Source organism: Nannobrachium achirus, assembly GCF_963921795.1.
Source record: "Nannobrachium achirus genome assembly, contig: SCAFFOLD_160, whole genome shotgun sequence".
Lineage (NCBI taxonomy): Eukaryota > Metazoa > Chordata > Actinopteri > Myctophiformes > Myctophidae > Nannobrachium > Nannobrachium achirus.
In genome coordinates this window covers 87729-159817 of record NW_027664734.1, presented here as the reverse complement: position 1 = coordinate 159817, position 72089 = coordinate 87729, and the positions used below count along the sequence as shown (strand labels likewise).

At 42.0% G+C, this 72089-nt stretch overlaps 2 protein-coding genes and 1 long non-coding RNA gene across 3 annotated transcripts; all 3 read left to right on the top strand.

The window, feature by feature from the left end:
* Window positions 1-28559: 28559 nt before the first annotated feature.
* LOC308280831 (ubiquitin-like-conjugating enzyme ATG3) lies at window positions 28560-52233 on the top strand (the record flags this gene model as incomplete). The annotated part of the gene is made up of 10 exons (XM_080755151.1): window positions 28560-28593; window positions 29037-29144; window positions 30525-30574; window positions 33078-33168; window positions 37300-37334; window positions 39757-39869; window positions 46833-46890; window positions 49081-49208; window positions 51450-51518; window positions 52152-52233. 10 exons carry the CDS (start codon window positions 28560-28562, stop codon window positions 52231-52233), a joined length of 768 nt encoding a protein of 255 aa, XP_080611277.1.
* Window positions 52234-59404: 7171 nt separating this feature from the next.
* Window positions 59405-60788, top strand: LOC308280828. Its single transcript, XR_013961785.1, has 4 exons — window positions 59405-60094; window positions 60297-60371; window positions 60574-60615; window positions 60726-60788. It is a non-coding gene; the product is annotated as an uncharacterized lncRNA (long non-coding RNA).
* A 769-nt stretch (window positions 60789-61557) lies between these two features.
* On the top strand, window positions 61558-65312 carry LOC308280830 (piggyBac transposable element-derived protein 4-like; the record flags this gene model as incomplete). Its single annotated transcript, XM_080755150.1, has 2 exons — window positions 61558-61689; window positions 63601-65312. Exons 1-2 carry the CDS (start codon window positions 61611-61613, stop codon window positions 65310-65312), a joined length of 1791 nt encoding a protein of 596 aa, XP_080611276.1. The 5' UTR covers window positions 61558-61610.
* Between the last annotated feature and the right edge of the window lie 6777 nt (window positions 65313-72089).

Here is a 72089-nt window from a genome sequence, read left to right as displayed (position 1 = left end):
ATTCCAATACTTTTGAACTTTTACTCAAGTACAATTTGAATTCCGGTATTTCACTTAAGAGTACTTTTTCCTCCACTGTGCATGTGATGAGCACACACACACAGAGAGAGAGAGAGAGAGAGAGAGAGAGAGAGAGAGAGAGAGAGAGAGAGAGAGAGAGAGAGAGAGAGAGAGAGAGAGAGAGAGAGAGAGAGCATTTAGTATACAGTACAGTTCTACACGTGTTCAACACTCCTGACACAGGAACCATGGAGGTCTTTGTTGGCCCTGTGGTCCAAACGGACTCACCACCAGCTCCACAGTGACTCCTACAGGTCCTCACATGCACCTGCACCACAGATTGCAGCAGCCTCCAACCAGCCAGAGGTGAGTGTTCTTCACATTTTCTTGCATGTAGTTTGTAGCCTTCAAACTAAAATCAAACCCGAGCAGCTATACCCTGTGTGTGTGTGTGTGTGTGTGTGTGTGTGTGTGTGTGTGTGTGTGTGTGTGTGTGTGTGTGTGTGTGTGTGTGTGTGTGTGTGTGTGTGTGTGTGTGGTGTTACTAACCATGCAACCTCTCCCCTCCCAGGACAGAGTCCAGAGCGTTAGAGACCTCACAACGCTCTGGACCAGAGCATTAGAGACCTCACAACGCTCTGGACCAGAGCATTAGAGACCTCAAAACGCCTTTCCTGGTGTTTTGCCCCATGTTGTTTTGTCATAGTTTCTGTGAGGTTAAGGTTAGGTTTAGGCATAGTGTTAGTGAGGTTAAGGTTAGGTTTAGGCATAGTGTTAGTGAGGTTAAGGTTAGCCAACATACTGTATGCTCCTCATAAAACTGTTAGTATTTAGAGGACATCCAGTTGTTATCAGAGCTGTGAATGGGCCTCTCTCAGACACATGCATTCCTCCAGGCTTTTCACTGCACAATCATTCCCTGTTCCACAATTTAGGCCTTTTACAATACAGCCCAGTGAGCCCACACACAATAAAAGCTACTTCACAATCATTGAGATGGTCATAACATGCACATGACATGTAGCCTCCTATAGAATTATTGGTAGCACTTTACAATAATGACCTGTTATAAATCATTTATAAACAGTTTATAGATAAGTAATAAACATGAACAAACTGTTTATTGACATTTGTTAATGTTTACCTAAACATTTATAACTGTTTTAAACATAATTTACATGTTATTAGTAAGGTATTAGTAAGTAGTAAACTAATCATGAACAAATCATTTATAATACATTCATAAATGTTTACTAAATAATTTATAACCAATGCTAAAAATCACATGTAATGTGTAGGAATTCATTTAAGAATGTCTGTTAAGGTGACCTCCATGTTTGTTCATGTTTAGTATACGCTTTGTAGATGTTATCAAGAGCCCTAATGTAAAGTGAAGACTACTCATTGCGACCATCAGGTTGCAAGTTACTATGAAAACCTCCCCCGGCTGTCTGTTAGTCCCTCCGTCAGTCTGTCCGTCACGTCACATCACATCACATCACATCACGTCACATCACGTCACGTCACGTCACGTCACGTCACGTCACGTCACACTTTTGGCCCTACTCTTATCTCCGGCACCGTTTCCCCTATCCATGCCAAACTTTCCAAACTGCTAAACATGAACAAACATGGAGGCCACATTAACAGACAGTTGTAAATAATGAATAGTCTTCACTTTACATTAGGGCTCTTGATAACATCTACTAATGATTTATAGATATTTAAGGAATGTTTTACAAAGCATAACCATGAACAAACAAGGAGGCCACATTAACAGACAGATGAAAATAACCAGTAAGACTCCCTAATTGGGAGATAAGCAACCTCATGGTGGCGCTAGAAGAGGGGCATGTGAGAAATCAGGGGCGGAGGTTGTGGTTTGCCAGCCAAGGAGTGTGTGTGCAAAGTTTGGCATGGATAGGGGCAACGGTGCCAGAGATAAGAGTAGGGCCAAAAGAGTGGTGTGGCGTGGCGTGGCGTGGCGTGGCGTGGCGTGGCGTGGCGTGGCGTGGCGTGGCGTGACGTGGCGTGAAGTGACGTGACAGACGGACATCCGGTGGAGGTTTTTATAGTAACTTGCGACATCACGGTCGCAATGAATAGTCTTCACTTTACATTAGGGCTCTTGATAACATCTACAAAGCGTATATTAAACATGAACAACACATGGAGGTCACCTTAACAGACATTTGTAAATGCATTCCTACCTACACATTATGTGAATTTTAGCATTGGTTATAAATTATTTAGTAAGCATTAACAAATGTAGATAAATGGTTTATTCATGATTAGTTTACTACTTAGTAATACCTTACTATTAACATGTAAATGATGTTTAAAACAGTTATAAATGTTTAGGTAAACATTTACAAATGTCAATAAACAGTTTGTTCATGTTTATTACTTATCTATAAACTGTTTATAAATGATTTATAAATGTTTATAAATGATTTATAACAGGTCATTATTGTAAAGTGCTACCGAATTATTTAATGCTATAACTATTGAAAAATAGCAGCTCTACAAGCTCACAGTGCTTGTATGTCATTTTTTTTTTTTTTTTTTTTAGCGAACATTTGTGACTCAAATGTTTGCTTCTGGGGGGTCCCTGGAACAACATATTTTGAGATGGGGGTCCGGGGCCAAATACCTGTAATTTTGGGGGTCCTTGATGTGAAAAGGTTTGAGAACCACTGATTTTAGAAGAAGGAATTAGAAGACATTTATGGAATCGGGTCAAAAATGTTCACAATTTCCAAGCTCGCAGCTTTTGTACATCTGCTATTTTTTTAATAGTTAAAGCATACATTGGTGGTTAAAGTGGTTCAAATCTAAAGTGATTGCGTTGTTGTGACGGTGGCATGGGGGGAAAATACCCTTTCATGGGAAGAACGAGGGAAAACTGTCTGCCTTGACTGTGTCGGGGAGAAAGATCAACTTGAGAGAAAATGGGTGGAATTCACCAGAGGTTTTTATAATGTCATGTTTACAGTAACCTGCTGGAGGTATTCTCCTATGCTGCCTACAGTATGAGAAGACTGGATAACAGTTATAGACCATTTAGACCTGACACTTAAGAGCATTGACAATTTTTGTATATATTCTTCTTCTAGTATTGCTCTTTTTGACTACACAACAGTACTTTTTCTCTTTTTCATACTTCTCTGTAACTTTGTTATCCATGTGCTGCCTCTGGGCGACTGATTTCCCTGCTTGGGATAATAAAGGTATCTATCTATAGAATGAATTCATTCTGCTTGGGATAATAAAGGTATCTATCTATAGAATGAATTCATTCTGCTTGGGATAATAAAGGTATCTATCTATAGAATGAATTCATTCTGCTTGGGATAATAAAGGTATCTATCTATAGAATGAATTCATTCTGCTTGGGATAATAAAGGTATCTATCTATAGAATGAATTCATTCTGCTTGGGATAATAAAGGTATCTATCTATAGAATGAATTCATTCTGCTTGGGATAATAAAGGTATCTATCTATAGAATGAATTCATTCTGCTTGGGATAATAAAGGTATCTATCTATAGAATGAATTCATTCTGCTTGGGATAATGAAGGTATCTATCTATAGAATGAATTCATTCTGCTTGGGATAATAAAGGTATCTATCTATAGAATGAATTCATCCTGCTTGGGATAATAAAGGTATCTATCTATAGAATGAATTCATCCTGCTTGGGATAATAAAGGTATCTATCTATAGAATGAATTCATCCTGCTTGGGATAATAAAGGTATCTATCTATAGAATGAATTCATTCTGCTTGGGATGATAAAGGTATCTATCTATAGAATGAATTCATTCTGCTTGGGATGATAAAGGTATCTATCTATAGAATGAATTCATTCTGCTTGGGATAATGAAGGTATCTATCTATAGAATGAATTCATTCTGCTTGGGATAATAAAGGTATCTATCTATAGAATGAATTCATTCTGCTTGGGATAATAAAGGTATCTATCTATAGAATGAATTCATCCTGCTTGGGATAATAAAGGTATCTATCTATAGAATGAATTCATCCTGCTTGGGATAATAAAGGTATCTATCTATAGAATGAATTCATTCTGCTTGGGATAATAAAGGTATCTATCTATAGAATGAATTCATTCTGCTTGGGATAATAAAGGTATCTATCTATAGAATGAATTCATTCTGCTTGGGATAATGAAGGTATCTATCTATAGAATGAATTCATTCTGCTTGGGATAATAAAGGTATCTATCTATAGAATGAATTCATCCTGCTTGGGATAATAAAGGTATCTATCTATAGAATGAATTCATTCTGCTTGGGATAATAAAGGTATCTATCTATAGAATGAATTCATTCTGCTTGGGATAATAAAGGTATCTATCTATAGAATGAATTCATTCTGCTTGGGATAATAAAGGTATCTATCTATAGAATGAATTCATTCTGCTTGGGATAATAAAGGTATCTATCTATAGAATGAATTCATTCTGCTTGGGATAATAAAGCTATCTATCTATAGAATGAATTCATTCTGCTTGGGATAATAAAGCTATCTATCTATAGAATGAATTCATTCTGCTTGGGATGATAAAGGTATCTATCTATAGAATGAATTCATTCTGCTTGGGATAATAAAGGTATCTATCTATAGAATGAATTCATTCTGCTTGGGATAATAAAGGTATCTATCTATAGAATGAATTCATTCTGCTTGGGATAATAAAGGTATCTATCTATAGAATGAATTCATTCTGCTTGGGATAATAAAGGTATCTATCTATAGAATGAATTCATTCTGCTTGGGGTAATAAAGGTATCTATCTATAGAATGAATTCATTCTGCTTGGGATAATAAAGGTTTCTATCTATAGAATGAATTCATTCTGCTTGGGATAATAAAGGTATATATCTATAGAATGAATTCATTCTGCTTGGGATAATAAAGGTATCTATCTATAGAATGAATTCATTCTGCTTGGGATAATAAAGGTATCTATCTATAGAATGAATTCATTCTGCTTGGGATAATAAAGGTATCTATCTATAGAATGAATTCATTCTGCTTGGGATAATAAAGGTATCTATCTATAGAATGAATTCATTCTGCTTGGGGTGATAAAGGTATCTATCTATAGAATGAATTCATTCTGCTTGGGATGATAAAGGTATCTATCTATAGAATGAATTCATTCTGCTTGGGATAATAAAGGTATCTATCTATAGAATGAATTCATTCTGCTTGGGATAATAAAGGTATCTATCTATAGAATGAATTCATTCTGCTTGGGATAATAAAGGTATCTATCTATAGAATGAATTCATTCTGCTTGGGATAATAAAGGTATCTATCTATAGAATGAATTCATTCTGCTTGGGATAATAAAGGTATCTATCTATAGAATGAATTCATTCTGCTTGGGATAATAAAGGTATCTATCTATAGAATGAATTCATTCTGCTTGGGATAATGAAGGTATCTATCTATAGAATGAATTCATTCTGCTTGGGATAATGAAGGTATCTATCTATAGAATGAATTCATTCTGCTTGGGATAATAAAGGTATCTATCTATAGAATGAATTCATTCTGCTTGGGATAATAAAGGTATCTATCTATAGAATGAATTCATTCTGCTTGGGATAATAAAGGTATCTATCTATAGAATGAATTCATTCTGCTTGGGATAATAAAGGTATCTATCTATAGAATGAATTCATTCTGCTTGGGATGATAAAGGTATCTATCTATAGAATGAATTCATTCTGCTTGGGATAATAAAGGTATCTATCTATAGAATGAATTCATTCTGCTTGGGATAATAAAGGTATCTATCTATAGAATGAATTCATTCTGCTTGGGATGATAAAGGTATCTATCTATAGAATGAATTCATTCTGCTTGGGATAATAAAGGTATCTATCTATAGAATGAATTCATTCTGCTTGGGATAATAAAGGTATCTATCTATAGAATGAATTCATCCTGCTTGGGATAATAAAGGTATCTATCTATAGAATGAATTCATCCTGCTTGGGATAATAAAGGTATCTATCTATAGAATGAATTCATTCTGCTTGGGATAATAAAGGTATCTATCTATAGAATGAATTCATTCTGCTTGGGGTAATAAAGGTATCTATCTATAGAATGAATTCATTCTGCTTGGGATAATAAAGGTATCTATCTATAGAATGAATTCATTCTGCTTGGGATAATAAAGGTATCTATCTATAGAATGAATTCATTCTGCTTGGGATAATAAAGGTATCTATCTATAGAATGAATTCATTCTGCTTGGGATAATGAAGGTATCTATCTATAGAATGAATTCATTCTGCTTGGGATAATAAAGGTATCTATCTATAGAATGAATTCATTCTGCTTGGGATGATAAAGGTATCTATCTATAGAATGAATTCATTCTGCTTGGGATGATAAAGGTATCTATCTATAGAATGAATTCATTCTGCTTGGGATGATGAAGGTATCTATCTATAGAATGAATTCATTCTGCTTGGGATAATAAAGGTATCTATCTATAGAATGAATTCATTCTGCTTGGGATAATAAAGGTATCTATCTATAGAATGAATTCATTCTGCTTGGGATAATAAAGGTATCTATCTATAGAATGAATTCATTCTGCTTGGGATAATAAAGGTATCTATCTATAGAATGAATTCATTCTGCTTGGGGTAATAAAGGTATCTATCTATAGAATGCATTCATTCTGCTTGGGATAATAAAGGTATCTATCTATAGAATGAATTCATTCTGCTTGGGATAATAAAGGTATCTATCTATAGAATGAATTCATTCTGCTTGGGATAATAAAGGTATCTATCTATAGAATGAATTCATTCTGCTTGGGATAATAAAGGTATCTATCTATAGAATGAATTCATTCTGCTTGGGATAATAAAGGTATCTATCTATAGAATGAATTCATTCTGCTTGGGATAATGAAGGTATCTATCTATAGAATGAATTCATTCTGCTTGGGATGATAAAGGTATCTATCTATAGAATGAATTCATTCTGCTTGGGATGATAAAGGTATCTATCTATAGAATGAATTCATTCTGCTTGGGATGATAAAGGTATCTATCTATAGAATGAATTCATTCTGCTTGGGATGATGAAGGTATCTATCTATAGAATGAATTCATTCTGCTTGGGATAATAAAGGTATCTATCTATAGAATGAATTCATTCTGCTTGGGATAATAAAGGTATCTATCTATAGAATGAATTCATTCTGCTTGGGATAATAAAGGTATCTATCTATAGAATGAATTCATTCTGCTTGGGATAATAAAGGTATCTATCTATAGAATGAATTCATTCTGCTTGGGATAATAAAGGTATCTATCTATAGAATGAATTCATTCTGCTTGGGATAATAAAGGTATCTATCTATAGAATGAATTCATTCTGCTTGGGATAATAAAGGTATCTATCTATAGAATGAATTCATCCTGCTTGGGAAAATAAAGGTATCTATCTATAGAATGAATTCATTCTGCTTGGGATAATAAAGGTATCTATCTATAGAATGAATTCATCCTGCTTGGGAAAATAAAGGTATCTATCTATAGAATTAATTCATTCTGCTTGGGATAATAAAGGTATCTATCTATAGAATGAATTCATTCTGCTTGGGATAATAAAGGTATCTATCTATAGAATGAATTCATTCCCAGCTTCCACCTTTCTCAACAACCAGCAGCAAACAGCTGAATAGCCGACTGCCAGCTGTAAAATGAACATGTGTGTAATCTGTGTGTAAAACAATGTCATAGGAGTGTTGCATGGGAGCCCCCTTCTGTCTCCTTTGTGCAACTGCACTCACACCGGACTGTCTTTTCCTGGTGTTTTGCCCCATGTCAATGTGGGGTTATAAGGTCAGGCAACGTTTCTGTGAGGTTAAGGTTAGGTTTAGGCTTGTGAGATAATGTTAGGTTTAGGCATGATTTTAGTGAGGTTAAGCTTTGGGTTTAGGCATCGTTTCTGTGAGGTTAGGATTAAGGTTAGGTTTAGGCATAGTGTTAGTGAGGTTAAAGGGATATTCCACTTTCAACAGGGAGCAGTGGTAAGGCTTCTCTCCACATACAAACCCATTGTAACTTCAAACTCCATTTTAACCATGATAGATTCATTAAAAACACCCGTTATTTTTTTATTTAATAATTATTTGGAAACATGGAAAAAATGAAATACAAAAAAATAATTATTAAAAATAAATGAAAAATGTTATCGAATATGTGTGGGGAGAGGCCCTGGGCCTGGAGGGCCTGATAACATTTACATCAAATATCTAAATATTCAATCAAGCTAATTAAAAACTGTTCAGGGTGTTCATAAAAGCCAGATGATAAAATTACCAAAAGTTTTTTTGAAAGTGAAATACCCCTTTAAGGTTAGGTTTAGGCATAGTTTCTGTGAGGTTAAGGTTAGCCAACATACTGTATGCTTCTCATAAAACTGTTAGTATTTAGAGGACATCCAGTTGTTATCAGAGCTGTGAATGGGCCTCTCTCAGACACATGCATTCCTCCAGGCTTTTCACGGTTACATCCCGCCACTCCGACATGTCTCTTTTCCGACATGTCTCCATTCCGACACTAACCCTATCTCTAACCCCTATGGGAGTGTCGCCACTCCGACAATTAGAGGTCAATTTCGGAGTGGCGACATGTCGGAATGGAGAGAGACTCCCCCTTTTCACTGCACAGTCATTCCCTGTTCCACAACTTAGGCATTTTACAATACAACACACACACACACACACACACACACACACACACACACACACACACACACACACACACACACACACACACACACACACACACACACACACACACACATGCACGCGCAAGCGTACGCACACGCAAATGCACACTGCTATTCACAACTTTTCATTTGACACAAAACAAAACAAAAAACAGCTACTTCACAATCATTCAGATGGTCATAACATGCACTTGACATATAGCTTCCTATAAAAGAGGGAGCAGACTGAAATAACTGTACCAGTCCAGCTTAAAGAAAAACTGGTATGGGTACATCTCTATCCTAGTGGTTAACAGGGCTGCCAACCTTCAGGAACATATTTTTTTCTCCAAATCTAACCCTCAATAATGAATGTGTAAATTTGAGGCAGAAACGTAATTAATACTGTGGATGTGATCATTTTGGTGGGAGTAGATGTTATTTCCTGTATTCTGGTGCATTCTTCAGGGAGTTTGATACTTTAATCAGGCTTTACTAGCATGGGGAAATTATGGATACATGTTTACATGTTCTCCATTAAGCTGCAAACATGTCTTTTGCTTGAAGATATGTTCTTTTTGCACACGCACCCATCCTGGTGATTTGTGGAGTGAGAAATACAATGTGTGGCGTGAGAGCGTGAGAAGAGGCTCATTTGAGTGAGTCTCACGATCATTGCGTGAGGTTTGGCAGCTCTGCTGGTTTATGCAGGACAATAATAATATGGTTCCTGTGTGTGTGTGTGTGTGTGTGTGTGTGTGTGTGTGTGTGTGTGTGTGTGTGTGTGTGTGGGGTTACTAACCGTGCAACCTCTCCCCTCCCAGGACAGACAACCTCTGAGTGTAGATCAGATGTATGAGGACATCAGCCAGGACCACGTGAAGAAGACCGTCACCATAGAGAACCACCCCCACCTGCCCCCACCCGCCATGTGCTCCGTGCACCCCTGCAGGTCAGAACAGGAAATGTCAGTTATGTACCTTTGTATGTCAGAATAGGCTTGAAGTTATTTGTAATTATCAAAATCTACAAAGTAACTAACTCAAATGAGCCAGTCTTTTGAACGGCTCTTTGAAAGGAACGGATCCCAGAGATCCGGCTCACTTCAAAGAACCATAAATGCCATCTCTAGATTCCATGTGTTCACTCTCAGTGTTCCAGACATGTTGTGGTCATTCAGGACAGCTCATTATGTGTTCATGTTAATATTATAGTCTTCTATTTGTATGTCCACCACAGGCCAACATGGAGATGACCCCTGACCCCTGACCCCCGGCCAACATGGAGATGACTCCTGGCCCCTGACCCCTGGCCAACATGGAGATGACCCCTGACCAACATGGAGATGACCCCTGACCCCTGACCAACATGGAGATGACCCCTGACCCCTGACCAACATGGAGATGACCCCTGACCCCCGGCCAACATGGAGATGACCCCTGACCCCCGGCCAACATGGAGACGACCCCTGCCTATGTCCAGTGTTGGGGAAGTTACTTTGAAAGCGTAACTTGTACAGTTACAAGTAACTCACCATGGCAGTAACTTGATCAAGTTAAAGTTATACCCCTGGAGAAATACAACTTAGAAAGTTTCAAGTTACATAGAAAAAGTAACTTGAGTAACTTGAGTTACTTTTTTTCAGCGTTAAATTGAGAATGTACATTTTGGTGTACATGAAACAAAATACAATATCCTAAAAAAAAAGTCACATGCCGACAGAAATTCCTCTCAACTGAGTTTTATGTTTTATTTCAAAAAGGTTGACATTTTCTTTAGTAAACATCTGTGTTCCTAAATAAAGTTAAAAAATAAGAAAATTATGATCTGTTGAGGACATTTGATCTTCAATCTTAACAAAACTTAAATGTAAAATCATAACTTTGCTTGTAACTTCTTGTAACTTGTAACTTGAGCAAAAAATGACCCAAAAAGTATCTCAGTTACTTGAAGAGTTACAGAAATATGAATGTAACTCAGTTAACAGCAAGTTACAGCAAAATGTAACTTAGTTACATAACTCAGTTACATGTAACTTTAACTTCCCCAACACTGCCTATGTCACATACCAAGCAAGCTCCTGGAAGCATGCTCATTGGGCAGCCAAGTGTCAATCAACTCTAGTCAACTTAGCAGGGTCTGAAAGGGGGCGGGACCAAAGAAAAGCAGGAAGGAAGTCAGTCTGACAGTGAGAGAAACAGGTGTAAACAGAGATGTTTATGAATTCAATAATCTGTTAAATGAAGAGCCAGGGATTAATATCAGTGTGGATGTATCAGCATGTCTGTGTGTTTGGAGCTGGGTTTTCACTCAGTATTTCTACCATAACCAGCTGACATTAATAACTACCAGATGGACTGTGGCTGCTAGCCTGGAGGAGAAGAGAGTGTGGGAGACATTTCAACAGGTTTCTGAGTGAGTATGGACGCTGTCTGACAACTGTAATGAACATCTGTTGAAGACAGACAGACAGGTGGGGTGCAGAGGGGACAGACAGACAGACGGACGGACGGACGGACGGACGGACCGTCCGTCCGTGAACTGGGACCCCCCCACCCCACCCCACCCCGACAAGCACTGTAGGAGTTGTAGGACATTTAGTTTGACTCTGTTCCACAGATAAATGTTGTGAAAATAGAAGATCTACAAGCTCACAACGCCTTGCACTGCAAGGTGTTGTGAGCTTGTAGATCGGCTATTTTCACAATGCTGGCCTCTTTCTTATGTCTTATTTGACAATGTCATATTATGTCTTATTTGACAATTTGGTAATATAGGCTAAATGTCTTAATTTAGCCATTAAAAGAGTAGTTCACCCCCAAATGACTTTTTTCTATTGATTAGTCACGCCATGGATCAATCAGTTCAATGATATATATATATATATATTTATATATATTTATTTTTTATTTGTCCCATTCCTAAGACAAAACATGTACCATGGTAAATGTATCCCCATTGATTCTGAATGGGGACCCAAATGCATTTGAGTGAGAATCAATGGGGGTAAATTCACTTGACACTTGCCCCTAAATCTACCCCCATTGATTCTGACCCAAATGCATTTGGGTCCCCATCCAGAACCAATGGGGGTACATTTACTATAATCAATTGTTTTGTTTTAGGAATGTGACGAATACAAAAAAATATATCATTGAACTCAAGTCTCCATGGGGTGACTAACCAGTAAGACTCCCTAATCGGGAGATAAGCGACCGTAGGTGGCTTAACTCCACAAATAGGGCAAAAATGTGTTTTTCCAAAATCTTCCTGATCCATGTTGATGACATGAGTGTAGACATGCTGTGTAGTGATATTCGTGATTTTAGGGCAAAAACTGTAGGAGCAGTGTCCAAAAATGTGTTTTAAAAATCGGCCTGAAGGTGGCGCTACAATAGGGCCATGTGAGAAATGAGGGGTGGGGTCTCCGCGTTGCCTTGGCGGACGAATAGGTACCGGCCCCGGCTCTCCCGGACGCTCCTAGCCCGAGTTACGGCATTTTATGTGCGCTGCAGTGGCAGGGGGTCCTCCACTGGGGGCGCCACCACTTTTGCATCCGTTCTGGAGCACCAGGAGTCGGTGGTCCCCGGGAATTCCCCGTGAGCAGCCCCGTTGGGGTGGTCATTTGGTCATTTTTGCACATTTGGTCATTTTTTACATCTGGGGCTCCGGGGGTCCTTGGAGGTTGTAGTTTGGCAGTCAAGGAGTGTGTGTGCAAAATTTGGCATGGATGGGGGCAACGGTTGTGGAGATATGAGCAGGGCAAAAGTGTGACTGACTGACTCACTGACTGACTGACTGACTCAGCCACGGACAGCCGGTGGAGGTTTCTACAGTAAGTAGCTCCTTACGGTCGCAATCAATAGAAAAAAAGTCATTTTGGGAGTGAACTACTCCTTTAAACTATAACTTTAGACATGTGCAGATACCCTGTACATACACCTATACTGTATGTTGCTTTGTTTACTGTTGAGTGAGAAAACAATGTTGCACATTAAGTTTATCATCTGGGGACCCCCCTGGGGGTCCTGCCCCTCAGGTTGTGAACCACCGGTCTAGCACACAGTTACAGTTAGACAGGTTGGGTAGTGGCTTCTTCAACACACCACTCATCTGGTTGTGAAACTGTTTGTTGTGGAACTGTGAGCACAGACAATACTTTCACTGAGGATTTCAAATCAACTCCAACAAGCATTCAGGACAAAAATACATGTAGTTTGTGAAGTAAACTTGTAGGACTTTTCTCCCCCTCTGGACTGGATGTGTCCTTCATGTTAGAATCATTTAGAAAAGAGAGCAGAGTGATTCACTGCTGCTTTTCTCTGTTTACACTGTGACAGATCTATAGGAGAATTGTACTCCTTACTATTGGTTGATGATGATGATGTTGTTGTTTATCAGTGGTCTAAGAGTGTGTGTGTGTGTGTGTGTGTGTGTGTGTGTGTGTGTGTGTGTGTGTGTGTGTGTGTGTGTGTGTGTGTGTGTGTGTGTGTGTGTGTGTGTGTGTGTGTGTGTGTGTGTGTGTGTGTTTGCCCCAAATTGTGCACATAATTTTGTTATCTGACTATTTTAATGAAACCACTGCTGTGATGAATGAGTTCATCAGAAGGACAGCATGTTAGATGTTTTGGAGATGAAGCCAGAGAGGACAGACTGGGATGGATTGGACATGGTTTGTACAGAGGAGAGACAGTGAGATGAGTGACTCACAAAGGGATGTTCTTCACCCAACATTCCACAGGGAGCACTAAACTATATAATAACCTTCCCCAGCTCTGTCTGTGGCTGTAGGATCTGATCATTATTCTACTGTTGAAATGAATAGATTATAAATATTACTGTCTATAGCTATAGGATCATTATTCTACTGTTGAAATGAATAGATTATAAATATTACTGTCTATAGCTATAGGATCATTATTCTACTGTTGTAAAAGAGCTACAGTGAAATGAATGGATTATAAATATCACTGTGTGCATCAGTTAGTGACCTGTGACCTTTGTGTTTGACCTTCAGTGTGGATCCATTGTTGAGGAGTGGATCAGGATCCTGACCTTCACCTTCTATAGCAGACGGGCGGTGACCAGAGGGTAAGAATAACACCAACACCAACACTCTAAAACAAGTTGCTGAATGCACCTGAGACAAACACAAGAACATGAACATGCTTACATTATTGGAGACATGATAAATTACTGCACTGCAGGGTGCTCAGGGCATGGGAACAAGGTTATCTGTATTTAGACTGTTTTGGTGTATCTCATCTTTCATATTTATTGTTAAAACAATAAACACTGCATACCTGCAGCAAGCGGCAGCACAATGCAGACACAGCCATAGCATGCCTAATGCCCAAGGGTTCCTGAACTATTCAGGCCACGACCCCTCAAAATAATCCTATTTGAACTGGAGACCCCCCCATAATAATCCTATTTGAACTGGAGACCCCCCCCATAATAATCCTATTTGAACTGGGGACCCCCCCATAATAATCCTATTTGAACTGCCCCACCCTGACAAGCTCTTGGAATTGTAGACATTACATTTAGTTTGACTCTGTTCCACAGATAAATATTGTGAAAATATCAGAGCTTGTAGATCGTCTATTTTCACAATGTAATGTAATGTCCATTTCTTAGTGTGGGAACCACTGGGATAGGCTGCACAGCACTTAATTAAAGCCCTTTGCACACAGGCGCGTTTATCCGCACGGATAAAACGGACAATTTCATTTTTTTAAAGAAAACAATGATTCTCTACGACCTCATGCACACCGGATCCGAATTAGCCGTGCGAAGAGTGGTTGCGGCCGTGCGTTTTTTTCTCGATCAAACCCAGTTCGATTTGTGCGTCTTGTCGCATGCGGTAAAAAAACGCATCACTCCTTTTATGACTCCTTGCCAAAAGGCAAGCACATCCAAGGCCAGTATAGGCTGGGTGCTGGACTAAGACAGTGTATACAAATAGAAAAATAAAAGTCTGCACACCAATTTATGCTCCCAAAGAGTAAGTTTGCTTGTGGTACCACAAGTAAACTTACTCTTTTGGGAGCATAAATTGGTGTGCAAACTTTTATTTTTCTATTTGTAGGAACTTCTTCCTAGACGTGGGAAGTTGTCTTCCCTGCAGACACTATAAAATGTGACCGCATCGTACAACGCTGATGAAGGCTTGACGCTGAAACACGTACGTTGTGCTGTTTGCTCTGTGGCGTGCCATGCCAACTTGTAGATGTAAATTAAAGTGCCTTAAATGACAGTTCCGTGAGTGCTGGTATTCTCTCTTAGAGATGTTCTTGTAAAAGTTACTTTCCCGACCGTGCACCCGGTAAAAATGCTCAGAGAGGTGGAGGAGATGAATTGGAGTCGTGCTTGCTTCCTTTGTGTAAAGATGCACAGCACTTAAACCTTGCACATCCACACAGTGAATCCAATGTTTAATCATCTTCATTTTATTACTTGATAAAATGGACAATCTACCCTCCCTGTAACACCACTACATCAGGGGTCTTCAACGGTTTTCAGGCCAGGGACCCCTTAGCTGAGAGAGAACTGAAGCAGGGACCACTTAGACTGAGAAAGAGATGAAGCAGGGACCTCTTAGCTGAGAGAGAACTGAAGCAGGGACCACTGGGTTGTCTAGCCTTGTCAGGCTGTGACCTCCCCAAAATAATCATATTTGAACTGGGGACCCCCCACCCCCCACCCCCCGACAAGCACTGGGAATTGTAGGAGTTGAGGCAGTAGATTTAGTTTGACTCTGTTCCACGGATAAGTATTGTGAAAAAAGCCGATCTACAAGCTCAAACGTCTCGCACTACGAGGCGTTGTGAACTTGTAGATCGGCTATTTTCACCTGCTGGCCTCTTTCTTATGTATAATTTATGAACATGTACAGAGGAGGGACAGTGAGATGGTTTGGACATGTATAGAGGAGGGACAGTGAGATGGTTTGGACATGTACAGAGGAGGGATAGTGAGATGGTTTGAACATGTACAGAGGAGGGACAGTGAGATGGTTTGGACATGTAAAGAGAAGGGATAGTGAGATGGTTTGGACATGTACAGAGGAGGGACAGTGAGATGGTTTGGACATGTACAGAGGAGGGACAGTGAGATGGTTTGGACATGTACAGAGGAGGGACAGTGAGATGGTTTGGACATGAACAGAGGAGGGACAGTGAGATGGTTTGGACATGTACAGAGGAGGGATAGTGAGATGGTTTGGACATGTACAGAGGAGGGACAGTGAGATGGTTTGGACATGTACAGAGGAGGGATAGTGACTATATGGGTAGAAGGATGCTGAGGTTGGAACTTCCAGGCAGGAGGCCGAGAGGAAGACCAAAGAGGAGATTTATGGATGTTGTGAAAGAGGACATGAAGGTAGTCGCTGTGAGAGAAGAGGAGGCAGAGGACAGGGTGAGATGGAGGCAGATGATTGGCTGTGGCCACCGCTGAAGGGAGACAGTGCATAGTATTGGCAGCAGGACGCTGATTATGACTTAATGTGAGTTAGTTGTTGAACTTCTTTGAACTCAGGCGTACTTTAGAGTTACAATCTGAGTCACTCACAAAGGGCTGTTCTTCACCCAACATTCCACAGGGGGGCAGTAAACTACAATAACCTTCCCCAGCACCCCACAGGCCCTGGTGTTGCTCTGTCTGTGGCTGTAGGATCTGATCATTATTCTACTGTTGAAATGAATAGATTATAAATATTACTGTCTATAGCTATAGGATCATTATTCTACTGTTGAAATGAATAGATTATAAATATTACTGTCTATAGCTATAGGATCATTATTCTACTGTTGAAATGAATGGATTATAAATATCACTGTGTGCATCAGTTTGTGACCTGTGACCTTTGTGTTTGACCTTCAGTGTGGATCCATTGTTGAGGAGTGGATCAGGATCCTGACCTTCACCTTCTATAGCAGACGGACGGTGACCAGAGGGTAAGAATAACACCAACACCAACACTCTAAAAATAGTTGCTGAATGCACCTGAGACAAATGGAACAATGGAACCACTAGGATAGGCTACACTACAGCACTTAAGCCTTCACATCCACAAAGTAATCCAATGTTTAATCATCTTCATTTTGACTTGATCAAATGGCCAATCTATCCTCCCTGTAGTAAGGGACCCCCTAGCTGAGAGAGAGCTGAAACAGGGACCCCCTAGCTGATAGAGAGCTGAAGCAGGGACCCCCTAGCTGATAGAGAGCTGAAACAGGGAGTCTGGACTTCGGCCTATAGGGAGCGAGTATGAGAAATCAGAAAATGACCTGGCCAAACTGCGTTTCAGTGATGAGTGAAACGCAGTCACTCCACTACATGTAGTGAATACAAATGAGTTGCAGATTAAATGGTAAATGGTGCATTTATATAGCGCTTTTAATCCAAAGCGCTTTACATAGATTGTGCATTACATTCACCCATTCACACACACATTCATACACCGGTGGCGGAGGAAGCCATGCAAGGCACCAACCTACTCACCGGAGGCAATTAGGGGTTCAGAGTCTTGCCCAAGGACCCTTCGACATTAACTCAGGGGGAGCCCGGATTCGAACTGGGAACCCTACGGGATTTATACCCTTCGTGCTCTAATACCAGTTTCTCTACCCCTGAGCTATGCCGCCCCTGTTGTCGTAGATTTCATAGATGGCTTCACAGACTTGATCACAGTTCTATCATCAGTCTTGTGTAAAAGAGCTTGTAGATCTGCTTTTTTTAAAGTCGTGAAAATGTGTGCAAATCATTGAATATATGTCCTTTTAAGCGAACATGTGTAACTCAAATTTTGCTACTCACACAGTGCCAAACGACTTTTAGATCAACTTTCTCACTATGGGCTTCCCTGCCAGACGACTTAAATCGACTTTGACTTAGAAAAAAATAATAATAATAATAATAATTTTTAAAAACATTTTTAATAATTTTTTTTTTGGGACCCCAAAAAATCTAGTAAACATGATTTCAATCACGATTTTGCATGTTCCACCCCCATACAACCCCAGGGCAACCATCTTTGTTTACATAACATGTAAAACATAATGGCCATTATCTCAAGAATGCCTGAACGGATTTCCAATCTTTTTTTTTTGTTTGAAAGCTGTGAACAGCCTGCACAAACATGGTGCATGATCTGTGCATGGGCGTGCATGATCTGTGCACTATAAATTACATGGAAGTCTATGGAGAGGGCTGGCACTATTGCCACTCGAGGGCATTTTTAATTGGCAGGAAGTGAGTTAAGCGAACATGTGTAACTCAAATTTTGCTTCTGGGGGTCAACTTGAACTAAATACTTTGAGATGGGGGTCCGTGGAGATGGGGGTCCGTGGACAAATGCACTCGGTGCAGCGCTTTGAGCTTGAATATCTGCTATTTTTCAATAGTTAAAGCTCAAAATAATGAGTAATAATGCGTTCCCAGTCTAAATGGGTTAAACCACCTCCCCCTATCAAGAACATCTGTTCATGTTAATGTGTATTTTCAGATATTTAACCAATACTCAATAATCTGCTGCTCAATAATAAGGTCTACTCCCTTTCACTTTGAGCTCACTTTGAGCTGCAATTCTTTGTATGAAAGGTGCTATACAAATAAAGTTTATTATTATTATTATTATTATTTCCCCTCTGCACCAAAACAACTTAGCCTTAAATAGACGATCTACAAGCTCACACGCTTGTAGCTCATCTATTGTCTGTGAATGTCCCCCCCGCAATGTTAATGTTATTTTTAGTTGTATGGTTAATTGGAAATTTTATTAATTAATGTATTATTGATTTAGTTTTCCTGTAATAAGTATGTCTGCTCTCCTCCCAACAGACACCTCGGCAGCCAATGAGGTAAGTTTATATAACTGGGATAGAGTTCTCAAATTCTGCCCGAACCCGACCCTTGCACGCACGCACGCACGCACGCACGCACGCACGCACGCACACACACACACACACACACACACACACACACACACACACACTACACAAAGAAACACAGTGGAATTCCTTTTGACAGACGTTTATTAATATGCATTTGAGGCAATAAAGATGTCATGAAATCAAAACCCACCTTGTCGTGTTTTTGGATTACATAGGGTTGGTTAGGTTCATGTTTTTGACAGTATTATATTACAGTATGTTGTCATAGGATATGTTGTGTCGTATGATATGAGTTTCTTTTACTATATAATGGTTGTATTGAACATAGTAAATTATGACTTGAAGGTTTTTATGTTGTAACAAAGACAATGGAATAGAAGTGGTTGGAATCTATTTTATGTAAGCTTCAAGTCAAACAGGCAGAATGGTGTCTGGAATCAATTAAAAAAAACAGGATGCTGTCTAAAATCAGTTAAAAAACTGAATGCAGTTGATAACTATGTGGCTCAGCTTATAATTGTTCATTAATGTGATACTGCATGCCATGAGTGATATTTTTTCAGTTAAACATTTACGTTTGGGGGTAGTATGACACCGTCTGAAACTTTATAGCCATTAATTAGTGTAATTAGTGTAATGTAAAGACCAAAATGAATGTAAAACCCCAAGTTTGATTAGAAAATAACTTTTCTATTTTTGGTAACTTATCAAATTACTCATATATAAATGGTAAATGGTGCATGTATATAGCACCTCTCTCCAAGGCGCTTTATGATGGAAAAAATAGAACCACAATAATAAATATATGTTTTGGTCTGCTGTTTCTTGCTTCGACTTCAAATATGACAAAAAATACCATATAAGTGTGAAAGACCTGGTGGTGTAAAGGTAACACACAGGTCTCATAAGTGGAAGGTTGGGGGTTTGAATCCGGGTGTCAGCAGCTTCAACTTTTGTCCATAAGAGGAGTATAGCCCGCCTCCCTCAGGTGCTAGAGGCTTCAAATTAAAAAAAAAAAAAAAAGAAATGTTTTGTTTGCCCCTTCTTCCCTGCCTTCCTTTCACTCCGCCAGCCTTTCTTCTCTTTCCGTCTCCGCCAGCCTGGGCCGTCACTTTTGGAATCTCGTTAGTGTCTGACATGTTCCAGTCTGATGTTTACAGTCTTTAACCATCTTTCGGGGATTTACCGATCGCTCTTTCACCATCTTTCGGGTTTCTCCATTTCACCATCTTTCACCATCTTTTGGGTTTCTCCATTTCACCGTCTTTCGGGTCTCTTCTTTACACAGTTTGCACTTTCACCATCTTTCGGGGGTTTCTTTGCATGATTTACCCATGTTCCTCATTCTGGGTTTTTATTCTTGAACCATTTTCAGCCTGTACCTTCACCATTGGTGAGGTTCGAACTCATAGTCTTTGATCTTTGAGGCATTTTTCTTAACCACTGCACCACAGGTTCATACTGAATCTGTTGTCTTGCATGTTTTTAAGTGAAAGATCAGAGGTAAAGGTAGCCAGGTAAAACTTCGGAAAATCCCTAATCTGGGATTGAACTAGGGACCTTCTGCTTGCTGGCCCAGTAACTTCTCCACCACGCCACCATGGCTCATACAAGCTTTGTTCTCCTGCACAATTTCAAGGTTAAAGGTATAGGAACAAGGTAAAATATAAACAATATCTTTGACATCTGCCAGGTTTGAACTAGTGACCTCCTGGCCTTAAGGGTTTTCCATTAACCACTACTCTATGAATGTTTGCTCTAAATGTATTCCTTTGCACATTTTCACTATAAGATTAAATGAAGGCGCAAGAGTGAGATAAAAGCTAGAAGAATTCCTTGCTGGATCCTAGTAATGGATCTGCTTGAGGTAATGCTGGTTCAAACTTGAAGAAGACCCCCAGTGGATTTGAACCCAGGACCTTCAGATTGTAAGACCTGTACCTTAACCACTGCTCCACCATCTCAATCTGATCAGTTCATTTGTATGTTCTTGATTAAAAGAATAAAGGTAACGGGGCCAGATAAAACTGACAGAAAATTATTTACCAGGATCGAACCAACAACCTTTTGGTAGCAATGCCCATGTCATAACCACTCCTCCAACTATGGTGGTTAACATTCAGTTGTGTCTCTTACATTTTTACTAAAAGATCAGAAGATGTGCATGAGTGATTTAAAAGGTGGAGAATATCTATGCTGGGTTTTACCAAGGAGTTTGTAGTTGCAAACTATATTTTTTACCATTGCACTCAACCACCAGGGTAAAACTTTAAATAACTTCCTTGACCAAGGTTTGAACCAGTGACCTCTTGGCCAAGAGGCTTTAGCCTTAACCACTACTCTATGAAGATTGAAATAGAGGGTCTTCCTCTGCAAATTGTCACCAAAAGAATGTATAAAGGTGTAAGAGTAAGATAAAAGCATAAAGGATTCTTTGCTGGATTTGAACTAGGACCCTCCTGGTTGCCAGTCAGGGAACTTACCACTGCACCACTGGAACCTTAAAGCTGACTTCTTTTAAGTTTAAATAAAGCTAAAAAAAAACAAGATAAAATACAGAGAAAGTCCCATGCTGGTTCTGAACCCAAAACCTCTTGTTTGCAAGGGCTGCATCTTAACCACTAGACTATTGAATCTGATGTCTGCTCTGTCCAATTTTGCACTTTATAATAAAAGATGAAGATACAAGAGCCAGGAAAAACATGGGAAAAGAACATCCTGATTATCCACTAAATCAAAAAGCCAAATAAAAAGAGGAAATAAAGAAAGATAGAATAAATAAACAACAAATGGTTCTGCTTGTGGTAATGCTGGTTCAAACTTGAAAAATATACCGGAAGTGAACCCAGGAACTTGAGTTCATGAGGCCTGTACTTTAACCACTGCTCCACCATGTCATAGAAGAATCCCTGGCATGTTCTTGATTAAAATATTTGATAGGGGTAACAGAGCCAGATGAAACTGACAGAAAATCTTTACCAGGATTGAACAAACAGTCTTCTGGCAGGAAAGCCCATATCATAACCACTACTCCAACTATGGTTGGCTTTTTATTGTGTCTCTTGCACATTTTTACTAAAAGATCAGAAAAAGGTGCATGAGTAATGTAAAAGGCAGAGAATATCTTGCTAGGTTTGAACCAAGGGCTTTAAGTTGCCAACTCTATGTTTTTACCATTGCACGAACTGTAATGTGCACCTCTTTTGGTCTCTTGTGAGTTCTTCAATGTAAGATTAGATAGAATGTAAAATATCTAGGCATTTTAAAAGCGATACCAGTATGTCCTTTGTTGGCTATAGGGTGCAGTCATTGGGCTAAAATTCGGGTGATACAGAGAAGATTAGCATGGCACCACATTGAGAACCATGTAGAGTCAATCCAATTCAAGCCAATTTTAGTACCACTTGAACTCATGGTTCCAACTCACTGAAATGAGAGGCAAGGCTTAGAGTTAGTGAATGGGTTATTTGGGGGCTGGAAGAGACACTGGGAAGACCAAGAAACAAGGAAAAAAATGTTTCATGGTGGGGCCCCTTAAAAGTGAGAAAGATTTCCCTATTGGTATTGAACCCAGAACCTTCAGTGCACAAGAATTGTATCTTTACCACTGTTCCACTGTGGTCTTCAACTATTCTGTCCTATCAGGCCTTTTTCACTAAAATATTAGGTCACAAAAAACCTTCTAGAATAAGATTTCTGTAGTAATTAGAAAGCTTAAAAAATACAAGGGTACCCTGCCCATTTTTAAGCTGTCTTAATTAATCATGCATGCAAGACATAGAGTGTCTTGTCGTGCTTCCTCACAATCTGGGTTGGCTTTGTCAGAGGCATAAAAAGACGTTTAAATAAATACTTTATGAAATGTCTGTGGATGAAATGAATGGGAAAACAACTTTCAGAACTTCACCGGAATAAGCCCAGGTGGGGGTTTAACTGTGATGCCTTCCAACATATGATAACATAGGTAGACAGGCCTGCTTTTCAATGAAGATGGTCATAATTGATCATGACATGAACATGCAAGGCGAATGAGGGCGAATAGCGCTACATTACAAACTAAAGGCTCAGGAGGAGTCTAAAGAAGTGAGTTTTCAATTGTCAGTAAAACCTGAAGAGTAAAGCTGCCTTTTGTTCTTCTTCTTCTTCTTTTGGTTTAATGGCGGATTACTACCTAAATGGTGCATACCGCCACCTACAGTATAAAGTTGATATCTACTACAATAATAATATTTCAGTCTCTGTGCACGATATATATACAGTGTCCCATCCCAAAAAATCCCATGCATTATTGTCCGTTCTATTCAGACACTTTCTGAGTTGAGGCAAACCCCCCTCTCAGAGTGTCATCCAAGTCTTCTCCACTGATATCCACAATGTCCAAGAATCTTGTTGCAGCATCGAGAATCATCTTTATTCTTTCTGATTTACTTTGTATTTCTACAGCACAGTTAATAACCATTGCTATAAAAGCAAGGAATCTCTTTTTATCTAGGCAGATACTTTGGTCTGTACTGATCACTTTTTCAACTGGTTTCCTTTGCTCGGTTCCATTCTTCTCCAGTCTCTTCACCGCTTCCGCATACGACACTCTTTCTTCCTTCCTGATCCTTTCCACATTAGCTTCCATGACTCTTTTGGGGCATTCTGCTGCTCCTGCATGGTGTTTTCCTGCACAGTTACTGCATTTGACCGGCACTTGCTGTTGTTCACATTGCCTTTTCTTGCACTCTTTATCTCCACATCTGCCGCATGTGCGGTCTCCTCTGCAGACGGCAGCGACATGCCCGAAATCCTGGCAACAGAAGCACCTTAGCGGTGCTTCCTCATAGGGCCTGACTCGGTAACACACATACTCAATGAAAACCCTTTCAGGCAGCTCCTCATCAAAAGTTAGACACACAGATTTACTCAGCTCCTTCTTCCCTTCTCGGTATCTATTCATGCGTCTGGCCTCGTATACTTCACCTATATTGTCCAAAATCGTGTCCTCGTCAATATACAGTGGTACGCCACTTATGACACCTTTCCTCCTTGGTTTCCCTTGCAGTTTGAACCAAACAATCTCGCTCCCGTCCTCATACTCTTTCATCTTCACCATTTCATTCCTCTGTTGTTTCGACCTACATTCAATTATTACAGTCCCATTCCTGGTTACTCTTATGCTTCTGAGCTTCCCCACATGACTTGAAATAAACCTTCCTATCTGGTGTGCATCACTAAATATTCCGTTCCTTTTGGTCAGTGCTCTCATTCCTACCACGATTCGTTCAGTTTCTGGGCTAGTCGTGGGATCATTTATCCTCTTTCTTTTGTTGTCAAGTCCTCGTTTATCTTCCTCATTTCGAATTTCGCGCACTAGATCCTCCGACTCATACTCCGACTGTCGGTCCGACTCCATCATTCGACCGACTAGACAAGCTGCCTTTTGGAAGGTTTCTGGGGCAACTTGATCTTTGTCCTGGTGTTTTCAGTTAGGGTTCAGTCAGCCTCCCTGTGTCAGCTGATCTGAGTGCACGGTGGGGTGGTAGGGTTCCATCAGGCTTTGAAGGTATGGAGGTATGGAGTCATGTGTCTGCACCACCATGGTTAATACTTAATCTGTTCTCTTGTATGGAGGTATGGAGTCATGTGTCTGCACCACCATGGTTAATACTTAATCTGTTCTCTTGTATGGAGGTATGGAGTCATGTGTCTGCACCACCATGGTTAATACTTAATCTGTTCTCTTGTGTGCTTTTCACTGAAAGATTAGATAAATGTTTATGAAAATATAACATTCTATGCTAGTCTGGAACCCAGAAGCTCCTGGATGCTGTGACTATAGTTTGACCAGTGTGCCACTGTGAAGAACATTTAGCTTGTTCTATTATGTGGGTTACAGTAAAAGATAAGGTTCAGGAGCCAGGTAAAACAACAGCTGGTTCTGCTTGTGGTTATGCAGGTACAAACTTGGAGAAAAAAAAACGTATTGGTTTGGAACCAATAACTTTTTAATACAAGCCCTGTATCTTTAACCACTTCACTAATGTGATCATATTTAATCTGTTCTATTGCACCTTCTCAAGTGAAAGATTACAGGTACAGGTACAATAGCCAGGTAAAACTTTGCATTATGTTATTGCAGGATTTTAACCAAAAACCTTATATTTCATCGGGAGGCCTGTTTGTTCACCATGGCACCACTGTGATTAAAGTGAGAAAACATTTCACTGGTGGCATTGAACCCAGAACCTTCAGTGCACAAGACATATATCTTTACCACTGCTCCACTATGCTCACCAACCTGTCTGTGAAACTTGGTCAAAAAAAGAGAAAAAAGAAATAGTGTTTCTTGTCATGATTCCTCACAAGCCACGGTGGCTTTGTCAGAGGCTTAAAAGATGTTTAAATAAATACTTCATGAAATGTCTGTGGATGATATGAATGGGGATCAGAGTGAGAACAGGTGGGGTTTAACTGCAATGCCTTACAACGTATGATATACATAGTTACACATGGCTACTTTTCAATTGATTAAGTTATATTTCAACATTCATGATGTGTATACTGTAACATCAATTAGGACAACTAATGCTAATTGTATGGGTCGAGGTAGGGTCTGAGAAGTTAAGACATAATATCTTCAGCTGAGGAGTAAGTCTACAATTCTAACGTTTCTGGGGCAAGTTGATCTTTGTCCTGGTGTTTTCAGTGAGGGTTCAGTCAGCCTCCCTGTGTCAGCTGATCTGAGTGCACGGTGGGGTGGTAGGGTTCCATCAGGCTTTGAAGGTATGGAGGTATGGAGTCATGTGTCTGCACCACCATGGTTAATACTTAATCTGTTCTCTTGTATGGAGGTATGGAGTCATGTGTCTGCACCACCATGGTTAATACTTAATCTGTTCTCTTGTATGGAGGTATGGAGTCATGTGTCTGCACCACCATGGTTAATACTTAATCTGTTCTCTTGTATGGAGGTATGGAGTCATGTGTCTGCACCACCATGGTTAATACTTAATCTGTTCTCTTGTATGGAGGTATGGAGTCATGTGTCTGCACCACCATGGTTAATACTTAATCTGTTCTCTTGTGTGCTTTTCACTGAAAGATTAGATAAATGTTTATGAGTCAGTAAAAAAAAAAGAACATTCTTTGCTGGTCTTGAACCAAAAACTTCTAAATGCTGTATCTGCACTTTGACCAGTGTGCCACTGGGATGAATACTTAAATTGTTCTATTAGGTGGCTGTCAGTAAAAGACAAGGTTCAGGAGCCAATGAGGGAGTAGTATTCTTGGTGACATCACCACCAACAAGTGTGACCTGATACATAAATAACAACAACACCCACGTTAAATCTTTTGTAGCTTTTGAAATATTTAACTTTAAGCACCCAATGCAGGGTTTGAGGGATTGAATGTAGGAGTCTCAGAAGTAATGTTGGAGTGCCCCTTGGGAAGATCTTCATGCCCATATATGGTGTTCCATGCAAGGCGACACTGTTTTGTAGGGATAGTGTTTCTAATTTGGATATGACATTGGTGTAGTGGTTAGTGCACATGCCCTTCATGCAGAAGGTGAATGGTTCAAATCATGCTTGAGCCAATGTCAGTAAGTGGGAGAAGGCAACAGTCAGTTCCATGACCTTCCCAAGGTTGGGTTTAGACTACAGTCAAATCTGAATCTGATTTTGTTCTCAAATCTGATCTTTTGGCCCAACTGTTCACACTGCATTTGCAAGTGACACAGTTCTGATCTGTGTGTTCAGACTGATTTTCAAATCCTGCCTGAATCTGATCTGTGTCACATCAAGATTGGAATCCGATCTGCTTAAATGAGCCTAAATGCAGACAGGTCACATGCAGGTCACATGACATCTGATTTTAGAAGTTTCATATTATGTGACTTGGCTCGTTAGATCAGGTTGGTGCATTCAGACTGAGACACATCTTTAGAAATCAGATTTGAATCAGATTTGAAACCACCTCTGGATGTAGTTTCTAGAAATCAGATTTCATGTGACCTGCATGTGACCTGTCTGCATTTAGACTATTTTAAACAAATCGGATTCCTCTTTTGATGTGACACAGGTGGATCTGATTCAGGCTAGATTTCGGTGGCAGTGTAAATCAGGCCTCAGTAACAAGAAATCTGGTGAAATAAAATGTCTTCAACCAATCATCAAGGACAATGATACACGAAAGAAGAATTGTTTCTATTTATTACTATTTCAAAGTCCTTGGGTGACATCATTCAACTCTAAGGCCTGCTATTTCACAGTGGCAGCCACGTGCACACATAGACATCAAAGGGGGCTTGAGCCTAGTCACCTAGCTCAGAAATAATAAAGTTCACTTTTTTTTCAAGTTTTTCCTTTGTTTTTTGGGTAGAAAATATTTTATTAAAATATTTAAAAAAAAGTCCAAGGCACCAGTCTGTCGAAGACACAACAATAATAATTTACAAACGAGGACAAGGCAGCAGAAACTGCACCAGCATTTCTTTTCTTCATTTAGCTGTTTCAGAGAGAGAGATGACAAACTCCAGTTATTAAAACAAATAAAAAGACCCTGCGCTTTGAGAAATATCAGATCACAGCACGGCACAGTGCTGCGCTGCGAGCTTGTAGATCTGCTATTTTTGAAAAAGCGTGAACATTTGTGCAATTCTTTGAATATTTCAAATTCTTTTAAGGTTTTTTGAAAAACCTATGTTTCTATGTTAGTGGTGCTCAAATTTTTCATGTGATGTACCCCCAAAATTATATGTATTTGGCCACGGACCCCCATCTGAAAACATTTAGTTTCAGGGACCCCCCCTGAAGCAAAGTTTGAGTTACAAATGTTCACTTAAAAAAAATACATATATTCAAAGATTTGCCCACATTTTCACGACTTTTCAAAAATAGCAGATTTACAAGCTCGCAGCGTGGTAATCTCAAACGTTTTAATTTCAAGGACCCCCATAACTCTGAGTGTACAGATGGAACCCCACTCTCAGAGATGGAAACCCCCTCAAGGAATTCTGAGAGTCCCTGGACCTCACTATAGAGAACCACTGACTTAGATTTTTACATTGGTATCGGATTCGGTATCGGAATATTTTTTATGTTTTTGGTTGTGTATTTTTCATAAAAGAATGCCCTTGAATGCAAAAGCAGCATAAGTAACCGATCTAAAAGATCACAATCTATCCTGATGCATTGTGAGCTTGTAGATTTGAGAACTACCATGGCAATACCCTAAATAGGGACAGTGTTAGGTTGACTGAGGTTAAGTCTGTCTGTGGGTTTTCATAAATATTTAACCTAGGAACATTATTATTAATAACAAGAACTTGTGACTAATTTTGGATCCATTTGGAACAGAGGGTCACAAGGTTGCTGGCAACGACACCACGATATGAGAGTGATGGACACAGAGAGAGAATGGAGAGCTTTGTATGGTGCAGTGTTTCTCTAAGTGGGTGTCGTGGCCTGTGATGCAAGCCCAGGGATGCCACAGAATACTTTGATAATATTTGGAATCCATCAATATGACATCAGTTTTTAACCACTTTGAGTCTAAATTGACCCGAGTTAAGGTGGTTGCACACTGCACTGCTTTTTTGAGAAATAGACAACGCAGTAACAGAAAATGGATTCTATTTGATCAGCACTTCCTTGTTTTCCAAGGCAACCGTGTTGCGCTTGGGGGGATGCATTTCAGCCGTCTGTAAACAAGGAAATACTTGTTTTTAGTTTTGAGTCAAATTATTAATTGTATTTATTAGCCGGGTAATAAGTGCTATAACGTCTTGCTGCTTGGTCATTATGGCGTACATGGTGTATATGGACACTTCAGGCTGATAATTCCCCTCGGCTCCGCCTCTGGAAATTATCAGCCCGTCGTGTCCATATAAGCCATAATGACCGCGCAGCAAGACCTTATCCCATACTTATGTATGTATTCTCTGTAGTTCCCTGTTACAATCATAAATAAATACATGTATGTATTGTATGCAGGGCAGGAATTTCATGGAGGCCATGAAGGCCATGGTCGTCGTTGCCCCTCAGTTTGGCCTTGTGCCCCTCGATCCAGTGACTTTGAGAAGCTGAGCATGGATCAGAAATACCATCATTTATATATTTCACTGCAGATTAGGTTATCATCCCTAACCCTTAAATTCAACAAATTCTTTCAATGGACTAAAATCTAGTTTTATTTGATGGCTTTCCTGCCCTGGCATTTGTCCTTTGTGGCCTCAAACAATGGACAACACCAAAGGCCAAGTGGCCTTGCCCCTAAAATGACGAAATTCCAGGCCTGATTGTATTATATGTGTTGTCTACAGTTCCCTGTTACAATCATAAATAAATACATGTATTGTATGTGTTCCCTGCAGTTCCCTGTTACAAGCGCTGCAAACAGATGGAGTATTCAGACGAGCTGGAGGCCATCATAGAGGAGGATGATGGAGACGGAGGATGGGTGGACACCTATCACAATGCAGGTCTGATACACACGCACACACTGTTTTAACACTTAAGTTGCAATGAATTAAATCTGGGTTAGGGTTAGACAATGCAGGTCTGATACGCATGCGCACGCACGCACGCACGCACGCACGCACACTGTTTTAATCAAGCTTTATTTGGAAAGTTAAACTAAGGTTGACATGTCCAATGTCAACACAAAAACATGTTCAGGTCACATGGTTTTGGAACAGTTGGTTCCCAAAGCTGCTTGCTTAGGTTTCACCCAGTCATGATGTTCCTGGAAATATTACATATATATTAGGGGTGCAACATATCGAACCGAATATCGAAAATCGTATCGAACCGAGAAATATCGAACCGAATGACCCTGTACCGAACAATACAATACAATACCACACCACATCCACATTCCCCTGGAACCCCCTCAAGGACCCCTAGGGCTCCGCAGAGCCCACTTAGAGAACCACTACCCTATAGGTTGGGTACCGTATTGTTCAAAGTTAACAAAAAATACATAGTTATAAAAATACATTTATAAATCAAGGACATTTCTGTTGTATTTTTGTATCGAAAAAGTATCGAACCGTGACACCAAAATATCGAACCGAACCGAACCGTGAATTTTGTGTATCGTTGCACCCCTAATATATATATACATGTATTTAAATATACATGCATTTTTAAATGAGAGGGAGAAAAAAAAATCTAGGCCTGCAAAAGGTTTGTAATTAATCAAAGGTTTTGGAGAATGTTTGGCTACACGTCGTTGTTTTTGTCTAAGATTGCGTACATTCCTCAGTGGAATGAGTATGAAAGGACCCCAATGTAAACAAGCTACTCTATAGTGCTTTTCTTGGGTTTAAATCCTATTAGTAGACCTTGTCTACTAAAAGAAAACTCTTCTCTTTCACCTCTTATGCCAGGGTACCAGACAGTGATCACCTTTCTATGCCAGGGTACCAGTCAGTGATCACCTTTCTATGCCAGGGTACCAGTCAGTGATCACCTTTCTATGCCAGGGTACCAGACAGTGATCACCTTTCTATGCCAGGGTACCAGTCAGTGATCACCTTTCTATGCCAGGGTACCAGTCAGTGATCACCTTTCTATGCCAGGGTACCAGTCAGTGATCACCTTTCTATGCCAGGGTACCAGTCAGTGATCACCTTTCTATGCCAGGGTGCCAGACAGTGATCACCTTTCCCTGTGCATGTTGGCACCCATGGCCGTGTCTAAGGTTGCCATATATGCCTGGATTACACTGTTACAGAACTGTTCTTTACATTAGTTTTGTGTCCTATTTATAGCATATAGCCTACTGTCTGTCAAACTGTTCTGAATGTACGAGTTGACTTCCATAATGTTTTGATTTCATATTCCTGTCACCCTACTAGGTGTGTTAGGAGTTACAGACGCTGTGCGGGAAATCTCACTGGACAACAATGTGCGTGTGTGTGTGTGCGTGCGTGCGTGCGTGCGTGTGTGTGTGTGTGATTAAAACCGTGCCTCCATCTTCATTCTCCTCATTATTACAGGTCATGTGAATACAAGTAAAGCAAAGCCAGATGCTGCTGACGACGGCAGAAAAAGATGGCAGTCTGGAATTAATTTGGCCCTTCTCAGCTTTACATAGCATTAACTCTGTTCTTGAAAGAGTTTGATGCGTGAAAGCAAAGCATAACTTTGACTAACGTTGACTATTGAAAAATAGCAGATCTACAGTTACAGTACATCTGCTATTTTGAAACACCTTGAAATGTGAGAATCACTGATGTTTTTTAGAAGGCATTTCTAGAATTTAGACCAGGAACCCCTATACGTAGTAACTCTACCCTTCAATCCGGAAAACCCTTTTAGGGTGGTGTTGTTGTTGTACAGTATACAGATGTACAGTATAGCAACATATATTTTTTTGTATTGTACAGTATATAGCAACAGACATTGTTTGTATTGTAAATGTGATAATTTGATGACCAGCATTGGTTCCCTATGGAGACACAAATAGCCTGCTCAAATTATTGTCTTAGGAATGCGACAAAAACAAAACAAAATATTGAGTAATCGATAGAGAAAAAGTCATTTCGGGGGTGAACTATCCCTTTAATGGTGTTAAATCTGTCTTGAACTGGGGAATTAGAACACAATCAGATGTACTGCATGTAAGCTACTCTCTATCCAGCCTTTCCACAATGGCTTTGACAACTTAATCATAATTGAAACTACACTTCTGTTTGAGTGCTTCCAACAGGGGTGCATCTCTCCAATCCGACATGTCTCCTTTCCGACATTTCTCCATTCCGACACTAACCCTATCTCTAACCCTAACCCTAAACCTAACCCCTATGGGAGTGTCGCCACTCCGACAATAAGAAGTCAATTTCAGAGTGGCGACATGTCGGAATGGAGAGAGCCTCCCTTCCAACAGACCTCTGAATCTCATGTTTTCTTCCCTTTCTGCTGGAGAAACATTTCCATGGAATGAATCACCATATAAACAAGGCCAGCAGTGAAGCCAGTGGGTTTTAACCTCACAACAACAACAACCACATTACTGCAGTTACACAGGAGCAGGACAATGAACTGGAATGTAGAACAAATAACAAACTTAATCTGACTCATATAGGTTAACCAAATAGCAGGTTTTTGGCCAACAAATCGACATGGAAAAAGTTGTAATACATGTCTTTGTGATTAATCACTTAAGACCTGTATTATTAGACTTGAATGTGCAAAGGTGGATTATACTGTATGTAGCTGATCTACAAGCTCACAGCTAGGGGTGTAACGATACATTTTAACAGCGATACGATATGCATCATGATGCATGTTGGACGATACGATACATGGACGATGTTGTTCGTTCATGGCAATATGATAGGATTCATTATTTAAAATCAATACGGTAGATATTTTGCCAAAAAGTCATACAAATATGTGTGAAACGTGGATAATGCAGGTTTTTTTAAAGGGGGTTTTCTTTTATTATCGATAAGTAAATAAAGAATGATTCTCTGGTAAATACATGGACATGTATTTGAACACATCATGACACCTGAGCTTGTAGATCTGCCATTTTCCCCACATTTCTTTGTGCTGTTGGGGCTTGCAGCCACACAAAGCTGGATATTTAGGCCGTGAAACTGCTTATTTTTTAAACCGGATAAATAAGTGAAGACATTGAAAAATATCCGATTCACTGGATCCGTGTAGACAGGGAACCCGGATATCTCTGAAGACTTTACTGTGTGTGTGTGTGTGTGTGTGTGTGTGTGTGTGTGTGTGTGTGTGTGTGTGTGTGTGTGTGTGTGTGTGTGTGTGTGTGTGTGTGTGTGTGTGTGTGTATGTGTGTGTATGCTTGTCCCCCTAGTGGAGGTCTGGGATCTCAGATTATATTAGACCTAGATATCTTTGTCGTGTGGACCTAGATATTTTTCTATGTGGATATCTGATAAACCGGGATATATGAAATATTCAGCTCCATCTGGCGCCTTAGACAAAGCCGAACCGAATTAAATTCAGCTCTAAAAGTGGAGTATGCATGGCAGGGGTATGCAGCTGCCATACCCTGGGTCCAGGGGGGGAAATAAAAGTTACCTTTAAATATAAATCCATGAATGTCTCTTTGTCTATCTGTATTATGTTGTTAAATTACAGTAAAATAACTACAACATTTAACAAAATGGTCACTTTAACAAGGTATTGTGGCACGTTTACTAACATGCCAAGTTTAGCTGCTCTTGAACAACCATTCCAGGCTGCCATATCCAGCCCAAGAAACCGTAGAAACGGGGGGAAATAGAATGTACTTCTTAAGGTATGGCAACATGACTGGTGTCTTGCACGCGCGCCTTCGCGCGTGCAAGACACCAGTCATGTTGCCATACCTTAGCTTTTTCTGAACTGACGCCACTGATGCATGGGCTCTAAGGTTTCCTCTCCTTCTCCAGGACAACATGAACATGAACGTGAACTCTGGAGCTTGTGGCGACGGAGACGACGACGATGATGATGAGGGTGGAGAAGCGGCAGACATGGAAGGTAAGAGCTCTGCACGGGTCTGAAATGAGCCACACCCAGTGTTGTACCCGAACGCGTTCAAAGAACAATCGTTCACGAACACGTTCATATTTTGGGCGAACGTGAACTGAACGTAATTGTTTTTGCTTGATGAACGATATTGTCGAACGCGGTCATTCTGACGCCCGTGAACGGCGTTCGTCGGCCGTTCATGCGGCGGTCCACGCCTCCGCGGTCGTCTGTCCTCTCTCTCTCTCTCTCTATGGGGCTGTTAAGTATGACATCATTTTGTAGGCAGAGGAGCATTTCTGCCCCCAGTTTCCGTGAATCTTTTTACTATTTTTACTATTTACACATTTTTCTTCTCTTTGTTGTTGAAAGGAAAGTGTTAGAATTATACTTTAGTCGTTATTTTTGTCTCGGATCTGTTGAAAATAGCGAGGGACAGAAAATACTCTGGGGGCAGATTCTCCTCTGCCTACAAAATGATGTCACGGCTTAAAAGCCCCATATATATATAATATATATATATATCCGTATTAGCCCGAATATAGTACGACTCTGATTATAAGACGACCCCTATTTTTCAATTATCATTTTTGGAAAAAATATATAAATATTATATATTATATATTAGGTTATTTATAAAGAAAAACGTTTTTTATTGGAAAATCATCATAGAAAAGCTCATACAGAGATAACATTCTGCTGTATTGTATTGCATTAACCAATTCATACTGAAAATCAGCTCCTCATAATGTGTATCAGAATAGAATACAGTCCACACAGCATACTGCTGGGGAATAAAAAACACTACATTTCCCATCAAGCTCAGCGGCTCGTTTCGTCATTCAGATGCGACTCTCCATTGTAAACAGGAACCACAGGATACTAGGCAGCCAGCATTAGCTTCATTGTGCTTCATTTACTGTTTGGATTAAACTTCCACGCTAAGGATCTCATGTGCGGCCGTCATCCACGCCGATGTTCGCGAGGACTACGCACACGCACGCGCCCCGGTAAGTTCAATGCCAAAGTCATCCGACTTTGCCAAACGAAACGTGAAATGAGCAGCGTCCAAATTTCGCTGCGCAGTTTGTAGACAGTGTACGGTAATCACCGTAACAGCTCTCTTGGGCTGTGAGTGACAGAGCAGAGAAAGGTCCTGAAAGATACATAACGTATCTCCCCGGTGAAAAGTCTAAGGCCCAATTATAGGACGACTCTCTATTTTGAGGATATGTTTATTAGAATAAAATATCGTCCTAAATTCGGGCCAATACGGTATATATATATATATATATATATATATATATATATATATATATATATATATATATATATTTTAATAGCCAAAAGTATAACAAAAATTATGATTAAAAAAAGAACGAAAAATAACTAAGTTAGTTCATTTTGGGGAACCATGAACTTTAGTTCAAAATATAGAATTATGAACTATGAAATGAACTAGTTCATTTTAGAAGTTCTGAACTTTAACTTGAACTAGTTCGTTTTCAAAGTGAACTTTCCCAACACTGCCCAGACCAGAGCAGGGTTTCATGAAGGTCTGAAATGACCCAGACCCAGAGCAGGGTTTCATGAAGGGTCTGAAATGACCCAGACCCAGAGCAGGGTTTCATGAAGGGTCTGAAATGACCCAGACCCAGAGCAGGGTTTCATGAAGGGTCTGAAATGACCCAGACCCAGAGCAGGGTTTCATGAAGGGTCTGAAATGACCCAGACCCAGAGCAGGGTTTCATGAAGGTCTGAAATGACCCAGACCCAGAGCAGGGTTTCATGAAGGGTCTGAAATGACCCAGACCCAGAGCAGGGTTTCATGAAGGGTCTGAAATGACCCAGACCCAGAGCAGGGTTTCATGAAGGTCTGAAATGACCCAGACCCAGAGCAGGGTTTCATGAAGGTCTGAAATGACCCAGACCCAGAGCAGGGTTTCATGAAGGGTCTGAAATGACCCAGACCAGAGCAGGGTTTCATGAAGGGTCTGAAATGACCCAGACCCAGAGCAGGGTTTCATGAAGGGTCTGAAATGACCCAGACCAGAGCAGGGTTTCATGAAGGTCTGAAATGACCCAGACCCAGAGCAGGGTTTCATGAAGGGTCTGAAATGACCCAGACCCAGAGCAGGGTTTCATGAAGGTCTGAAATGACCCAGACCCAGAGCAGGGTTTCATGAAGGTCTGAAATGACCCAGACCCAGAGCAGGGTTTCATGAAGGTCTGAAATGACCCAGACCCAGAGCAGGGTTTCATGAAGGTCTGAAATGACCCAGACCCAGAGCAGGGTTTCATGAAGGTCTGAAATGACCCAGACCAGAGCAGGGTTTCATGAAGGTCTGAAATGACCCAGACCCAGAGCAGGGTTTCATGAAGGGTCTGAAATGACCCAGACCCAGAGCAGGGTTTCATGAAGGTCTGAAATGACCCAGACCCAGAGCAGGGTTTCATGAAGGTCTGAAATGACCCAGACCCAGAGCAGGGTTTCATGAAGGGTCTGAAATGACCCAGACCCAGAGCAGGGTTTCATGAAGGTCTGAAATGACCCAGACCCAGAGCAGGGTTTCATGAAGGGTCTGAAATGACCCAGACCAGAGCAGGGTTTCATGAAGGGTCTGAAATGACCCAGACCCAGAGCAGGGTTTCATGAAGGTCTGAAATGACCCAGACCCAGAGCAGGGTTTCATGAAGGCCATGGCCGCCGTTGCCCCTCAGTTTGGCCGTGTTCCCCTCAAACCAATGGCATGACCTCAGTGGGCTTAATGCCACCAGCTGACTGTACCACTTTCTCCTCTGTCTCTCTCTTTGTAGACAGTAGACATTTCTTGTCATGTAGACACCAGTGTCTTTGTTGAGATTCTGAAATCTGAACTCCCCATCTTTAAACCAATCGAGTGACTTTGATTGCTGCAGGGCTGAGCATGGATCAGATTGTAAATACCATAATTTATCTATTTCACTGCAGATTAGGTTACCATCCCTAACCCTTAAAAGAAGAAAAAAATAATTATCTTTCAATGGACTAAAATCTTGTTTTATTTGATGGCTTTCCTGCCCTGGCATTTGGCCTTTGTGCCCTCAGAAAGTTGACAACACCAAAGGCCAAGTGGCCACAACATTCCAGGCCTGCCCAGACCCTAAGCCATACATGGGCAACTGGCGGCCCGGGGGCCACATGCGGCCCCCACCTTCACTTAATGCGGCCCTCAGCTTAATACCAGAATACTGATATTGATTTCAGCTGTTACAATTACAACCATGATCTGCTTTAATTCCGTCAGTCTATATTAGTAGCTTAATCATTGTTTTTGTATTTAGGTTCATGAAGTTAACACGAGTGAGTATATAAATGCGTTTGAAATTAAATCAAAATGTTACATTTCAGGATTCCAATTAAAACATAACAAAAAAATTATTCAGGATTCCAATTCAAAAGAAGCAAAAATAGCCGATCTACATGCTCCAAACGCATCGCAGCGCGATGCGTTTTGAGCTTGTAGATCGGCTATTTTTGCTTCTTTTGTATGAGATACTAGAATGACGTAGCAATATGACGTAGCAATATGCAATGAATGTGGCCCTCTGGAGTGAAGGTGGAAATATAGTGGCCCTCACCATCATCAAAGTTGCCCACCCCTGCCCTAAGCTAACACATCTCTGTATGAGGATCTGGGGGTCCTCCCACAGATGTGGTCCGTATCCAGGAGACTCCTGCTGGATCCAGGAGGGTTGGCAGCCCTGCCACACAGGGACAAGGAACCCCGGAAGAAAATATATAAAATGATTGAAAATGTTCCAAAGATATATTTTTTTAAATATCTTTACAAAATAGCAGACGTACAAGCTTATAGTTCTGCTATATCTTTGGAATAGCTAACCCATAATTGGTTAAGATGGGGACCCCTGGGTGTACCCGGGTTTTCTATTTTTATTAGGGGACCCGTGTAAAGCTCTAGTGTGTATTGTACTGTGTACTGTTGTGTGTGCGTGCGTGCATGCATGCATGCGTGCGTTTGTGCGTGCACCTCCTGAAGTGGTGCACACATGCTGTCTGTGTAATGAAAAGCAGCTTCTGTCATGTGAGCCATCGTTCCCTTGTTAACAATATCCTCCTCTCTCCACATGTCTCCTCCTCAGAGTACGAAGAGAGCGGCCTGTTGGAAACAGACGAGGTAGGAGCACTGTGGAGCGTGTGTGTGTTCATTTTGGGGTGGAGGGAACAGTGTGTGTGTGTGTGAATAAACACTATAGCAATGATTACTGTCACAATATAGAGCTATTTAACACTGTTACTGAACAAACACTCTATAGCAATGATTACTGTCACAATATAGAGCTATTTAACACTGTTACTGAACAAACACTCTATAGCAATGATTACTGTCACAATATAGAGCTATTTAACACTGTTACTGAACAAACACTCTATAGCAATGATTACTGTCACAATATAGAGCTATTTAACACTGTTACTGAACAAACACTCTATAGCAATGATTACTGTCACAACATAGAGCTATTTAACACTGTTACTGAACCAACACTCTATAGCAATGATTACTGTCACAATATAGAGCTATTTAACACTGTTACTGAACAAACACTCTATAGCAATGATTACTGTCACAATATAGAGCTATTTAACACTGTTACTGAACAAACACTCTATAGCAATGATTACTGTCACAATATAGAGCTATTTAACACTGTTACTGAACAAACACTCTATAGCAATGATTACTGTCACAATATAGCACTATTTAACACTGTTACTGAACAAACACTCTATAGCAATGATTACTGTCACAATATAGAGCTATTTAACAATGTTACTGAACAAACACTCTATAGCAATGATTACTGTCACAATATAGAGCTATTTAACACTGTTACTGAACAAACACTCTATAGCAATGATTACTGTCACAATATAGAGCTATTTAACACTGTTACTGAACAAACACTCTATAGCAATGATTACTGTCACAATATAGAGCTATTTAACACTGTTACTGAACAAACACTCTATAGCAATGATTACTGTCACAATATAGAGCTATTTAACACTGTTACTGAACAAACACTATAGCAATGATTACTGTCACAATATAGCGCTATTTAACACTGTTACTGAACAAACACTCTATAGCAATGATTACTGTCACAATATAGAGCTATTTAACACTGTTACTGAACAAACACTCTATAGCAATGATTACTGTCACAATATAGAGCTATTTAACACTGTTACTGAACAAACACTCTACAGCAATGATTACTGTCACAATATAGAGCTATTTAACACTGTTACTGAACAAACACTCTACAGCAATGATTACTGTCACAATATAGAGCTATTTAACACTGTTACTGAACAAACACTCTATAGCAATGATTACTGTCACAATATAGAGCTGTTTAACACTGTTACTGAACAAACACTCTATAGCAATGATTACTGTCACAATATAGAGCTGTTTAACACTGTTACTGAACAAACACTCTATAGCAATGATTACTGTCACAATATAGAGCTATTTAACACTGTTACTGAACAAACACTCTACAGCAATGATTACTGTCACAATATAGAGCTATTTAACACTGTTACTGAACAAACACTCTATAGCAATGATTACTGTCACAATATAGAGCTATTTAACACTGTTACTGAACAAACACTATAGCAATGATTACTGTCACAATATAGAGCTGTTTAACACTGTTACTGAACAAACACTCTATAGCAATGATTACTGTCACAATATAGAGCTGTTTAACACTGTTACTGAACAAACACTCTATAGCAATGATTACTGTCACAATATAGCGCTATTTAACACTGTTACTGAACAAACACTCTATAGCAATGATTACTGTCACAATATAGAGCTATTTAACACTGTTACTGAACAAACACTCTATAGCAATGATTACTGTCACAATATAGAGCTATTTAACACTGTTACTGAACAAACACTCTACAGCAATGATTACTGTCACAATATAGAGCTATTTAACACTGTTACTGAACAAACACTCTACAGCAATGATTACTGTCACAATATAGAGCTATTTAACACTGTTACTGAACAAACACTCTATAGCAATGATTACTGTCACAATATAGAGCTATTTAACACTGTTACTGAACAAACACTATAGCAATGATTACTGTCACAATATAGAGCTGTTTAACACTGTTACTGAACAAACACTCTATAGCAATGATTACTGTCACAATATAGAGCTGTTTAACACTGTTACTGAACAAACACTCTATAGCAATGATTACTGTCACAATATAGAGCTATTTAACACTGTTACTGAACAAACACTCTATAGCAATGATTACTGTCACAATATAGAGCTATTTAACACTGTTACTGAACAAACACTCTATAGCAATGATTACTGTCACAATATAGAGCTATTTAACACTGTTACTGAACAAACACTCTATAGCAATGATTACTGTCACAATATAGAGCTGTTTACTGAACAGACACTACTCTATAGTAATGATTACTGTCATAATGTAGTGTTATTTAGCACTTATTTTAACCAAATAAAATGACTTGTCCTTCCTTTAAGGCCACCTTGGACACCAGTAAAATGATGGACGCCACCAAAGCCAAAGCGGAGGCGGGCAGTGAAGACGCCATCCTGCAGACCAGAACATACGACCTGTACATCACTTACGACAAATACTCAGCAAGAGCCGCTGATACAAACGACCTACGGCCTGGTCGCGACTTAGGCCACGACTTGGAGGTCGTAGGTCCCGGTTCTGGAGGTTTTGCGCGATCTCGGTCGTAATTCAGCGACCTGGGAAGTCCGCGATCGAAACTCTACGCTTGCTAAGGGAAGGGACGCGAGTTTAGAAACTCTACGCTTGCTAAGGGAAGGAGCGCCGCGATCGAAACTCTACGCTTGCTAAGGGAAGGGACGCGAGTTTAGAAACTCTACGCTTGCTAAGGGAAGGAGCGCTCGTTTTCAACAGCGTCGGCAGGTTAGCTACTCAGTGTCGGCAGGTTAGGGTTAGGGTTAGGGTTAGGGTTAGGGTTAGGGTTAGGGTTAGGGTTAGAGTTGGGGTTAGGGTTAAGGTTAGGGTTAGAGTTAGAGTTGGGGTTAGGGTTAAGGATAGGTTTTGGTGCACCTCGCGCGGTCCAAGTGACTACAATGGAGCGCTTCCTACCTCCGGTTCAGCCAATCACAAGCTTCAAAAGGTTGAATAGCGCTGCTGCTCTAGAATATTCTGCAAAAAGACCGAAGGTTACGTATGTAACCACGGTTATGTGAGCGATTGGATCACTCCAATATATGATAGTTCCTCCGCTAGGCGGAGCTACGAGCAGACTTACCGATGATTCCCGTGCATAAAGTACGGGAAGTGACGCGCGCGAGGCGGAGCCTCCGCATGCACTTTGCCCCGTGCGTCACTTCCTTCTTCCTCGTGCCCTTTCCGAGGCGCGATAGATCTCCGTAGCCAGATTGGAGTGATCCAATCGCTCACATAACCGTGGTTACATACGTAACCTTCGTTATGTAGCGCTATATTGGATCACTCCAATATATGATAGTACACTACCAGATCAGTCGGCGATCTATCAAAATAAATTAACAAAATAAAACTAGGAGCTCAAGCCCTCCCCGTGGGAGCGGCCCGCTCCAAGTCCAACTCACAAAGAGGTGCCCACTGTCTCCGCCGGAGCAGAGGCAACCTCCAGGACAGCTTGTTCCACACGATTCTCCGGAACCACATTGACCCGGTAGAACCTGGTGAATGTACCCGGCGATGCCCAACTGGCTGAGGCACAGATTTCAGACAGGGGAACCCCCTTAAGCTGTGCCCAAGAAGTGGCCACACGCCGAATGGAGTGTGCCACTACCGCGGACGGCATAGTCTGTCCAGCCAAGTTGTACGCACAGGCAATGGTGTCAACAAGCCAATGTGAGAGTCTTTGCTTCGAGAGCCCTTGACCCAGGACTCTATCTCCATAGCAGACAAAGAGCTGATCAGTCAGCCTGATCGCTCTTGTTCTCTCGATATAAGCATCCAAAGCCCTTACAGGGCATAGGACGTGCGGAGTATTACCCAAACCGTCCACACCCAAGAAAGCCGACAGGTGTAGCGGTCGGTTCACATGTTCTATAGACAGAACCTTTGGCAGAAAAGAGGGATTGGGTCGCAAGGTGACGCCTGACTTGTCAGGTCTCATCCTCAGACACTCCTCACTCACCGAGAGTGCGTGGAGCTCACCGACCCTCTTAGCGGAAGTGACTGCCAATAGAAACGCCACCTTCAAGGAAAGGTGATGGAGAGAAGCAGTCCCCAGGGGCTCAAAGGGAGGCTTCTCAAGCGCAGAGAGCACCAAACTAAGGTCCCAGATGGGAACCTGAAGGGCTCTCACTGGGTGGAGGCGTCGCACTCCCTTCATGAAGTCTAACACCAGTTCATTCTTACCCAGCCGTCTGTCAGAATGGCATGCAGCGATAGCGGCAACATACACCTTCAGTGTGTTGGCCGCCCTACCCTTATCTAGTAGCGACTGAAGAAACTGCACTACCACCTGCGTTTCACAGCGTTCAGGATCGGAGCCATAGGTCTCGCACCAAGTGCAGAACAAGCGCCACTTATCCCGATACGACGCAACGGTAGAGGGGGCTCTAGAACCTGCCAATGTACGCATAACCCCCTCCCCCAGTCCTAAACCTGACCACCTACGCCTCTCAGGGGCCAGGCCCATAGCTGGAGGTGATTGGGACGTGGATGCCAAAGGGTTCCCTGAGCCTGTGACAGCAGGTCGGGCCTCAGAGGCAACTTCCACGGCGTTCCCGAGACCAGAGACAGCAGCATGCTGAACCAAGGGCGTCTCGGCCACAATGGGGCTATCAGGAGCAACTGATGATCCCACTCCTTGACCCTGTCCAGCGTTGCCTGGATCAGAGGAAACGGGGGGAAAGCATAAAGCAACGTCAGAGGCCAGTCGTGAGACAGGGCGTCTAGGCCCAGAGGTCCCGGAGGACTCGTCAATGAGAACCACCTGGGGCAGTGAGCGTTCTCCCGGGAGGCAAACAGATCTACCTGTGCCCTCCCAAACCTGTCCCACAGCTGTTGCACGACCTGAGGGTGGAGACGCCAGTCCCCCTCTCGCGGTCCGTCTCTTGACAGCATGTCTGCCGCGGAGTTCAAGACTCCCGGGACATGCGCAGCCCGGAGAGACAGGAAGTGGGTATGAGCCCAAACCAAGAGCTCCTTCGTCATCTCGTGGAGATGACGGGACCTCAATCCCCCCTGATGGTTGATATAGGCCACAACCGTGGTGCTGTCCGATCGCACCAGAACGTGCCGACCGTCCAGGTAGGGTAGAAAACGCCGCAGAGCCAGGCACACAGCCCTGAACTCCAGAACGTTTATGTGCCGTCGAGACCATGGCGGATCCCAGCGGCCGCTGGCCGCCATGCCTCTGTACACCGCCCCCCAACCCATCGGAGAAGCATCTGTGCACACCAGTTCCCTGCGTGTCATCCTGCTGAGCGTAACTCCTGTCTCCAAGAAGGAGCGAGAACGCCACCGGGTTAGAGCTAGTACACACTTCCGCGTCACTGAAAGACGGCGGTGTCTGTGTCGCCGTGGATGCAGCTTGTGGGCGTTGAACCAACGCTGCAACGGCCGGAGATGAAGAAGACCTAAGGGGACCAACGACGAGGCCGATGTCAGCAGACCCAGCAGTCGTTGGCAACCCTTGACAGATACTGTACGGCCTAGCCGAAACCTGCGGATAAAGGCCATAATCTTGTCGACCCTCCTGCTGGGCAGACTCGCTTTCATAATTGACGAGTCTATAGTTATCCCTATGAAGACTACCCTCTGTGAAGGGGACAACCGACTCTTTTTCTCGTTCAGGACTAACCCCAACTCCTGTATATGTTTCAACAGGAAGCTGGTGTCCTTGGCAGCCTGCTCCCTGGTCTGAGCACAGACCAACCAGTCGTCCAGGTAGTTTAAAACCTGAATGCCTAGTGAAGACAGCGGTGCCAGAACCGCGTCCATGCATTTTGTGAATGTGCGTGGTGATAGTGAGAGACCGAAGGGAAGTACCTGATATTCGTAGGCCTCTCCTTCGAAGGCGAACCGGAGATATTTCCAGTGACACCGATGGATGGGCACATGGAAATATGCATCCTTTAGATCCAGCGTGGTGAACCATAGCCCCTGGGACATGGCTTGCAGCACTCGAGCCGGGGACAGCATCTTGAATGTCAGGTCCTTCAAGCAGCGATTGAACATGCGCAGGTCCAGAACGGGACGGTAACCACCGTCCTTCTTTGGAACGATGAAGTACCTGGAGTAGAACCCATCCAGCTGTTCTGAAGGCTCTAACTTCCTGATCGCTCTTTTGGCGATAAGAGAGGTGATCTCCAGCCGGAGAACCACCCGTTTTGCAGGATCGGACACAGTAGTTATTCGCATGCCCCTGAAGGGCGGCGGCCGACAACGGAATTGGAGTTTGTACCCCCTTAGGACTGTGTCCAACACCCAAGGGGACCCCACACGCTCCTCCCAGTTTGCCCTTTGGGCCTGGGAGAAGCGCCCGAAGTCGGCCGCTTGGCAGTCAGGTAGACTGCCCGCGGCCGGGGTTCTTCCCTGAGGATTGACCCCGTCCGGCAGAGGGGCCTCCACGCCCCTTATGCCCTTTGTAGTGTTTCTTCCCCCGTCCTTGGCCCCCTTGCCACTGCCCCTGGGGCTGGGCTTGGAACTTGGGCTGGGCCTGGTGGGGCTGCTGATAGACAGGACCAAGGCGCTGCTGCATGTGAGCAGAGAGCCCTTGGTTCGGATGTGACCACTGCCTCTTGGGGGCAGGCTTTGAGCGTGTGTCACCTGCGAACTTCTTTAGGATATCCCTGTCCCTGCGCAGACTCTCTGTCTGACGTAGTATGTCATCCACCCCACTGCCAAAGGTAATACCCGGCGTGAAGGGGAGCTCACAGAAAGACTTCCTTACATGGTCAGGAAGTTCCTTTGACTGGTTCGCCCAGATATGGCGGCGCGACGCCACCACTGAGGCCACTGCCTGGCCGTTGGCTCGCACCAACTCCGACTGCAGAAGGCCGAGCAGCCTGGACACCTCCACTGCTTCGTCCGTCCGGTCCTGGGTGCCACCTTGGAGCGTAGGGATCAATTGCGCCAGGTAGGAGCCCAGCAGCATGGCTGCATTATTAAGGCGAGCCATGATAGTGACGACACCAAAGGTGCTGCCAAGAAGCTGGTCACTGGTTTTGTCAAGACCAGGTCGTAGCTGAGGGCCCTTGCTACCTATGATCTCAGCATCATTGAGGAAGGTAGCTGCCACTACGTGATCCATAGCAGGGTATGCAGCAATCCCCATGGAGTCCTGGTCAGCCATGTGTGTCCATGGAGCTGTCTCCCTGGAGGGGCGGAAGCGCTTCCGAGAGGCAGCCGTGACCTGCATCCTCGCCCAGCTCTCGCGGAATGCAACCGCGAACTGGGGACACATAGGGATCTGTACTTTGTCGCCTTCGGGATCCGACAATTCAAGGCTCAGAGAAGCCGCTATCCTCTCCAGGAGGAGGCGCAGAGCCTCAGATGCTGACGGCGGCTCATCTGAGCCAGCAGAGCCAGCATGAGAGGGGGCCACTGAACCAGCAACAGAAGGCTCGTCCTGGTAACCAGATGTGCTCTCCTCAAAATCCATCTCATCTGGGGCGTGAATGGAGAGAACATCCTCCTCATCGCCACAGTCCAGAAAGTCCACTTCTTGGCGTAGGTTTTGTGCTTTACGCTCAAGCGTGTCTAGCTCATCGCTTTTACGGCGTTTGGAAGGCGGAGCCCCCAAAGCAGCCGAAGGCGTTCCCCGGTGGGTTGTTGGGTGGGTACGTCGCGTGCGATGCCGGGAACCCCCACCCCCTTGGGGAATCTGCCAAAAGTCCACCTTACCCGGAGGTGACTGGTGACGCCGCACCGTCCCGGAAGGAGGCAGGCAGCCGTCATCTGGTGGGGACATATTTTCCACAGCCTCTAACCGGGCTGCGCACAACCTTTCTCCAAGCAGGTAGCAGGCCTGGCAGCGCATGGGATCTGTTACTGCCACACGTGCATGGTCCACCCCCAAACAGCAAATACAGACACGGTGCCCATCCCCGACGGGCATCGGTCCTTTGCATGAGGCACAGCTAAAAGCCATACTGCAATTAGACACACCGCTCAGTAGCCCTTGGCTCTAACGGGCGATCTATAGGACAGACAGAATATATATATATATATATAAATATAATATATATACTGCAATACATACAAACCCAATCACACACTGTTTATTAGCCCTTGGCTTTATACAGGGTGATGTAGAACAGGACTAATATGTATATAATATAAAAATATCTATACTATATATAAACAAGCTGTGTATAAACCCAATCACACACTGTTTATTTGCCCTTGGCTTTATACAGGGTGAACCTAATATCTATATATGTATCTAAATAAATAAAAATACTATATATAAACAAGATGGGTATAACCTAATCACACACCGTTTATTAGCCCTTGGCTTTATACGGGGTGATGTAGGACAGGACAAAAAATATATACTTTCAATGTGTGTGTGCTTGGTGACTGAAGGGAACAGTAGACTGAGTCAATCTCAAGTCGTGCTTGTGAAAAGTAAAGTACTGCAAACTACTGAGTAAGTTCAGCTGTGTGCTTTGTGTACTGTGTGTCCTGCAGATTTTGTCGACTTTACTCGCCTTGCCCGTTAAGAGTTAACTCAAAACAGCTGCTCACCCTGGAGCGCGAGTGACAGACGGAGGAGAGAACGCAACTTAGCGTCACGTTTCCCCTTGGGAGGCAAAGCAATTAGCGGCCCAGCCAGCTAGTTAGCTTCCTCCACTACCGTCTAGGGAAGGCGCCGTTCCCAAACTAATACCGGGAGGGACCGGTAAACAAAAGACAGACAAAAGACAACTAGTCAAATAAGGGCAACCCTCTTAGCGCCGCGATGCGAGACGACTGACTCGCACCGCCGTAACACGGTGAATGGGACTCTTGTTTTTAGCCTTAGCTTAACAAAACAGAGACAAACCCCTTGTCGAAAGAGGCACAGCAGCCAATCCGAAAGGGGCGACAAGGGAGGCAAACTCAACGGAGGGGCCAGCCAGCAAGCCAGCTAGCTACTCCTTGCGAGATATAGCTTCCCACGGTAAACACAGAGCTCTTACCAAAAGCGTCCACTCTCTATAGCCGCCGAGGAAAGACAAGAGGAAGAAGGAAGTGACGCACGGGGCAAAGTGCATGCGGAGGCTCCGCCTCGCGCGCGTCACTTCCCGTACTTTATGCACGGGAATCATCGGTAAGTCTGCTCGTAGCTCCGCCTAGCGGAGGAACTATCATATATTGGAGTGATCCAATATAGCGCTACATAACTTTTAAATACGACCGCGGACTTCCCAGGTCGCTGAACAACGGCCCGATCGCGCAACAACGGCCCGGGGACGACCGAGGTGGCGCAACCACGGCCGGGGGTCGCGAAACTAGACCGGCCGCGACCTAACAAGTATGTACCGCGAACTACGACCTCCAGAACCGGGACCTACGACCTCCAGGTCGTGGCCTAGGTCGCGACCAGGCCGTAGGTCGTTCGTATCAGCGGCTGTCTCTCCAAATACTACCAGACCCCTCGACTCTGGCTCTTTGGCTATGATGAGGTACTACACGCACGCACGCACACACTCACACTCACACTCATGCACACCCACACACACATTCTGCAAAAATAGTGCTATATAAGCTTGTAGATGCAGAGATTTGATCTATAGAGGGGCATGCGCATGCATAAAGTGAATGGCTACTCGAGTACGTGGCAAAGTGAGTTTAACATAGTTTAATGTTGTTTAATGCAATCAGACAGGACTTTTCTGTTTGGATGTATGGGCTGTCAAGGCCAGAAAGTAGTATTTTTTGCATTTTGCCACTCAGTAGGCGTTCCCGCATAACTTCCTGAGTTATGAAGGATCAACTAGGATTAAGTGTTTACAAGTTATTTTGAGGCAGCATTGGCTACATTTCTTGGGGACATTGATCCAACTATTCAATTCAATTAGATTCCAGCAGTGTTGTTTTTGACAGCAATTCTTGATAGTCTTTTGAATAAAATGTAATTTAGTTTTAGTCATAATTTAGTGACCTGAAAAGTATTCGTTTTAGTCTAATTTTAGTCGACTAAATCGTTTAAGACGTTTTAGTCTAGTTTTTATTTTGTTGACGAAATTGTCAATATATTTAGTCTTAGTTTTAGTCACCACAGCTTAGTTTTTGTTTAGTTTTTATTTAGTTTTCGTCAGTGAAAAAACACAGTCGACAAACATTTTTCGTCATAGTTTTAGTCGACGAAATCAACACTGGATTCCAGTTCAACGTTTTATAGTGCAGTGGAATCATTTTATATTTAGAGCAGAGAGACAGATACCCCACGTTATCACCCCACCCTGGACAACATCTGTGTGTCATTGTTGTAACCGTGGCATCGGGGGGGGAAGAAAGAGAAGAACGAGGGGAAACTGTCTGTCTTGACTGTCGGGGAGAAAGATCAACTTGAGAGAAAAGGTTTTTATAATGTCATGTTTACAGTAACCTGCTGGAGATATTCTCCTATGCTGCCTACAGTATGAGACCATTTAGATCAGGGGTCTTCAACAGGGGGTCCTCAGAGTTACTACAGGGGGTCCTCAGAGTTACTACAGGGGGTCATCAGAGTTACTACAGGGGGTCCTCAGAGTTACTACAGGGGGTCCTCAGAGTTACTACAGGGGGTCATCAGAGTTACTACAGGGGGTCCTCAGAGTTACTACAGGGGGTCCTCAGAGTTACTACAGGGGGTCCTCAGAGTTACTACAGGGGGGGTCATCAGAGTTACTACAGGGGGTCCTCCAAATATTTGTGTGATAGAAGCTTTTTTTTCTCCTTTTCTATATGAACCACTTGAACCCTAGCGTCCATATTCTGAGAACTGTAGCCAAAAATAGCAGATCTACAAGCTCACAACACCTCGCAGCGCAAGGCGCTGTGAGCTTGTAGATCATCTATTTTCGGTTTAGTGTAGAGGAGAAAAAGAGCAGACTAAGTACAGAGTGAAAGATCATGTTTATTAAGTATTGACAGTTCAAGTGGTTAAATATCTGAAAACACAAATTTATATGAATCCAAAATACACTGATGATTGTGCTGTTAAACAATGAAACTATATGGAATCTATAAAAAGGTTGTGGGGGTCCCTTGCTTCATCTCTCTCTCAACTAAGGGGTCCTTGGCCTGAAAACATTGAAGACCCCTGGTTTAGATATTGTCTAGTTTGTGTTTACTGTACTTACCTAGGCAGGTCCTTACTCTGTATCTTCATCTAGACTCAAATTAGAATCCCTCTGAATTTATTCCCAGCATCCACCTTTCTCAACAATCAGCAGCAAACAGCTGAATAGCCGACAGCCAGTTGTAAAATGAGCTTCATGTCAACATATGTGTAATCTGTGTGTAAAACAATGTCATAGGAGTGTTGCATGGGAGCCCCCTTCTGTCTCCTTTGTGCAACTGCACTCTTTCTGGTTTGATTGATTGAAGAGTTCATTTTGCAATAGAAAAAAGTACAGTTTCATGACAGCACAAATCACTGGTACAAGGTCAACTAAAAGGAGTTCCTAGTAAGCCTTACGGCTTATTTGCACATGCAGGAACCACGTTATGTAACTCATATAACATTGAAAGACAGACGGATAGAACACAGTACTTTACATAGGATAACATCAATTACAAAAGCAGAATTGTGTGGTTACTAACCATGCAACCTCTCCCCCATCTCTCTGAATGTGTGGTTATTAACCATGCAACCTCTCCCCTGCCAGGACAGACAACCTCTGAGTGTAGATCAGATGTATGAGGACATCAGCCAGGACCACGTGAAGAAGACCGTCACCATAGAGAACCACCCCCACCTGCCCCCACCCGCCATGTGCTCCGTGCACCCCTGCAGGTCAGAACCTCCCTAGTCTCGCGTGGCCAGACTGTTGCCTCCGCGATTTGGGCAAATGCTCCCGGCATACAGTCTGGCAAACGGAAGAAGAAACGATGAGTGCGAGATAAAGCGAATGTGACGCAACCGCTCCCTTGGTGCAGTAACAATAACATGTCCTACTGGAAGCGTTATGTCTCCTTTCAACATTTCTGGGGGTGTTATTTCGTCTTTCTCTGGTGTTGTTGGTGTTACCTCCGTGATATTTTCAAACGTTTTCTTAAACTAAACACCCATAACAAGAATAGGCCGCTCGAATGACTTTGTCTGAGCTATTGTGTTTCTGTTATGTTTCCAATGGGACTACAGTTCAGTGCAGCAGTGGCTACTTCCGATACTCGCCGTTCGGGAGCTGCCGTTCCAGACTCTATATAGCATTCGGAGATTGTGGAATAGTTGTCTGGCTACGCGAGACTAGAACCTCCCCCACCTGCCCCCACCCCCACCCTGCAGGTCAGAACCTCCCCCACCTGCCCCCACCCACCATGTGTTCCGTACACCCCCACAAAATCACTTTTCTGAATAAGAAAAGAAATCAGTGCTGCTCAAATTCAGGAGTTTGACAGACACTAACGGTTTCCCGACTGCCACCGGGCAAGTAAATAAAAATGTTGGGCAGGTGGAGTTTGCTTTCAGGTTGCCCCACGGGAAAGTGGAAAGTGCATTTGAGTGGGGGGTCTTAAGTTTGCTATAAACACAACCAATTTCATGGAGGCCACAAAGGCCATGGCTGCTGTTGCTCTTCAGTTTGGCCCTTGTGCCACTCAAACCAATGGCATGACCTGAGGCCACAGTAGCCTTAATGCCCCAGCTGACTGTACCACTTTCTCCTTTGCCTCTTTCTTGTCAATATGTATACAGTAGACACCAGTGTGTTTTATTGAGATTCTGAAATCAGATTGTAAATACCATCATTTATCCATTTCACTGCAGATTAGGTTATCATCCCTAACCCTTAAATTCAACACATTATTTCAATGGACCAAAATCTTGTTTTATTTGATGGCCTTACTGCAACGCAAGATTTCGGTGGAATTTAAAATAAGTCATATTGTATAGCTATTGAGATATTTGCTGTGAATTCTGGCGATATGCAATATGGACACATACCTAAATATTTATAAGTAAAGTAAAACAATATATATATATATATATATACATACACACGTGTATATATATATACACACGTATATATATATATACGTATATATATATATATATATATATATATATATATATATATATATATATACGTATATATATATATACGTGTGTATGTATATATATATATATATATATATATATATATATATATATATATATACGTATATATATATATATATATATATATATATATATATATATATACGTATATATATATATATATATATATATATATATATATATATATATATATATATATATATACGTATATATATATGTTACAGGATATTTGGGTAACCCAGGACGTTCATTGTAAGAGCGCTCGTTTTGTAGTTCACCACACACTAATCACCACCAGATGGCGACGTCAGCCACTGGATAAGAGAGTTACGTCACGCTTTGAACTCGCCGCAGACCGGAAGTGTTTACTCTTTATTTACTAGCCTAGCCTAGCCTAGCCTAGCCTAGCCTAGCCTAGCCTAGCCTAGCCATTAGCTCCATTGTAGTCACTTGGACAGGGCGTTTAACGTGCGCTTGCCCAGGCCTTACGGCCTGGGCATAAATATAACGATTGCATTCACCACGGCTTCGTAACTCGCGCGGCGCTCCGCCGGCCGCGCGGCCCTGGCCCGCTCTTCGCGGCCACTCGCGCCGCTGGCCTTCGCGCCGCTTGGGGCTTCGTGGACCCAGGGGGGCCTCGTAACTCGTTTGGGCTTCGTGGATACAGGGGGGCTTCGGTAGCCGCTCGCAGTGTCGTGGACAATAGAGCGGCGCACCGCCTGGAGTACGTTGTATTGGCGACCGCTTGCTCCGCCCCGTGCCGCACCACGAGTGCTCCGCGTCTCGAATGTCCTGTTTCTCTTTAAAACCGTGACATATATATATATATATATATATATATATATATATATATATATATATATACATACACACGTGTATATATATATATATACGTATATATATACACACGTATATATATATATACGTATATATATATACATATATACATACACACACACACATACCCTTCTCTTTCAGACACGCTGAGGTGATGAAGAAGATCATTGAGACGGTGGCAGAAGGAGGAGGAGAGCTGGGAGTTCATATGTATCCTTTATTACTTTATGTACAGTATTACATTCATATGTATCCTTTAATACTTTATTACTTTATGTACAGTATTACATTCATATGTATCCTTTATTACTTTATTACTTTATGTACAGTATTACATTCATATGTATCCTTCAATACTTTATCAATACTTTATAGTATTACAGTTTATATGTATCCTTCAATACTTTATCAATACTTTATGAACAGTATTACAAAGAAGGCACAGATTTATACTTAAAGGAGGACTTCACCACTTTTCAACCTATCTTCATACAATTGGTCCTCACTAAAAAATAGCTTTTCTTTTTTCTCAGAGGAGGGCTGTGGGCAGGTCAGAAACCCATCGTCTTGTGGCATCATCGATTGGGAATCCAAGCTAATAGAAACTGCAGGCTTTCTATTCCTGAAAAGTTGCAATGTTAAAGTGTAAGCCATTGTTCTCGTGATAATAAAAATCTAAATATTTTTTTCCTCTACTTCGTAGGACTATAAAATGTCTAGTGTGGAACACAAGAGTAGCAAGAGTAGCGATGTGTTTTGAGCTTGGCTAGTTTTGCTACTATAGTATTGGTGTGCCGTGTGTACCCATAATGCATCATGTTCTCCCTTAACCAGAAGCCTCAGGTATCTTTTGATTTTCCTGAAATTCGTCCAGGCCGTCATTCCTACAATAGAATACGACTACAACAGGCACTTCACCATGTAGCCCACACACACACACACACACACACACACACACACACACACACACACACACACACACACACACACACACACACACACACACACACACACACACACACACACATACACACACACACACACACACACACACACACACACACACACACACACACACCCTGTGGTCTGGAAGCTGCAGTGAGCAGCAGACCAGAGAGATGCCTTTCAGGAACGTTGGTGTTAAACTCTGACTTCTTGGGACGGGGAAAGGACAGGACTGACCTCACCTCACCAGTCTTTACCGGGAGAAAGCCTGGTGTTCGTTTACAACGGTCCGTTTGATCCGGTCTGGGCGGAACCACAAGCAGAAGAATCGGCGTTGCTCTGATTTGGTTCCCCCCGTTTGTTTCCCCAATCCCTATTAAAATGCTCCAGTAGCCTACACTGTAAGGCCTTTTCACTGCAGAATTACAGTAAAGTACTGGCAACACGTTATCTTTTAATTGATGTCTTTTTGGCAGTCTCTTCCTGTATTTGGAATTACAGTACCTGTATATTACTGAAAATAGATGTACAGTTAAATACTGTATTCCTGTTAAAGGTTTTTCAGTAACTTACTGTATTCCTTCTAAGTTTCTCAGTAACTTACTGTATATTATTAGTACTTATTATTAGTATTTAAACTAAATCTATACTGTCTGATACTAATACAGTATAATACTGTTTGGATTCTGCTATACATTTACAGCAAGGGCTAACAGTGTAGTGTAGTCTTGCCAGTCGCTACGTTGGACTAAAATATGCATATACCGAACTAATTTTCCAAAGGCAAAACTACGCCGCATCAAGGGGTTTATTAGGTAGGCCCTAAAAGTATGTCCTTGAGCGCAGCGGAATTATTTTGGGTTAAAACTGCTTCCGGTTTGATAGTTCCGGCCGTCTAGAGTGGTTTCCGCTCCCGACCGGATCAAACCCTGAAGTGTGAAGGGATTCCAGGCTAGGACAGGACAGGACAGGACAGGACAGGACAGGACAGGACAGGACCATCGGACCACCCAGAGGAAGGATACGTTCAAGTGCACACAAGCTACAATGTCTTCACCCAGCCATCGCCATCGCTCTCTGTGTTGACTTGTTTAACCCATTTAGGGCCTAGAATTATTGATTATCGCTCACAGCGTGGCACCGAGTGCCGCGCTGTGAGCTTGTAGATCTGCTATTTTTGAAAAATCGTGAAAATTTGAATTTTGTCCCGATTCTATAAGTGTCTTTTGAATCCTTCTAAGGTTTTGTTGAAAAACCCTATGTTTCTATGTCAGCAATCTGGCCAGCCATCATCAAAGAAAAGGTCCTTTTCACTCAACTGGGGCTCAGTTGGTCTGTTCTTGAGAGACTATACTATGTCAGTGGTTCTCAAACCTTTTCATGTGAAGGACCCCCAAAATGACATGTATTTGGCCACGGACCCCCATTCAACATATTTAGTTCCAGGGACCACCCAGAAGCAAAATTTGAGTTACAAACGTTCGATTTGAAAATACATATATTCAAAGATTTGCACACATTTTTACGACTTTTTCAAAAATAGCAGATCTACAAGCTCGCAGCGCACCACTCGGTGCAGCACTGTGAGCTTGTATATCTGCTGTTTTTCACTGGTTAAAGCATTCAATAATTCTAGGCCTAATGTTAGGAAGAATTGCGCTGTCTTCACTCAACTTCAAGTGACAAGTTAAGGTCTTTTAATACCTAATACTAAAAGACAATGAAATGGGAACATTACATTGTGAAAATGGCTGATCTACAAGCTCACAACGGCTTGCAACGCGAGGTTTTTTGAGCTTGAACCACCGCACTAGAGCCCCTATTCTGATTTGAACATTAACTAAACTATACTATAATATAAAAACTGGCCACACATTGGTCAACTTGTCAAATAATAAAAGAAAAATGCAACAATTGTGAACATGTTGAGAACCGCTGCACTAAGAGCCCCTATTCTGATTTGAACATTAACTAAACTATACTATAACTAGCCCTTACCCGTTCAAAGATATGAGCTCCAAAATGATGTGCAGTGTGTGGGTTATGGGATGTGCACTGTGCACACAGTATATGAGGGATGGAAAGTAACTTTAACTGGTGCTTGCATGATAATATGTAGGAGCGTCAATGTAAGAAACCCGTTTCGTTTAATGGCTACAGAGATACTGTCCCCCCCCCCAGCCCGCCCGCCCACCCGCCTGCACACACACCCGCCTGCCTGCACACACACACACACACACACACACACAGAGCTGGTTAAACATTTTGCCTCAAGCTAGATGCAGAATAGATGTGCCTCATGCTAGATGCAGAATAGATAGTAGATACACCATAAAAATGCTAATATACAGCATATGATTTGTGAAAGTGACAAACGGGCTTCACAGTTATGTCAGGTGTGTTCATATGCTTATGGTGATGCGATTTCAGATCAATTGCTCCAGCCACTGAGGAGAAACGCTGTTTCAGACAGACAGACACTCAGACAGACATTCGCAAAATTATAGTATAGATATAAAAACTGGCCACACATTGGTCAACTTGTCAAATAATAAAAGAAAGATGCAACAATTGTGAACATGTTGAGAACCGCTGCACTAGAGCCCCTATTCTGATGTGAACGTTTGGTGAGAACAGCTGATCTACAAGCTCACGTTGTGATGTCCTCTAAATCAGTAGTTCTCACACGTTCAAGACTCTTTCAAAGATGTTCAATACAAGCAGACGTGTACTTTACAGTTTATTTTATCAGCCAACGTATCTAAAATGACTAAAGATTCTTTCCTGCTTTTGATGGATTAAGTGATTAAAGCCTACTTCATGCTTGTACGTACAGTATGATGAAAATGATTATCTCTGCTTGGCAGAAAAGCACGGGGGAGGAGTTACAGTATTACACCAAATTCTGGGCCCCCCATGAATGATGTTCTTCATAGGGGGAGGGGGTTTAACCCATGTAGACTGGGAACGCATTATTACGCGTTATTTTGTGCTTTAACTATTGAAAAATAGCAGTTATATACAAGCTTGCAGTGTGGCACCGAGTGCCACGCTGCAAGCTTGTAGATCTGCTATTTTTGAAAAATCGTGAAAAGGTCTTTCTGAATATTTCAAATCCTTGTTTCTTTGTCCGTGGTGCTCAAACCTTTTTTCATGTTAAGGACCCCCAAAATGATATGTATTTGGCCACAGACCCCCATCTCAAAATATTTACTTCCAGGGACCCCCCAGAAGCAAAATTTGAGTTACAAACGTTCGCTTAAAAAAATACATACAGTGGGTTACAACATTTAGCGTCGCCAAGTCTAAAATGACACCTAGAGGTGTCAAGAGGTGCCTAGAGGTACCTCTGTCAAACACGCCTCCAAATTCTTAGCCGCGCCCCCTAGAAATGTGATATTTTATTTCAACGTGTAGTGTGGCTGTTCAGCCACGGGGTGGCGATTCTTCAATATGAGTCGACTATTCGAGTCTATTACTTGTTGGTTACTTGTTATCTCTACCTGCATTGTGAGCTTGTAAATAGTTTCTTTTCAAGTTATTTTTGCACTCAAATTGTAATTATTTGTTTAACCCATTTAGGCCTAGGATTATTGACTGCTTTAACTATTGAAAAATAGCAAATATACAAGCACATGTAGATCTGCTATTTTTTTTAAATCATGTTTTTTTTTGCAAGTCTTTGAATATATCTACTTAAAAGCGAACATTTGTAACTCAAATATTTGCTTCTGGGGGGTCCCTGGAATAACATATTTTGAGATGGGGGGTCCGTGGCCAAATACCTGTAATTTTGGGGGTCCTTCACATGAAAAGGTTTGAGAACAGCATGATTTCGATTTTAGAGGAAGGATTTAGAAGTCGGGTCAAAGATCGGGTCAAAGATATTCAAAGACTTGCACTCATTTTCACAATTTTTCAAAAATAGCAGATCTACAAGCTCACAACACCTCACACTGCAAAGTGTTGTGAGCTTGCAGATTGGCTATTTTCGGCAAATACTTTAGGTGTGGAGGGGAAAAAAGAGCATACTAAGCAGTAAGCACAGAGGTTGAGGTACAAAGGGTTGTGGGGGTCCCTGCTGTTTGGGACAAAGCAAAGGTTTACAGTTGAAACACTGATGGAGTGGAGGACTTCTTAAAAAGAGTAAAACAGTACTTGCTTTTAAATAAACGTATTCAAGAGGACATACCGGTACATGCTTTTAAGCTACTTGAAGTACAAATAAAAGTAAAAGTACTCAAGTACATTTACTCAGTTACTGTCCACCGCTGGCCGCTGGCTGCTGGATGTCATAGCACCCCCTCCCCTGCTGCATAACAGTGCAGTCTGTCAGACTAACCGAAAATGTATTATTATTAGCTATTATTTGTGTTGTTGTAGGCCTAATTGAAACCCAGAAAATAGCCTAAACTGAACACATAGTGATCTATTAGCCCAAACCTCATTTGAAAAATGTCAGGAGTATATGAAAGCCTTTTAAAAATGTCTATAGCATATTGGCTATAAAACATTTATTGGTTTATAGACAAAACAAGACAGACAGACAGAGAGACAGACAGACAGACAGACAGACAGACAGACAGACAGACAGACAGACAGACAGACAGACAGACAGACAGACAGACAGACAGACAGAATAAACAGTCCAGTGTCAGTCCACTGTTAGACTGAAATAAATCATGTCCATTATGAGCTTGCAGATCGGCTATTTCGCTTTTTTTCTCCAGTGCGTCCAGCCTCCTCTTAACACATCCTGTGCCAAACTCGTTCCTGAACGAGTTAAGAAAAATAATGTACGTGTGCCAGAGTTATCTAACTCGTCCCTGAACGAGATAAGCTTTCCACTGGAATCCACCAGATGGCGCTCCTGTGCAACCTATGAGTGAGGGTCCATGTGCTTGTAACATACTGTAAACACTAAACCACGTGATCCAAATTGTTATGTTTCTGGATGTCATCTCTGGGTCAAATAAACTAAACAACAGTGGTGGGTCTTTTCTATAGGATCAGTAAGGAAAACAACACACGTGGCTGTGTTCTATAGGTCACTTCATGTAAACATAAGTCACACCACCCAACACTATAAATACTGCACTCACGCCCCCAACCTGTTGATGGGAGTAGGTTGGCATTGAGAGACAGAGATACAGAGAGAGAGAGAGAGCATTGAATTTGATTTGAGATATTGATTGAGAGAGAGTGTGTGTTTGTGATTGACTGGTGTGGTGACCGTTTGAGAGAGAGAGAGGAGAGAGAAAGCGAGCGTGTTTGGAGCGATTGAGGTGAGACTTGCGAGTGTTTGTGTGTGTGTGTGTGTGTGTGTGTTTGTGTGTTAGCGTGTTAGCGTGTTAGCTGTTGGTGTTACTTGGTGGTGGTGAAGGAGAGGAGGGAGAGGTAGTGTGTTTTTTCGTCTGTCTGTACTTGTCTGTCTGTTTGGTGTACTGTGTTGTCTAAAAAAAAAAAAAAAACAAAAAAAAAACGTTCCGTTGTCTGTTGTCTGTGTGTTTTAGTGTACTGTTCGTTGTGAGGGCGAGGAGGAGTGTTTTTTCGTCTGTCTGTACTTGTCTGTCTGTTTGGTGTACTGTGTTGTCTAAAAAAAAACAAAAAAAAAACGTTCCGTTGTCTGTTGTCTGTGTGTTTTAGTGTACTGTTCGTTGTGAGGGCGAGGAGGAGTGTTTTTTCGTCTGTCTGTACTTGTCTGTCTGTTTGGTGTACTGTGTTGTCTAAAAAAACGTTGTCTGTTGTCTGTCTGTGTTAGTGTACTGTTCGTTGTGAGGGCGAGGAGGAGAGAGAGGGAGAGAGGAGTGTTAGTGTAGCAGTAGCCTAGTTTTAGTTTATATCGGGTGTCGGGTGGGATTGGATTAGTTTTAGTGAGTTTAGTTTAGTTTAGGGCCATGCCTCTACTTTCCAAAAGACGTCGCCGGGGTCCGCAACCAGGCAAGGGACAGCCAACAATCCTCCAACTGTTGAAACGCCATATTGACGATGACACAGACGAGGAGGTAGAAGCGGAGCCTGTTCAGCCACGTACTAGTGGCAGGACGGCGACCGTACCTGGACGTTATTGCCCCCAAAACCCCGACAGCGATGATGATGATGATGATGATGTTTTTGATGATGATGAAGGCCCCTATGGCGAGGGAGACTCCGAGTGGAATCCCCAACAAGGAGCGAAGCAGGCTCGTTGTGTGGACGACATGGGTAAGAATTGAAACGTGAAATTACATTGTGTTTTATCAGTGGCGTCAGTTCAGAAAAAGGTATGGTATGGCAACATGACTGGTGTCTTGCACGCCGCTGAGCGACAGTGAGCGGTTGCTGCCGAAAGTCGGGGGGACGAAGATGGCGAGAGCAGCTCTCAGCGTGTCGAGAGCAGCTCTCAGCGCCATCTTCGTCCTCCCGACTTTCGGCAGCAACCGCTCACTGTCGCTCAGCGGCGTGCAAGACACCAGGGGGTCCGCAGCAGTGTGCCGACGGGCCGTTATTCCGACACTAAAACTATAACCCTAACTCTACCCCAACCCTAAACCTAACCTCAGTAAACCTTACCTCAGTAACTAACCTGCCGACGCTAAGTAACTAACCTGCCTTACGCTAAACTAACCTGCCGACGCTAAGTAACTAACCTGCCTTACGCTAAGTAACTAACCTGCCGACGCTAAGTAACTAACCTGCCGACCCCCAGCTGCATACCCCTGCTGTACCCAGGCAGGGGTAAATGCAAACAGTCAAATAAAAGTCAAGGAAGCACAGAAAATGTCTTTGCTGCCTATACAATCAAATGTATTTTATAACATATCAGTCACTTGGATCCTAAGTAGGATTTTGTGTTCATCATTCATCTTTTCTTTATTTTTTTGTGCCAACATGCACAAAACGTACAGTTTCTTTTCCTGGCACAGATAAATGATGATGATGCTGCTGCAGAAATGCAGTCAAACAAACTTCCTATAAAAGGAAACTCATCTATGCTGACTTGTTTCCATGTGTCCTATATTCAATTCATAAAACAAGAAATAAAAACACTGCACAACAGGCACGTGCACACAGACATCAAAGGGGGCTATATCTGTATGTAAAAAAAGTGCCCTCTCCAGACCATGAATGCAGTTTTCACTATGAGAAATGAGAAATGAAAATGCCCCTCTTTCCATATGCCATACATGAAGGCAGCATTCAAGAGAATTGCCTTGTCCAAACTCTCCTGAACTTGAATGCAGCATTTTATGTTGAAAGAATTGCCCTCTCTGTGTAGAAATCCATGCTGTTACACCACATCTCCAGTATTGACTTGATTATGCTTAGTTCAGTGTGGTATCACACATCTAAAATAGCAGACCTCCAAGCTCACAAGTAAAAAAGTGCCCTCTCTCCAGACCATGAATGCAGTTTTCACTATGGTGAAAGAAATGCAAATGCCCCCTCTTTCCATGCCACACATGAAGGCAGCATTCAAGAGAATTGCCTTGTCCAAACTCTCCTGAACTTGAATGCAGCATTTTATGTTGAAAGAATTGCCCTCTCTGTGTAGAAATCCATGCTGTTACGGCACATCGCAAGTATTGACTTGATTATGCTTAGTTCAGTGTGGTATCACAGACCGAAAAATAGCAGACCTCCAAGCTCACAACGCGTCGCGCAGCGACACGTTGGAGGTCTGCTATTTTTTCGGTGTGTGATACGTCTGCTATTTGTGATATTTCCAACAAAAGGCCTTTTTGAAATATCTAACATTCTCTGCACGTCCCTGCTGCAAACCTATACATTTTCAGATTCTGAGGAGGAGGTGGAGGAGAGAGGAGAGGAGCCTCGCCGGGCAAGAGTTGAGTCTTCCTCAGGTATAGTAATACAAATAACAGAAACCATCTTGCATTGCACTAGATAAAATCACATTTCTGTTGTTCAAATGTATGTATAATTTACATCAAAGTCATGGACCACACAGATGCATGCATGACAGAGCATGATGCTGGGGTTGAATATATATTTTCCTAATTTATTTTCCCTTTGTCCCCAATGGAAAATGTTATTTGATTACAGAGGATGATGCAGAGATTTTCCTGACTCAGTCCAGGCATGCAGGTACTCGCCGGGCAAGAGTTGAGTCTTCCTCAGGTATAGTAATACAAATAACAGAAACCATCTTGCATTGCACTAGATAAAATCACATTTCTGTTGTTCAAATGTATGTATAATATACATCAAAGTCATGGACCACACAGATGCATGCATGACAGAGCATGATGCTGGGGTTGAATATATATTTTCCTAATTTATTTTCCTTTTGTCCCCAATGGAAAATGTTATTTGATTACAGAGGATGATGCAGAGATTTTCCTGACTCAGTCCAGGCATGCAGGTACGTACATACAGTAAATACAAAAACCATCTTGCATTGCAGTAGTCCACTCATGTAGTTTACATTTTGTATATACCTTTTCCTAAATGGGAAATAATTTGTGATTACAGAGGACGCAGAGGGGAGTGGGATTGTCCCTGCTGACCAAGGGCCATCTCCGTCCAGCCATGCAGGTAAAAAAAAAAGCCATCTTCCACAGCAGTAGTTCAGGGATAGCCTAGGCAACATTAGGCACAGGTACCAACATTACCAAAGTAGATGCATTATAGGATAACTGCATTTGACATATGAGCTTATTCAGTCACTCAGATGATGGCTAAATGTCTAAATAGTACGTTGATTTGATGTGCATGATTTTTACAGACGCACACTGACGGGACTGGGACACTGATGGGATGGGATGGGATGGGATGGAATGAGGGACACTGAGATGGAATCAGAGCCATGATTTTATTTCACTGGGGTTTCAGACACACTGATGGAGGACCAGCCAGGACCACCACCTTCTGCTGCTGCTGTAGTCCACTCATGTAGTTTACATTCTGTATATACTTTCTTCCTAAATGAGAAATAATTTGTGATTACAGAGGACGCAGAGGGGAGTGGGATTGTCCCTGCTGACCAAGGGCCATCTCCGTCCAGCCATGCAGGTAAAAAATAAAGCCATCTTCCACAGCAGTAGTTCAGGGATAGCCTAGGCAACATTAGGCACAGGTACCAACATTGGCACACTGGCAGAAGTGAGAGTTCAGTCATGCAGTTTTCAATTGGAAATATGACATTATGTGGTGTCATAATCATTCTAAATGTTGATATGCACACTGACTAATATCAAGAAATGAAAAATGGCACTTCATTTTGATGTGCATGATTTTTACAGACGCACACTGACGGGACTGGGACACTGATGGGATGGGATGGGATGGGATGGAATGAGGGACACTGAGATGGAGGGAGAGCCATGATTTTATTTCACTGGGGTTTCAGACACACTGATGGAGGACCAGCCAGGACCACCACCTTCTGCTGCTGCTGCTGGCCCATCTGTTCACCGCAAGGCTAAGAAGAAAAGTGGTGAGAACTTTTTCTGCTCATCACACTGGATCTCACTGCCACATAATATGTCCATCCTTATTCTGGCTTTACTTGCAGCATGGCAAGGCCATAGAGGTCAAAATCATTTTGATATCTGTCAATGTAACTTCAGTTGAATCACTTACAGTTGAAGTCTACAGTGTACCACGTCTGTTCACAAACAATAGCCGATCTACAAGCTCACAACTTGTCACAATGTGATGTGGCGTGAACTTGTATATCGGATATTGTAGGTGAATGTTCTCTACCAGAATAGGGATGCAGAATAGGAACAGTCCAGTCTAATGATATTCACAATTGTTGCTCATGATTTGGGGGAAATGTTTACATATGTACGTACAGTAATATGACATACAGTTCTAAAAAAGTTCTAAAACTTGAAGTACAAAGTTATTTTCAGTCAGTTCTAACCAAAATGGCTATTATCTCAACGTTTTCCTTGCAACATAATCACTAAATTATCGTCACTGTCGGGCAGAAACCTTGCATCTCCAAGTTTCAAATGTGTACGTCTTTTGGTAAAGAAAAGCCCTGCTTCATCATACAAGACTGTCGCACAAAACTAGTGAAAACAGCCGATCTACAAGCACACAACGCCTCGCAGCGCGAGGCGTTGTGTGCTTGTAGATCGGCTGTTTTCACTAGTTTGGTGCATTGTATAGATGATAAATACAAAAGGAACGGTTTTGGACATACAAGGTTTCCACCCATCAACGACGATATGCTATAAACATAAGGTGCTGGGAGTGAAAATTATAATGTAGGGGTGCCTTGTAACTTCAGTTGAATCACTTACAGTTGAAGTCTACAGTGTACCACGTCTGTTCACAAACAATAGCCGATCTACAAGCTCACAACTTGTCACAATGTGATGTGGCGTGAACTTGTATATCGGATATTGTAGGTGAATGTTCTCTACCAGAATAGGGATGCAGAATAGGAACAGTCCAGTCTAATGATATTCACAATTGTTGCTCATGATTTGGGGGAAATGTTTACATATGTACGTACAGTAATATGACATACAGTTCTAAAAAAGATCTAAAACTTGAAGTACAAAGTTATTTTCAGTCAGTTCTAACCAAAATGGCTATTATCTCAACGTTTTCCTTGCAACATAATCACTAAATTATCGTCACTGTCGGGCAGAAACCTTGCATCTCCAAGTTTCAAATGTGTACGTCTTTTGGTAAAGAAAAGCCCTGCTTCATCATACAAGACTGTCGCACAAAACTAGTGAAAACAGCCGATCTACAAGCACACAACGCCTCGCATCGCGAGGCGTTGTGTGCTTGTAGATCGGCTGTTTTCACTAGTTTGGTGCATTGTATAGATGATAAATACAAAAGGAACGGTTTTGGACATACAAGGTTTCCACCCATCAACGACGATATGCTATAAATATAAGGTGCTGGGAGTGAAAATTATAATGTAGGGGTGCCTTGTAACTTCAGTTGAATCACTTACAGTTGAAGTCTACAGTGTACCACGTCTGTTCACAAACAATAGCCGATCTACAAGCTCACAACTTGTCACAATGTGATGTGGCATGAACTTGTATATCGGATATTGTAGGTGAATGTTCTCTACCAGAATAGGGATGCAGAATAGGAACAGTCCAGTCTAATGATATTCACAATTGTTGCTCATGATTTGGGGGAAATGTTTACATATGTACGTACAGTAATATGACATACAGTTCTAAAAAAGATCTAAAACTTGAAGTACAAAGTTGAAAATTATAATGTAGGGGTGCCTCGGATTAAAACAAATATTTATGGGGTGCACTGAGACAAAGACGTTTGGGAAACCCTGACATACATACCACATGAATGAAAACAATATATATATATATATATTTTATGGTAAATGTATTTCTATGATTTACAGTTGGTGGCAGGCCCAGAAGAAGAGATGCTTCCGAGTGGGTTGATGAACGCAGCTGGAGCCCCAGGCAGTTTCCATTCACTGGACTTCCGGGCCCTTGTGGGAAAGCAGCAGATCTTCTTTCAGACAACCCAGTCGACTATGCAGAGCTGTTCCTCGATGATGAGTTGCTTCAGCATATTGTAGACCAGACCAACCGCTATGCTAAACAGAGCATCGACGCACTGGCGGCAAAGCTGGCCGACAAGCTGCCATTTTCAAGGGTCCGCGCTTGGACGGAGGTGACAGTGGTGGAGATGAAGACATTCCTGGGCCTACAGTTTCTCACAGGCCTTGTGTGGAAACCCACCATCGAGAGCTACTGGGCCACAGACGAAGTCATAGCAACGCCATACTTCAACAAGACCATGCCCCGCAACAGGTACCAGCTCATTTGGAGGTTTCTGCACTTCAGTGACAACATGGAGATCGACGGAGAGGACAGACTCCACAAAATCCGCCCCGTATTGGACATGCTGCTCCGGAAATTCAAGGAGATGTACAAACCTCACCAAAACATCAGCATTGATGAGGGAACACTCCTGTGGCGTGGACGGCTGAAGTTCAAAGTCTACAATCCGATGAAACCCATAAAGTATGGGATAAAAAGCTACGTGCTGGCCGACTCAAAAAGTGGTTACTGCTACGCAATGAAGCCCTACTGCGGCATCAAGTCTTCCCTGATGGACACAGTGAGCTTCCTGATAGAGGGCCTGGAGGGACAGGGCTATCGTGTCTTCCAGGACAATCTTTACAACAGCGTTGAGATGTCGCAGCTCCTCCTCAGTCACAGCATCCACTCGTGTGGCACACTTCGTGCGCACAGGGGAGAACCGCCATCCATCCGTGAAGCGCAGCCGTCTAACCTGAAGGTAGGGGAAACAGTGTCTCGCCACACAGATGATGTCATGGTCCTGGCCTGGAGGGACAAACGTATAGTCCGCATGATATCCAGCTTCCACCAGGATACGATGAAAACTGTTCAGGTGAGAAAAAAAGGGCCAGAAGATGAAAACGGCAAAATCACGTGGATCACTGTCTCCATCACAAGGCCTCTCTGCGTGTGCGACTACAATGACTACATGTCGGGAGTTGATAGGATGGACCAACGGATTTCGTATTATCCCTGGACCAGGAAGACGATCAAGTGGTCATCTAAATTTGTAGCATACCTTATGCAGATCGCCCTCGTCAACGCCTTCATCCTCTTCAGGGCAAACAACGAAGAGGACAAGACCTGCAGGAACCTGAAGAAGTTCATCATGCTCGTGGTGAAAGCCTGGACCAGACCGAAACCTGATGAGGCTGAGGAAGCAGAAGGTCAAGAAGACCCATGTGATGTCCCACCTGATGCCCCAGCTGCACCTGCCCCCACCTTCCGCAGAAGGTCTGCGTCTGCCCCTGCTGCGTCTCCCCCTGCCGCGTCTCTCCCTGCCCCCCTTGGCCCCACGCCTAGGGGACCTCGCAACAGAGACCCTGAGACCAGGTTTGATGTGGACTTCTCAGGTCATGTGTTGGAGCAGATCAGACCCACCGCCCGTCAGCAGCAGCCTTATCGTCCCTGCCACGTCTGCAGCCACCAGGGTGTCCGGAAGGAAACGCCGTTTGTCTGCCCAGGCTGCAGATATACAGCCTTGTGCCCCTTCCCCTGCTATTTCCTGTACCACCAGAGGTGAAGAGCTCTTTGTACACACACACAGACACACACACAGACACACGCACACACGCACACACACACGCGCTCCGGAGGGCGAAGAAATCATTTTCTATTATTTAGCACCTTTGAACATTGAACCTTGTGATTTATTTTTTCCTATTTATTTTGTTTATTTCTATTATTTAGCACCTTTGAACATTGAACCTTGTGATTTCTTTTTTCCTATTTATTTTGTTTATTTCATTATTATATGGTAGTGATAATGGTGATAATAATCTAGGTCATATATAATTTTTATAATATAACAAAACAAAAATATAACATACTGTATGGATGGATTATTGCCACTATTATCACTATTGATGTAATTGCTATTGTTGTTGGTAATGATATAACGGCGATATAAAATGTCACACCTTGGAGTGCTCTTGGTCAACTTGGCCAGTCAATCAACAAATTCATACATATGTGTGAGAGAAAGGATGCAGCTTTGAAGATAAAGCACCTTCTCTATTTTTTCTATTTATATTTTTGTGACGGGGGAAAATAAATAAATAAGTGTAATAAAAAAATGCAAGAACATTACCAGGGGTAGAGCCCAACAAGCTCGTTGCTTCTCAGGGACTTCTTCAGGGACTTGGGCAAGTTTGTATGCATATTTTTGTTACTTCTATTTTTTCAATGTATACTTGTACAATGCACCAAAGAACTGAACATAAACTGAACTGAACTGAATTCTAATGATATTTCTGACTCTTTTTTTCGAATGCATTTTTACTGTTTGACAGCTGAGAGAACTAGCTGTGATTCAACTATCCATAGTGGTTTTCTAATGAAAATTGTGGGTTTGGCAATATTTCACTAAAACACCTGGTGGAGGTGAATGCTAAATAGTAAAAGTGTCACATTTGTATTCAATAACAGTACTTCAGTAAATGTACTTACTTTCCATCACTAATTATTAGTAGGCAGGGGTTGGTGCCATGCCATGGGTCCAACATGACATTCTCTATACTGCTTCAGTTACAGCCATCATGTTGTCATGATGCAGAATGAACACATGGGGGAGCCAAACCACCTCATTCTTGTTTACCAAGGCCTCTGTCTGTCTGTCAAGGCCAAATGACAAACAGAAGCTTTTACAGTATTTTTATAATGAAAGACAACAGTCTTAGTGAAGGGAAACTTGGTAACACCACAACACTGTGCTAGCTCTGAATGCCAATGGCCATTACAGGTACTCTGAGAGTGTACAAATGGAACCAAATGGACCCGTAAGGGTCCATTTGGTTCCATTTGTATACCACAAAGTCATTGGACATAAACCATAACCAGTGTTGTGTCATGATGCAGAATGAACTCTTTGGGGTGCCAAACCAGCTAGCTCATTCTAGTTGACAAGGCCCTTCTACCTGCAGGTCATAAGGTCAACAGACATCATTTTATTTTTAGAATGAAAGACAGCAGTCTTGGTGAAGGGAAACTTGGTAACACCACAACACTGTGCTAGCTCTGAATGGCCATTACAGGTACTCTGAGAGTGTACAAATGGAACCAAATGGACCCGTAAGGGTCCATTTGGTTCCATTTGTATACCACAACCTTGGACATAAACCATAACCAGTGTTGTGTCATGATGCAGAATTAACTCTTTGGGGTGCCAAACCAGCTAGCTCATTCTAGTTGACAAGGCCCTTCTACCTGCAGGTCATAAGGTCAACAGACATCATTTTATTTTTAGAATGAAAGACAGCAGTCCGGAGGTTTGTCTGAGATGTTTGTTGTGATATGCAGTTGAGCATTTGATGTTGGCCTGGCAATATTTCACAAATAAACCCCCTTTCTCTTCTCTTGAGAAGTGATGTGGGTCAGAAAATAATTTCTTTTGTGTCATAAATTCAAAATAGAACGTCTTATAAACGTACTTTTTTTGGGTAGAATAAGGAACACTTTCTCAGCAATTCCATTTTGATATCACATTTGGAAATATTCCTGGTTGAACTATTACTGTGGCACAAGTAATTACTGTGCCTGGGTAGCTCAGTCGGTAGAGCTCTTGCCTTTGTACCGCAAGGTCATGGGTTCGATTCCGAGCACCGCCAACTCAGCGTATGAGCGGCAAGTACTGGGAGCTGATGGTAGGTGTGGCGCTCCACCTCAGCAGTCCATCTCCCAGGGGTCTAGCGCATTGTAACGGGGACAGACTCCCGCGTGTTACCGGCTGATACCGACAACAAGCCACTCCCGACCTACTTATATCAAAAACATGTGTGTATCTCTGAAATCCATTTCTGTGAAACAATATTATATGGAATATTGTACTTTGACGATGTGCACATCAAAATTTCAGGAAATAATGATGCAGCTGCCTAGTTTCTATAAAAAAATTATCATGACTCACAACATATTCTTTCATGGAGTTCCAGCCGAAACAATGCTGAAGGTTACCACAAAACAGAGCACTATTTTGATATATTTTTTTATAAATATGACTAATATGACTATATATGATGAATATTTTTTTACTTTTGTCTACTTCACAGTAAAGTAAACATCCTAAAGATACTTTTTCATATAGGCCATGTTGAGATAGAGGCAACAGTGACCGTTCTGTCGCATTGTCAAACATAAAAATGCGATTATCTCAGAACCTAGTTTGAAAGGGAAGATTTAGCGGATGATGCTCTCAATTCAACCGCAAAGGAATTCTACATGGAACCTTTTTTAGACTCAACGCTCGTCAACATGAAAGAATAAACCCTAAAGTTTATCCTGATGTGTTTGTTGTTCATATAGCACTTCATATAGCAAAGTTACAGCTGTTTCAAAATGAATGGGAGTGAATGGTGGCAGGGACCTTTTTCTGATTTGGAAGAAACCTTGGCGGCAAATGTGTTAAGGCACGCATGTTGCTTTCATCATCATCATACCATTTAAATATTAAAACAGCGAAATTAAACAAATGTATTTGCTAATCAACATCAGACTCAGTAGCCTAAACTTGACATTTGTTTAAAAGCATTCCTTTCTCCCTGGCTTTTGTTTCAATGTTAATATTATAGATTTAGATTCCTAGGCAACCAACCAGCAGCATTGGACAATAAAGTCTACATTACATGATAAAGTTTACACCGCTCTGACTTCTGACAGTGCCTGTCAATCAGTTCACACAGCTGCAGTATGTTAGATTGAGTAGACCTCACCACATGAAAGGCAGAGGCACGCATGGACTTTTAATAGCCTAATCATAAGCTAAATGCTCGGGTCTCTCTGAACCTCGGAAATAAACGGATTTCAGGACAATGTCACAGGTCTAAAAAAAAACAAAAAAAGAATCCGAACGGGACGGAACTGGACAAGACCATTACGGGGCCACTCGGGTTTGGTTTTGTAATTTGGCATAACAAATATATTTCTATTGAATATATTATAGGCTTGACCATTTCTCTCTCTCTCTCTCTCTTCTGTTGGATAATTAGAGAAAGCGCATATATCTGACATGGCCGAACAAGGAACGCTGTCTGTCAGACAGACCCATGATGTTTACCAGGATAAGAAATAACACTAGAAAAGTTGTTATTTTGATAGAGAAATAGCCCATCCCCGTAGATAATGTCCAGAAATATGCTCCATAGGCTATAAATGTTCCGACCTTCATCTTCCAGGTGACTTTTGTTGGTGTTTCACTTCACCTCGCTAAAAACCTCCTTTTGCGGGACTCATTGAAATATGCGAACAGACGATAATAATATGGATTTGGGAGCATAGCCTAATTACAAAGCATGTCTCATTAAAAACAATATATATTTTATAGTTGAAGGGTAAATACACAGTATAGGCCTATGTAGGCTGGGAACATGACACAGTTCAGTTGAGATTTTTTTTTATTATTTTGGAGGTGGGGGTAGAATACTGTATAGGCTACAGTAGAGCTACATCACGAGTAGACATACAGCCTTTGCAGACAGCCAGGATGTGGAGGCGGGCTTTGACGCTGGGTGACGCCCTGCTCACATTGAAAGGGACAAAGCCGACGTGTGATATCGGCTGAGTGCCAGGAATGCAGTTTGGCCAGTGCTCTCATAACTGTATGCTCAATCCCTCAGGCGCCCCCTGGACTACATGATTATAAATGTTTATAATTGAGAACTGAGAGGTGCAGTAATCAATGATATATAGACACTGTGAAGTAATGACCACCAAATTGAATTTGTAAATACTAAATTAAAATACAAATACCTCAACATTGAACTCAAGTAATTCTTAGAACTTAGGTAATACATCATTACACCAACACCAATTACATCAAATGCAAAGAAATAGTAGAATTAGTTGGCTAATCTAAGAAAAACATGGGTAGACACATGTTTTCAAACCAACAAGGAAACAAAGACAGACAAGCGAACAGCAGAGCTTTTCCATAATGAAACATGCTCTCTCTGAAACAGTGGAACTGTTATTAAGTGCTGGTAATAAGCTCATTGTCATGTGAACTGTTAACTTTATAATTATCCGTTTTAGTCCCATAGCCAGTTTTAAATGGACCCTTACAAATACAAATGAGACATTTAATTAACATTTAATGAAAAAGTCCTATGCCAAAATGTATTTTTACACCATTTAAAGTATAATTACTCTCTAGTATCTACAGTAGTCTCTTCTGTGGTTCATTTCAATTCATTTCAATCCCCAGCAAAATAGTTAAACTAATTGCTCTGCTATGCCATCTAGTGTCACTTGACTGTATTGCAGAAGATAAGCTGAAAGGACGGCCTCCTATTTTTAGACACTCCCATCTCCAGAGAGACCGGTGGGTGTCCAGAGGTACCTACAGATACCTGAGGCGACTCAATTTTCTGTGAACCACTGTATATTCAAAGATTTGCACACATTTTCACGACTTTTCAAAAATAGCAGCTCTACAAGCTTGAAGCGCGGCACTCGGTGTAGCGCTGTGAGCTTGTATATTTGCTATTTTTCAATAGTTAAGTATACAATAATTAAGGCCCCTCCATCTTGGGCCCTAGTAACTCCCACTTTCCCCCCCTTGTGACGCCCCTGCTTCCATGGCTAGTCTTACCAAACCACCACAGATCAGCGCCAGATGTCTTGTTCCACACCACCAGGAGACCAAGCTACTCCCTCACTCTGTTTCACTGCTGGGAAACCCAATCACTACAGGTCTCCTCGTGAGCACCTCGTCTTCTAATGATGGCGCTCTGATGATGACGTCGCTTGAAAAAACGGGTTGCGGCGCGGATTGGATATTCGTTAGACCCACCCCCACCCCCCGCGCTCATTGGATCAGCCGAAGATTTTGGCTGATCACTGCCGATTCATGTACTCAGCTCCAGACCAGAGAAACAGTCCACTCTGAGAGTGGGCGGGGTCTATGGTCTGGAAGCAGGCTAGGATAGATTCTATAAGATGTTTAAATTCTTCCTAACCGTCTTTGGGCTTTGTTTCTCTTCCTGAGTGTTGGCTTTAGAATTTGTTTCTTTCCTGCTCCACTTCAGCAGACAACTTCTTTAGAGTGTGTGTGTGTGTGTGTGTGTGTGTGTGTGTGTGTGTGTGTGTGTGTGTGTGTGTGTGTGTGTGTGTATATATGTGTGTGTGTGTGTGTGTGTGTGTGTGTGTGTGTGTGTTTTAAGTTGTTGTATGCTTTTAGATGTGCAGGGTTTTGTTGTAAAAAGTTAAGGATTGCAGCTTTAGTCACATCTATATAACGCCACTTTGTCTTAATGCTGCTGTCCTCTGTGTGTGTGTGTGTGTGTGTGGTTGTTAAGGCCTGGTGGTTTGGGGGGTGTTTGCGTTCACTTTGAACTGTACCTTCTTTCTGTTGTTTTTTTTATTTTTTCAGTGTTTTTTGCTTTTTGCTTTGTCATGTGTGATGTGGTGTTTAGTCTTCCCTGCTGCAGTGTCTCTAGTCGTGAAATCCATGTTCTCTGCTCAGTGTTGTCCCAACTGATCGTATCGCAAAGGGTTCACAAACTTTACAGGCTGCCCCCCCCCCCTCCCCTCCAAAATAATCATATTAGTTTGTTTTCCTTCTTTCCTTTTTTTTAATAACTACCGTGTTCTCGACTGCAGCATGTCACGTACTGCAGTGGTGCTCAAACCTTTTTTAAAGGACAACTTTGTTTTTTTTACAACAAGGATTCATATTTTAGATAGTCGTTAGAGGAAAGAAAAGACTATGTTTTAAATGATTTCTTACTTCTTTGGGAGCATGCATGCAAGTGGCTAAATATGTATTTTTTTGACACAATAAGCCCATTCCCAAGATGCACCGCAATCTTTCATGGGCAGATGTGACTTATGGGGGCTGGTAAATAGTAACAAAGAAATCACCAGTGTCTAAATAGACATATTTTTAGCCACTTGTACGCATGCCCCCACCCACTGAAATCAAAATACTAAAATGGCTAAAACGATAGAAAGCAGTAAATGAAAACATGTTAACAATCATCTTTTCTTTTCTCTAAAATATGAACCCTTGTTGCAAAAAATCTAAGTTGTCCTTTAACCCCATAACTCTTGAGAGCATTCAAATGGAACCAAATGGACCCGTAAGTGGTCCGTTTGGTTCCATTTGAATACTTTGAGTTACAGACCTGTGTGCTCTGTGTAAGGGTCGGAAAACCCTTCAAGGAACTTTGGGTTCCCTAGACCCCACTCTGAGAGGCACTCTGACTTGTTGTACTTACTGTACCCTACTGTACCTGACTTAATAATATCCTTATTATACAGTACAGTAGGATACTTACTGTATCCTACTGTACCTGACTTAATAATA